Raw genomic sequence first — 62,270 nt, 5'->3', positions numbered from 1 at the left:
ATAGTATATTAAACAGAGAAAAGCAAGTGATTTTCTGATTCTAGGTCCCCTACTCCTCTCTACTCCTTCTACAAAGACAATTGTCATCACTAGTTTCTTTTGATTTCTTCTAAAAATTTTATTTATAAAACGTGATTATCTTCCTCCTAGTATTTTAATACAAATAGAAGCATGCTGTATTTTCTACACTTTGCTTTTCTCATATAACTATTTTACTATCTTGAAAAGTCTTTTATAGACTACATGTTGAAATATTTAAAATGTAGGAACTCAGTTGTAACTCCTGCATTATACATATATTGGGGGTGTTAAAAAGTTGCTGATGTCTAATTCCTCTCCTGCTTTCTCAGCTTCTACCATGGATGGAAAAAAGATAAATTCCATTTTTGGATTGCCTTACCCAGCTGTGTGACTTGAATGATCCTGACAGCAAGGTTACTTCTAAGGAGGTTTTCTAAGGGAAATGAAGATTCATGTGTCACATGAGAAACCTTGTCTATGTGATTCTGGGATTTTCCTGTGACTATGTTATGTTTTTTTGAGGAGGTTTTTCTAATTACCTGTTTAATTAAAGCACATTGTTTAGTTATTACAATTTGAGAAACCAACATGCTTTTTTATGGAAAACGCCCTTGCACAAAAAGGGCGTTTTCTCTTAAACCTGGGGTTAAAGGAGAGATTTAGAAACATGATGATGATGATGATAAGAAGAAGAAGAATAGCTTCTGTTTAATAACATAGGCATAAACAATGTCATTTACTCCTCCCTTTCAGGGGACTTTATATATTGAGAAGCACGTTCATAAGCTTTCCACCAACATCTTCCCTAAGTCTCCCCATTTCAGTAATTGACTGTACTATTCATCCAATTGTTTTTAAAGTTACAAATCTTCCTGTGATATCTGTCTATATGTCGGTCTATCTATCTATCTATCTATCTATCTATCTATCTATCTATCTATCTATCTTTCATCTCTCCCTCATTCCCCCATATCCAGATCTCACCATGGAATGTCTGTTCTACCTCCTTCGTTTTCTGAGAGCCCACTCACTTTCCTGGCCCATCACTGTATTCCAAGTGGACCGCGTCATCATCCCTTGTTTGCAGTACCCTTTAGTCTCCCCGAGGTTATCAATTTTTGTCTCACTCTCAATCCATTCTCTACTCATTATCTAACATGACTTCTTTAAATGTTCATTCTGACAGTGCTATTTCTGGCTCAGAAATAGTCTCTAGTCCCTTAGAAAAAAAATCTCTAGTCCCTTCCCAATGTCCTTCGAATAAAATCCCTCACATGGGCTCTGTGGATCTGCACTAGTCTAGCCTACCTCTCCACCTGTGCGACCAACCCTCTTCCCCATGCCTCCCAAACTGGTCTTTCTGTGTTGCAAACTGGCCAAACGTTTTCCATTCTCTGGGTCTTCGTACGAGCTCTTCCTTTGCCTTAGAATTCTTCCCTGGCCTGCTCATGTCCTCAGCCTCCTTCCCCAAGCTAATGCCTTATTCTTTAGGTCTCATTTTAAACGTCTCTTACCCAGGGAAACTTGCCTCTGCAAACAAGCCTAGATTGGATCTCCTGTTATTTGCTGTTACTACTCTATATTTCTCCTTCTTTGCATTTACCACAATCCTAATTATATAGTTATGTTTTTTTTTATTTTTCTCTATTATTGGAAGAGATAATACATCCATATAGTACAAAATTCAAATTGCACACAAAAAATCTCTTCCTTTCCCCGTCCCTCTACCACCCAGTTCTTACAAGTAAACACTTATAGCTTTGAATATCCTTCCAGAGATAATTGCTAAGTATACAAGCAATTATGTACATAATATTCCTCTTTATTTTCACCTTCCCTTTTGTTAACACAAGACACTACGTACATTTTTCTGCACTTGTTTTTATCTGTTAATAATATAGCTTGATAATTCTTCTATATCAATATATAAATAGTTGCCTCTTTCTTTTTCACGAACCATATTGTATAGGCTTATGATAATTCATTTAACCTCAATTGTCAGCATTTAGGTTGTTTTCAGGCTTTGGTCATTACAAACAGGGCTGCACTGACTAACTTTGTATGTAAAGTCGTATCCCACATTTATACCTACAGAATAAATTCCTAGAATTGAACTAATTGAGTTAAAGATCATCTGCATTTTTAATTTTGGTAGTTATTGCCAAACTACTCAATGGAAGTTGTACCAATTCACATTCCCCCTAGCCACAGAAGAAGAATGCATGTTTCCTCACAACCCTGTCCATGAGAATTTTTGTTCTTTGCCAATCTAAGAGATGGAAAGTATCTTTGATTTGCATGCTTTTTTCTTCCTTGCAGAGGTATGTTTTCATGTGTTTAACAACCATTTGTAGTTCTTATGTAGTGAACTCTTTCTTCATAAACTTTGCTTATGTTATTATTTAATGTCTGCTTCCCTTGCTAGTCTCTAAGGTCAGTCCTCCGGGTACAAGGATCCTGTTATGTTTTGTCCAACATGTAGTTCCTGGTACTGGGATGAATGATGCTCAAAAAAATGACTGGCTCATGTCCTGCAGTAGTCATGTCTGGAACTCATGTTTGATTCCAAAGCCCACACGTACCCATGATCATCCAGTGGGAAGACCAAGCATTTAATTCACTGCACCAGAGGCCAGATGGGGAATGTAAAATGCTGAAGTGTGCTGGGAAGTGAGGGCTGCCAAAAAGGTGAACAAATGCCTATCTACAGTTGCAGTGTTTTCAGATTTATTTCCTTCCTTGCCTTGGAGGAATGCAGGCTCATTATGGGGTCTTTATTTAACCTGAGGCTGGGTTTTTGGCTTTCTTGTGAAATCTGATTTTTGTCAATGTAAGAATGTCCAAAATTGTTGGGATTTTTTTATAAAAATTTATTTGCACCAAATAGAGGATACATGTGGAAGCAAGATCTCTACAGACTGAGAAGTCTCAGAATGACTGTTTGCAGCAGCTTTTATGCATTTGGAATTAAGGTGGGAACTAAGGAAGATTACAGGAAGGTGGGAAAAAGCAAGGTGGGATTGGATTACAGGATAATTAACAAGATTATGTGTTCTTTCGAGGGTGGTTTCTCTTCTGAGGGGTCTGAAAAGAGGTATTTCAAAGGTGTGTTAGCCTAGATGCACAGAAACAGTGGACAGGGCTTGCTTATGGCAAAGATAAACCTTTTACTAAAGAAGTCACAGGCCTGGAGTGTGACTACCCACCTTGACCAACCAGTTAAGAATTTATGATCAGATCACCCTGTGAGGTTACTTCCCCCGGAGCCCTCTTTTTGTCTGCATTTAATACATTTCCAATCAAAGCAAGACTGCATTTAAATGCAGCCCACCAGCAGTGGGTTTACAAACTTTGGCATAAATAAGAATGGATGGCTCATGAGGTGAGTGCCTTAGTTGGATAGTGACAGCCAAGAAGTGAGGAGGTTCTTAGGTGAGAATGAGATTCTCTGCTCTAGTGCTTGGGCTTGGGGGCCAGGGACTGCTGGAAGGAGGATTGAAATACAGTCATGCATTGCTTAATGATGGGGATAGTTCTGAGACATGCATTATTACCATGTTTTCCTGAAAATAAGACCTAGCCAGACCATCAGCTCTAATGCATCTTTTGGAGCAAAAATTAACATAAGACCCAGTCTTATTTTACTGGGTCTATAATATAATATAATATAATATAATATAATATAATATAATGTAATATATAATATAATACAATACAATACAATGTAATACAATGTAATTAATATAATATAATACAATAATATAATACTGGGTGTTATATTAATTTTTGCTCCAAAAGACACATTAGAGCTGATTGTCTGGCTAAGTCTCATTTTTAGGGAAACATGGTAGGTGAATTTGTCATTGTGCAAATATCAGAATGCACTTACACAAACCTAGATGGAATAGCCTACTATACATCTAGGCTAGATGGTATAGCTTATTGCTCCTAGTCTACAAGCTTAGGTTACTCTACTGAATAGTGTAGGCAATTGTAACATAATGGTAAGTATTTGTGTATCTAAACATATCTACATATAGAAAAGGTACAGTAAAAATATGGTATAAACGATAACAAAAGGTACACCTGTATAGGGCACTTACATGAATAGAACTTGCAGGAGCGGAAGTCGCTCCGGGAGAGTCAGTGAGTGAGTGGGGAGTGAATGTGAAGGCCTAGCACATGACTGTACACTCCTGCAGACTTCATAAACACAGTACACTTAGGCTACACTAAATTTATAAAACAACACGAGAGAAATTGAAGCACAAGAGAAAAATAATGCCATCAAGAGTCACAGTAAACATGAGATGTATGAGGCTACTGTCACAGCATACTAGTACATAGTAACACAGCATACTACTTGACAGCAACTTTTGTTTAAGTAGAAAGAGTACACTCTAAAATAACAATTAAAAGCATAGTAAATACATAAGCCTGCAACGTAGTTATTATCATCAAGTATTATGTACTGTTCATAATTGTATGTTCTGTACTTTCATTTGACAGATGTTTATACCAGCATCACCACAAACACGTGAGTAGCGCATTGTATTGTGTTTCATTACAACTTAGGACACAATGTCACTTAGCTACAATGTCACTAGGTGATAGGAATTTTGCATTGTAATCTTATGGGACCACACTCACTGACCAAAAGGCTGTTATGCGGGGCATGACGATAAACGTAAGTGGCGTGGGAGCCGGCCAGGCAGGGGCATTTGGAGGGAGCCCTGCGCTGCCATCCCCGGTGTGCTCATCACGCCAGCAAGCCCGGCTAGGGGACTGTTTCCCCAGCAGCGTCTTCACAACGGGTGTGGGGTAGTCGGGGCTGCCCTGGGTAAGGGAATGACTAGCTGCGCATTCCTTCATCAGCTCTTTCAGACTCCAACGATCGATGGGGCAGCGCCCAATCCTTCCCCAGCTTCCGGAAAACCCTCCAGGCGCAGCCGGGGCGACGCTTCCCGCTCTTCGATTCCCTTCCCAGCTCAGGCCCCGCCCCACTTCTCCAATCCTACAACTTCCGTTTGCTTGGTCGTCTGGGAAACCGCTGACTTCCGGCCGTGCAGCAGTGGGCGGAGCCAAGATGGCTGAGGAGAGCCTCCCTTCGGTGAGCGCCGCGATTGTTTACTGTGGCGCCGCAAGGCGGGCCTGGACCGGGCAGTAGTACCCGGCGGGGCGCGGCGTGGCAGGGCGGCGAGGCGGGCTGGCGGGCGGCCTCCGCCCCACGCAGCTGCCCTGGGCGGACTGCGCAGCCGCGGGGAGCGGCGGCTCGGGCGGCGGGGGACGCGGCCCGGCGCCTGGGGACGGCGGGCCTGGAACGAGGTGAAGTTCTTTGCCTCGCCGCGCCCGTGGTCCCTTCTGGGGTACGCTGGGCGGTGGAGGGAGAGTTTCATCAGAAACGGTTCTTTTCCTTCCCCCACCTTTCTGTCTCTGGGTTTGGAAAGGCAGCACCAGTTGTGGAAGCGGTCCCCGGGAATTCCTTGGGTTGGGAATCGCGCGGGACGGAGCCGGGAAGCGCGCTGCCACTCACCGCCGCCCGCCGGGGCGGCGCGACCGGGTTGGTGCGTGGGGTTACGGTTAGGAAGGCACCGGGGATTGCGCTGCGTTTAGTTAAGCCTTGATGGCACTCCGCAGAGTCGCCGGTACGAAGCCCCGGTGAATTCGGGGTGACCCCGGAGTAGCCATCTCCGAGGTAGAGTCATAACTGGGTGTTACTTCTGTAAAGTTCCAAGTGGGAAACGTCGTTTACCTTATTTTAGTATCGTTTCAAAGCGCGTTCCGCTCGTTTGTTAGAATGACTTTAGTCGTTCGGAACTTATTGCCCTTTGGAAAACGGCCTGGAAAACAGAGGAAACCAAGCAGTCGTCTTTGGCTGATTGTTTTGCAGTTTAGTTTTGGCTGTTGAGGAGCAAGGCCATGGTTATCTGTCAGGAGACGGACTTGTTTTCTATTCTCTTCATATTTGCGGAGAGGTCGTACTATGTTCGTGTAATCAGAAAACTCGGGACGAAGCAAAGGTTTTTGTTGAGCTATGAGTGAAAAACAGAAAATAGCATGATTCGTGTTATTAGGTTTTCGATACTGGAAGCATCACCAAAGACAATACTTCACCTACGTTTATGTAATATTGTTGGGTACCTAGGAGTAGGCTTGTGGCATCGTCTTAGATGAAGGTGTCGGGGTGACGTGACATTGCTACGAGGACCGCTTTTCACGCGTGGCAGGACCGAGAGGTGTTCGTGGGTAGAACGTGGACTTGGTTCCCGCGGTGGCAGAATTGTCTGGTGCTTTGGAATCGCTAACAGTCTTTTAAAGAGATGACTGTTTTGTTTTGCTATCACTTTAGCACTGGAGCCTCACGTTTAATTATTTTCATTGTCAAGTTTATTGCTAGCATCGTTATATTTATAGTAATTTTATCTTCTCAAATTACCACTGCATGGAAATTTGAATTTCTGTCTTTTTGGAAATGATCTGGCATCCTGTAATAAAATGACGCCACAGTCCTACTCCCAGACCTGCACCCTATCAAAATAAAAGCAAAACATAAGCATGGAATACAGAGGTGTCCATTGCAGTACTGTTTATAGTGGTGAAAAGCTAGAAACAAAGTGAATGCCTGATAGCACAGTAATAGATGACTTCTGTTTCGGGGACCCTGTTTCCCCGAAACTAAGACTTAGCTAGATAATCAGCTCTAACGTGTCTTTTGGAGCAAAAATTAACGTAAGACCCCATATGACATGACGTGACATGACATGACATACCTGGTCTTATGGTAAAATAAGACGGGTCTTATATTAATTTTTTCTTCAAAAGATGCATTAGAGCTGAGTATCTGGCTAGGTTTTATTTTTGGGGAAAAATGGTAGTTCCATACCTAGGAATATTATGCAGCCATTAAAAAGGATGTTAGAACTATATATGTTGACTTGAAGAGATTTATATATATATATATATTTAAATAAAAGCTACATGTGGAGTGGACTATTGATCCTAATTTTGACACAAAGAGAAAAACACATGGATCTGTAGATATGGACATAGAGATGTGGAGAAGACCTAAATCTCATAGAGAGAGCTTTGAACACATGCATGATTAAAAGTCTCTGAATGCAGCAGGAAAGGCCTTGAGGCCAGGAGACATCCCAGCAAAATGGAATGAAACTAGCACAATGTGGGGTAGTTTTGTTTACTAATAAGCCTAAATAGTTAGGGTTTGGCTAATAATACTAAATAGTTAGGATTATTAGTAGTTCCTTAGGGAGAAAAATTGGTGACTGATACTTACATTTTATTTAAGAATATATAATAAGTGATTTAGAGATCTTTAAAGAAAACCGAGCAAATAGCTCTGGTTTCCATGATTTATACTCATACAATTTTTGTAGCTCCCTAATACCTATTATTTGATGTATTTGTATAAACAACTGTGTTCTAGTAAAGTTTAAACCTTTCAGAACACAAAACAAAAATTACTGTTGATTTGATTCAGATAGAATGAATGTCTAGCACATACCAAGCGTTACATGAATAATCATTAGATGCGTAAACGATTGATCACAGAACTACATAAGTGAAGAAAGAACACAAAAAAAGGAAAAAAAAGAATTTATTCTACATACATTCCCCGCTATAAATGAGATCAGGTAGTCTAATAGAATCCTTTCCATCTCAGAATATTCTGGAGAGTCTTTTGAGAGACTCATCAACAAAAAAGATTGTAACGTATTTAAATTCTACTTTGTGTAAGAAGAAGGGTTGCTGAAGAAGCTTTTTGAACTTTTAAGATTCCTTACTTGGTATATTCCCCAAAGCTAAAAAAAAAAAAAAAAAAAAAAAAAAAAAATCCCAGATCAAAAAACAATAGAGGGCCACCGGATGGCTCAGTTGGTTACAGCGTGAGCTCTCAACAACACGGTTGCGGGTCAACAGCGACTGGACTTGGAGCTGAGCTGCGCCCTCCACAACTAGATTGAAGGACAATGACTTGGAGCAGATGGGCTCTGGAGAAACACACTGTCCCCCAATATTCCCCAATAAAATTTATTTTAAAAAAAGACAGCAAAAACAATAGAGTTCTTTTAGCATTTTAAAAACAACTGTGTGGAGGTATAATATACATACCATAAAATTTACCCTTTTTAAGTATACAGTTTGATTAATTTTAGTAACTTCATATAGTTGCACAACCATCACCACAACTGATGTCCATCATTCCACACAGTTCATTTGTGTCCCTTTGCAGCCAATCCCTACTCATGACATCAGCCCACCGTTGATCTGCTTTCTGTCTCCATAGTTTTGCCTTTTCTAGCAATTTAATATAGTGGAACCACACAATATGTAGTCTTATGTGTCTGACTTTAATTTAGCATGTTTTCTGAGGTTCATCCATATTGTTACATGTAACAGTAGTTTGTTCCTTTTTATTTCTAAGCAGTATTCCACTGTATTTAATATACAGTTTTGTTTATCCACCAATTGATGGACATTTGGTTTGTTTTTTGGTTTGGGTTGTTATGAATAATATGAATATTGGCATACAAGTTTATGCATGGATATGTTTTTGTTTCTCTAGGAGGAATTGCTGGGTTGTATGGTAAGTATATGTTCCAAAAAACTGCCAAACTGTTTTCTAAAGTCTACCATTTTGCATTCCCATGAGCAATGCATGAGGGTTTCAGTTTTTCCACATCATTGTCAAAACTTGGTATTGTCAGTCTTTTTGATTTTGGCCACTATAATGGATGTGTACTCATGATTATTTTGGTTTTAATTTTTTAATGAATAATGATATTGAGTACTTTAATATATGCTATTCATCCATATCTCTTTAGTGAAGTGTCTACAAATCTTTTGTCCATTTTTAAATGGATTATTTGTTTTATTAAGTTTTCTGTATTCTTTAAATCAAGACAATAAAATAAAAGAATAATTTACTCTTTTATTTTGAGGATTAATTGTTGTTGTGAAATATATCTCACCTCTGAAAGAATGAATAAAAGGTTGTACGTACGTTTTGAAGAAAAATATAATGGAAACTTGTGTTCCCACCTCACAGGTTAAGAAATGGGTCATTAACAATAACTTGGAAACCTTTTAAATCTCTCTCCCCTGCTGCATGTTCCTCCTTCCCCATCAAATAGTCTCCTTCCTCAATTTTAGGTTTTATTTTGCTTTTCTTTATAGTTTTGTCATATTTAATATAGTTTTTAAAAACTAATGTTTGTTTATTCATTTTTCAATGCTGTATATAGTATCCCATTATGGGAAAATACAATTAATTCATCCATTCTAATAAATAGAGATTTGGATTATTTCTGATTGTTTTAGCTTTATTGAAGTATTTTTGACAAATAAAGTTATAAATTATTTAAACTTACGCATATACATTGTGAAGGGATTCCCGCGATAAATTTAATTAACACATCCACTACCCTCCAACCCTAGCCCCTTCTTTCTTTTTTTTTGTTTGTGAGAACACTTACGTCTATTGTCTTAGCAAATTTCAATTATACAGTACAGTGTCATCAACTATAGTCACTATGTTATACATTACTTCCTTAGACCTTACTCATTTGTACCCTTTCACCAACCTCTCCCTGTTTCTTTCACCTCCCAACCCCTTTTCTACTCCATAAATTCAATGTTTTTTTCCTTCTGATTTTTAGTTACTAAAAAGAAGATTGCTACGAATAGGACCAGGACTAGGGTAAGGCAAAGTTTTAGGAGTAAAAGTGTCTCAGATCTGCCTGTGAACATTCTGAAATAGGTCTCCTGATATAAGAGTTTCTTTAGGATATTTCCACAAATGGAGTATTGGGTATTGGGGCGTATACATTTTCAACTTTATTACTTATGGGAAACTCTAAGGTGATTATAAGAATTCATATTTCTACCACCAGTTCCTGTTGCTTACATCCTTGATATTGTTACAGCTTTAAATTTTGTCAGTTTGTTTGGTATGAAATGAAGTGTTAATATGATATAATTTACATTTCCCTGATTATTAATGAGATGGAGCATCATTGGTTGTCTCTTCCTATTCTGTGCAATGGCTGGTTTATATGTTTTGCTTATTTTTCTACTCTGCTGTTTGTTTTTCTTACTGATTTGTAGTTACTTACAGATAGTGGCTGTTAATCCTTTGCCATTTTTTGGATGTTTTGTATTGCAAACATCTTCTCAGTTTTCTGTCTTTACTTATTTTTTGGAATAGAAGTTATTAATTTTAATGTAGTTGAATATTTAGATCTTTTTATTTTTAAATTTATTTTTCATAATTGACATACATATTATCTAATTTCAGGTGTACAACATAATGCTTAGACTTTTATATAACTTATACAGTGACCATGCTGATTAGTATCCATCTGACACCATACATAGTTATTACAGTGTTGTTAACTTTATTCCCTGTGCTGTACTTTACATCCATGTAACTTTTTATAACTGGCAGTTTGTAATTCTTAATTCCTTTCATTTTTTTCACCCATCTCTCCTCCCATCTGGTGACCATCAGTTTGTTCTGTGTACCTATGAGTCTGTTTCTGTTTTGTTTGTTCATTTATTTTGTTTTTTAGATTCCACATGTAAGTGAAATCATATGGTATTTGTCTTTCTCAGTCTGACTTATTTCATTTAGCATAATACCGTGTAGGTCCATCTGTGTTGTCTCAAATGTCAAGATTTCATTCACTTTATTGTGTACCAGGGGTGCCAAAAAAATGTATACATAGTTTAAGAGCTGTAATCTATGCTCAAGCAGTAGTTTGCTGTAATCAGAAGTGTCTGGATGCTGATGGTAACCACTTTGAGCACCTCTTGTAATTACAGAAGTCAAATGTGACTTGTATTCCTCTTTTGTAATCGGTATATATTGAATATTACAATTAATACAGTTTTTTCCTTTCTTAATATGTGTATACATTTTTTTTGGCACACTGTCTATGGACCACACCATCATCTGTTGATGGGCACTTAGGTTGCTTCCATATCTTGGCTATTGTAAATAACACTGCAGTGAACATAGGGGTGCATGTATCTTTTTAAATTAGTGTTTTGGATTTCTTCGGATAAATACCCAGAAGTGGAATTGCTGGGTCATATGGTAGTTCTATTTTTAATTTTTTGAGGAACCTCTATAGTGGCTGCACCAACTTAGAACTCCACCAGCAGTACATTGAGGGTTCCCTTTTTCTCCACATCCTCGTCAACATTTGTTGATTTATTGATGATAACCATTCTGACAAGTGTGAGGTGGTATCTCACTGCTGTTTTTAGTTGGAGAAATGTCTATTCAGCTCCTCTGCCCATTTTTTAATAGGATTGTTTGTTTTGGGGGTTTAATAGGATTGTTTGTTTAAGCTATATGAGTTCCTTGTATATTTTGGATATTAACCCCTTATCAGATGTATTATTGGTGAATATTTTCTCCCATTCAATAGGTTGTCTTTCCGTTTTGTTGATGGTTTCCAAACTTTTTAGTTTGATTGTAGTCCTGTTTGTTTATTTTTTCTTTTGTTTCCCTTGCCCAAGGGCACATATCCAAAAAGAAAATATATTGCTAAGAGTGATGTCACAGAGTTTACTGCTTATGTTTTCTTCTAGGAGTTTTATGGTTTCAGGTCTTACATTTAAGTAATGGTGTAGTTTCATTTCTTTGCATGTATTTGTGCAGTTTTCCCAACACCATTTATTGAATAGACTGTCTTTAACCCGTTGAATATTCTTGCCTCCTTTGTCTTAGATTTATTGACCATATAGGTGTGGGATTATTTCTGGGCTTTCTATTCTGTTCCATTGATCTGTGTCTTTTTATGCCAGTACCATACTGTGGCCTTGTAGTTGAGTTTGGTATTAGGTAGCGTGATACCTCCAACTTTGTTCTTCTTTGTCAAGATTACTTTGGCTGTTCAGAGTTTTTTTTTTGTGTGTGTGGTATTTTAATAGGGATTACATTAAATCTGTGGATTGTTTTGTGTAGTATGGACACTTTAATGATTTTAATTCTTCCTATTCATGAGAGTATATCCTTCTATTTATTTGTATCTTCTTCATCTTTCTTTCTTCAGTGTCTTACAGTTTTCTGAGTGCAGGTGTTTTACCGCCTTGGTTAAATTTATTCCTAGGTATTTTATTTTTTTATGCAATTGTAAATGGGATTGTTTTTCTTAACTTCTCTTTTTGCTGGATCTTTTCTTAATTGGTTTGTGCTTTTGTATTTTGTTGAAGTAATCCTTTCCTACCTTATATTTTTTTCTAAAGGTTTTAAAATTTGCCTTTTACAATTTAGTCTTCAGTCTGTTTTCATTCATTTTCATTTTCCTGATACATTTTTCATTTTTCTTTCATTTTTCTCTTGAAGTCTATGTTGTAGGTGTTAATATTGCTACTTTGGTTTTCTATTTCCCTGGTGTATCTTTAGCCTTTTTTTTAAACTTTGTTTTTCTTTTTCTTTATATTTTAGATGTGTCTATATACAAATAGCATACATCTAGATTTAAAAAATTCATTTCATAATCTGGCTTTTAATTGAAGAATTTCATTTTTTTTCTCCTTTTCTTACCCTCACCCCCTTTTGGCTGAGTTACTTTATTTTTTTTTCCATTCTGCTCCTCTCATTTCATTCCTTGAAAGTTATATATTCTGTTCTTTAATTTTCCTTTAGTGAGTATCCCAGTTGTTTTTTAAATAACACATGCTTAAAGTTCTAACTTAAATCTGAATAATACAGGGATCATTGAATGCTTTATTACCCATTGCCTTTTGCTAATTCATGCCATTGTTGTTCAGTTTTGTGGTTTTTATATTTCTCAATTCAACACCACAAATTATCCTCTTTATTTGTTTTGTTCAGTCAGTAGATACTTAGAATATTTCCACATTTTACTCATTCCTTTGCTCGTTCCACACTTTAATTCTGGGCTATTTTCCTTTTTCCTAATGAATATCCTTTAAAAGTTTATTTAGTGAGTCTAAAAACTTTCAAATTTTATTTCTCTGAAAGTTGTTTTAATTTGTCATTGTTCTTGAAAGTTAGTTTTGATTCATCTAAGAGTTTAGACCAAGGGTTTGCAAACTGTTTTATAACGGGCCAATAATAAGTACTTTCGGCTTTGTGGGCCATACAGTCTCTTTCTCAAGTAACTCAACTATGCAGTTGTAGAGTGAAAGCAACCATAGACAATATGTAAACATGTGAATGTGACTGTGGTCTGATAAAATTTTGTTGTCAGACACTGACATTTGAGTTTTACATAATTTTCATATGTTATGAAATATTATTCCAAATTTTTTAACCATTAATAAGTGTAAAAACTATTTTTAGCTTGTGAGCTGTATAAAAACAGGCTGGGTTTGATCTGCAGGCCAGTTTTTGCTGACCTTGTATCTGGATTAACATTTCTTTTACTTAGCACCAGACACTTGGGAGTAATTATTCTTGTTTTATCTTAGTGCGATAATCATCTTCCATTTTTAATTGTTGAGAAGTCAGCTGTTGATCTAATTGTCCTTTCTTCATAGGTAATGTAGTGATATGTTTTTCTTTGGTTGCTTTTAAGAACTTAGTGTTTCTGTGTAGGTTCCTGAGATCTATCTAAGTGTGGATTTATTATTTCGTTTAACCTGGTCAGAATTGGTTGAACATTCTAAAGATTCTAAAGATCTAGAACATTCTAAAGATCCAGAATCTTTAGAACATTTTTAGAACATCTAGAACATTTTAGAACATTTTTAGAATATCTTTAGAACATTCTAAAGATCCAGAATCTAAAGATTAATGTCTCATTATTTCTGGAAATTTTCAGCCATTATTTTTGCTCATTTTGTATCAAACATCGGAAGTAGATATCAGAAAAATCCACATGAAGATTTTCCGCAAGGTTGTAGTATAAGATATAATATTATATTCCCCTGAAAAAAACCCAACTCCCTCCTAGTATTGAGTGCTAGACAATTTCTGTATAAATAACCTCATAAGCTCCCTCTTATTAAAGTTATCACTTTGATTTGGCTGCTGAGAATTATAGCATTAAGTATAATACTGATATGCACATTTTATCATGCATTATAATTATACATTATAAATACACGTTTTAAGTATATATTATAAATATGCATTTTACATTATTAATAGTTTGGATAGCAGAAGTATGACTTGACATTTGTTTTTTAAACTATGTTCAAAATAATTCTTTGTACCTGTGTGCAGTTAATGGATTAACTGCATGATTGGAGAACTACTGGTGATTGTTATTTGAATGCAAAGTTCGCAAGATTTATGGTGGTACTTTAACACAGACTTCTTTCATTTCAGAGAACTCAGTTTCCTGCATCTGCTGAATCTCAAAAACCCCGGCTCAAAAAAGGTCTGTATACAATTTCATTGAATGTGTACATTCACACAGATTTCTCTTATTGTTTCTCTGTTCTATTCTGTATGCATTAGAGCTTTAAAAAATGTGATTGTTGGGAAAAGCAGTATTCGTCTAATTGTTCTGCCATATCTAGCTTTTATTTTATAGAGTTGTTAGATATTAGGGGATTGAGTTTTACCTGTAAATGTGTTTAAATGGAGTTTTATTATTATGTACATATGTACTGATTTTCTACTTGTGGAAAAAAACACTAAAAAATTCCCATAAGTACATACCAGACCTGAAATAATCTCATGTATATTTTAAGTATGAGGTTTTATAAAAATTGAGTCTGGGAAGCCTAACTCAGTGAAGACCTGTACTGGAAAGAGCTGCATTTTACAATCTGATAGAGACATGTTATATATTTTATTTAGAGGAACAGACTTCCTTCATTTGTTAATCTATAAAGTCTTAGGAGGGTTTGTATCCTATTGTAGGTTTGTATCCTGTATTTTCGATACTCTCCCATGTCTAATGGACTAGGTGTACTAGCTACTCACCAGGCATTGGAGACTACCTGGACTTTTTATTTAGTTTGTTATTTATTCATTACATTCTAGATAAGGAAACCAAGGCTGAGTGGAAGGGGCGTGACTTGCTCATGGTCTGGTGTGGAGCTCTTGTCTGCATACCGGAGTTACAGTCACGAGGCTGTGCTTTCTTTGCAGCACATGTGTTTTCCTGTTGTCTGCTAAAAGTTTTAAAGTTGATTTTGTCAATAAATTGTTTCGCTTACATGGGACACTTCTGTTACTCTTTGAAATTATAATACAAGTTGTTGGAAAATACAATTGCTTCCCAGGAATTTATTTTCAAAGAGTTTTTCAGGACTGCATCTTCCATTGAAATAGCAGTACATCTGTAATTTAGATTATTTGTGAAATTTAGATGTGATTCTGCCAGTATTTAACGTAATTGTTGATATTTTTTTACATCATTTCTGGCCATGAGAATCATCTTGCTGTGATATCTGTCACTTCACTTACCAGGGTGATTTGCCTACTTAGGTGGGCCTGGTAGATAATGTTATTGTCTGTCCAGTACTCTTTTTTTTTTTTTTTAATGATTTTTTTTTAATTGGGGAATGTTGGGGAACAGGGTTTTTTTCAAGGCCCATTAGCTCCAAGTCAAGTTGTTGTCCTTCAGTCTAGTTGTGGAGGGTGGAGCTCAGCTCTAAGTCCAGTGGCTGTTTAGTTGCTGCAGCCCATATGGGAATTGAAGCGGCAACGTAGTTGCTAAAGCTCTGGCTCTAACCAACTGAGCCATCCAGCTGTCCCTTCTGCAGCTCAACTGGGGCTCATTGTCTTCAATCTAGTTGTGGAAGGTGCAGCTCACTGGCCCATGTGGGAATCGAACCAGCAACCCTGTTGCTCAGAGCCCGTGCTGAGCCATCTGGCCGCCGCTGTCCAGTATTCTTTCCACACTTCCTTCAGAGTCCAATCCCTGGAGGTTCAGTTGATTTCCAGTCCGGGACAACTGTAATTAGCAAACACCAATCAAGAACTGGCCCATGTCCAATGTAGGTTGAGATCCAAAGTTTATAGTTACGAGGAAAGAGGACACATTTGATAACTCGGCTGTAGTGCCTCTTTCCATCAGTTCTGTCTCCCTTCCTCACTGCAGAGCAACCACTTTTTGATTTCTGTTATTGAAGTTAGGTTTTCCTGTTCTTGAACCCCTCATAAATATGAGTATTTGCCAGGTTCCAGGACCAGTGATAGGTAGGTGTTTGGAATCGAAAGAGAAATAGGGCATGGATTCTGCCCTCAGGGATTGACAATCTTCGGGGCATACAGAATATAAGCAAATAATTGAAGTGTAGTGTATTTGCATGTTCCCTAGGCCCTTTTCTTCTGAAGGTGAAACATTTGCAGTTGTCTTCATCTCTTCACATGAGATATTTACAACTTTTTGCTTTTATTGCTTTGGTCCTCCAGTGAAATGCATTGGCCCACTTGGAAGTATAGAATTCAGGAATAAATAGAATGTTCCAGGTGTGGTGTGAATGAACAGGGCCATCTCTGCAACACAAAATCTCTTTATCTGGATCTTTTATTTCTGTTAGTCCAGCTCAAGGTTGCATTACCTTTTGGGCAACCTTTTTATACATTGGCAATACCACTGAATTGCACAGTGGCGGGTGTCATTCATGTAGCATACAGTGGCTGCAGTGTAAGTGACACTGCAATTGTCACTTGTGCAGGGTGACAGTTGTGCAGGGTGGTCGATGACACGGGCCCCTAAAATAGCCAGGATATAACCTGCTCTTCACTTGCCCTTAATTCCTGACTTCCATAACCCATCATTTTATCTGTTGATACGGTGGATTACATCGATTGAATTACATTGATTCAGTTGATGCTGTATTAGCCTTGCATTCCTGGGATAAATCCCACATGGTCATGATGTATTGACCTTTTAATGTGCGGGTGGATGTAATTTGCTAATGTCTTGTTAAGAATTTTTGCATCTGTGTTCATGAGGGATGTCGGTCTATAGTTTTCTTTTTTTGTAAGTTTTCTTTTTTTGTAGTGCTTTTACCTGTTTTTGGTATCAGGGTTACGCTGGCCTCACATGAGTTAGGAACAATTCCCCTAACTATTCCCTCTTCTGTTTCCTTGGAGATTTTGTATAGAATCGATATTATTTCTTTCTTAAATGTTGTTGACAGTGAAACAGTCTGGGCCTAGATTTTTTTTCTGTTGGAAGGTTTTTAAGTATAAACTCAATTTCTTTAATAGATGTGGGACTCTTCAGGTTAAATATTTTTTTAGAGAGAGCTTTGGTGCTTTTTTTCTTTCAACGAAATTTGTTCATTTCATCTCAGTTATCAAATATATTGGCATAAAGTTCATAGTACTCCTGTATTTTCCTTTTAATATCTGTAGGATGTTTAGTGATGTTCCCTCTGTTGTTGTTTTTGGTAATTTATGTTTCTCTTTTTATTGATCCTTCTTGCTAGAGGTTTATACATTTTATTGATCTTTTCAAAGAACCAGCTTTTGATTTTATTTTTTTCCTCTATTGTTTTTCTCTTTCAATTTCATTGATTTATGCTCTTATCTAATATTTTCTTGTGTTTAACTTGCTTTTCTTTTTGCAGTTTTTTAAGGTAGCAGCTTAGATCATTGATTTGAGATTTTTTTTACACTTTATTTTATTATTCAATATTATTTTATATTTCAGGTGTACAGCATAGTGGTTAGACATTTATATAATTTAAGAAGTGATCCCCCTGACTAGTACTACTCACCTGGCACTATGTATGGTTATTACCATATTGTTAACTATATTCTCTATGCTGTACTTTACATCCCCATGACTATTTTGTAACTACCAATTTGTATTTCTTAATCCCTTTCCTTTTTTTACCTCCCTCCCTTAATCCCTCCTTCTATCCGGCAACCGTCAAAATGTTCTCTGTATCTGTAAGTTTGTTTCTGTTTTGTTTGTTTATTTTGTTCATTAGATTCCACATATAAGGAAAATCCCATCCCATCTGTCTTTCTCTGTCTGACATACTCCACTCAGCACAGTACCGTCCAGGTCCATCCATGCTGCTGCAGATGGCAAGAACCCATACACTCTCATGGCCCAGCAATATTCCCTTGTATATATGTACCACCTCCTCTTTATCCATTCATCCGTTGATGGACATCCAAACGACCTCACATCTTGGCCACTGTAAACAGTGTTGAAATGAACATATGGATGCATACGTCCCCTCGAAGTAGCATTTTGGGTTTTTTTTGATAAATACCCAGAAGTGGGATTACTGGGTCCTTCTTTGTCTCTTGTTATAGCCTTTGTTTTAAAGTCTATTTTGTCTGGTGTAAGTATTCTTACATCAGATTTTTTTGTTTCATTTTAATTTTCCTGAAATATCTTTTTCCCATCCCTTTACTTTCAGTCTGTGTGTGTCTTTCAACCTGAAGTGAGTCTTGTAGGCAGCATATGTACGGGTTTGTTTTCTTATCCATTTAGCCACCCTGTGTCTTTTGATTGGAGCACTTAATCCATTTACATTTAAAATAATTGCTGATAGATATGTAGTTATTGCCATTTTGTTATTCATACTTTTGATTTTTTTTTTTTTTTTTTTTTTTTTGGTCTTAAGTCTCTGTAACATTCCTTGCAGTACTGGTTTTGTGGTGATGAACTACTTTAGCTTTTTCTCTTCTGTGAAGCTCTTTATCTGTCCTTTGATTCTACATGATAGCATTTCTGGGTAGAGTAATCTTGATTGTAGGTCCTTATTTTTCATCACTTTGAATATTGCCTGCCAGTCCCTTCTGGCCTGCAAAGTTTCTGTTGAGAAATCAGCTGACAGTCTTATGGGAGCTCCCTTGTAGGTAAATAACTGCTTTTCTTTTGCTGCTTTTAAGATTCTTTCTTTGTCTTTAACCTTTGGCATTATAATTATGATGTGTCTTGATGTGGGCGTCTTTGGATTCACCTTGTTTGGGACTCTCTGTGCTTTCTGGGCTTGTATATTTATTTCCTTTGCTGCCGGAGCCTGCCGGCCAGTCGAGCAGATGACCTGACTGAGGGGGTGAGGATACAGAAAAGAGACAGAAACGAAAGATGGGGTTGGGAGGACTGCTAGTCCCGAAGAACCCAGCAGCCCCGAGTTTATTTGTCTCAGCCAATTTATACAGCACATAAGCAGGAACATTCCCACCGTTATTTACAGAATGTGGTGACTTTTGTGTTTTTTATCTTCCTTGTTTCTTGGCGTTTGGAACATGCTGACCTTCACATATAGCCAACCTCTCTGTTCTTGTAAGCTTCTAGATAAGCAAGTTACTGTGAAACTCAGCCAAATATTTCTAAGACAAACGCCCTAGGGGGGGGGCGCATCAATGGCTCCCCGCATCTCCCCCCTTTTTATTTTATAGAGCTAAGGTGCTTATCCCAAGTGACGCCTGTCTTAAGTTGTCTCACCTTGTATCAAAGGATCTTACTCGTCTTTGGCAATGCACATCCTATTTTATCGGATGCCGCCTGGCTTGAGTTGTCCTGTACCAAGAGAGAGACTTACTCGTCATCGGCAAAATCACTTATTTATGGGGGCACCTCTTTGCTCTCGCGGAGAGTTATAGCATGGTATCAGGGCGTTTTTGTCTTTTGGTATGTAACAGCAACCTATGTAAGGTGACTTTAGTTGCTGAGAGGTCTCGGATAATCAATTGAAGCACACAGGGAAATATCAGTAACCCAAGAAGCACCAAGCCCGCAAGTCCAATGAGGGCTCCTATTTCATGTTGTCAGGCTGTAAGAGATGGGAAGCGGGATTGTATCCCTTCAACCATCTGTTTTGCCATTTCGGCAAGGGAAGTATCCAGCTGAGGTGCTTTTTTTAGGGCTAGAATATCTTGATGTAATTGTATCAAATTTAGAGAGGCATTATCATGATGCCAAATACCTGCAAGATGTTTTTGAACTTTATCCCAACCATAATCAGACTTATTATAAACCTTTCGGGTCACACAAATATGTTTAAAGTTTGTATGGCAGTCCAGATTTATGTGTAGTTTTATACTCTGTATTTCTCTTCCTATGAGAGACATAGTGTCATACAATGCATTTAAGCGTTCTTCTACTTTTTGATCTATAGCTTCTTGGATAGCAAGAGTTTGTGTAACATTAGCAGATAGCTGATTGACATATTGTGCAGTCTGAATAGATTGAGAAAGAGAGACAGCTGCGGTAGTAGCAGCAGCAATCAGAGTAACTAAGGCAGCAATACCTGCTACAAGGAGACCTACAAAGCGTTTTGGGCGTGAAAGCAATTCAGTAACTTGCTTGAATAGCTGAACTCCCTCATCACTATACCAGGGACCCGTAAGGTTTACGGGTACCATTACAAAAGAAGGTTGATATAGGAGTATAAGTTTGCTAGTGGCAGAGATATTATAAACACAATTAGTAAGGGTACAATTATAACAACTAACATTTCAATGACTTTCGGCAGAAGTTATTGTCACATTTCTAATTAGAAGTACATAGGGTTCTGGCACGCAGGCCTGTACTTTGTAATAGCCAACATTAACCCGTACAACCTGTACATTCCCTCGTGGATCCCCAGTCTCCCCCCCCATAGCGGCCACCAACCGCCACAAATAAGACTGTATGGGGCCGCCGTCCATAGTTAATAGAGTCTCTACCAGATATAATTTTCCCATATTGTCTTTTTCTTGAAGACCCCAATTTACCAAATACCCTGAGTTACTGGTATTATACACCGTACCGTTAGTCCCACGGCACCTAAGCCATACAGGTTGTCCCGTATGGTTGTTGTTGTCGCGTTCACAAACAGGGAAATCAGGTGCTCCCGATGTAATATTTGGCACTCTTGCTCTTGTGAGTTTTGTCATCCAAACTTCCCAATTGGTCAAAGTGGTGGTGATTTGTTGGAACTCATTGTCCCCATCCTTGAGGGGACTGTTTATCTGGACCAAGTAGCTCCTTTTGGATAGAGTCAGGTTAACTAGGAGACAGTTGTTCTTGTCCCCGGGGTTTTTTGTGAAGCAAATGGGCCTCCCTGTGGATAGGCCATCAAAACTGAAGTTTTCCGCCTTTGTCGGACGAATGTGGCTGCTGGAAAAACCACCCATACACCAAGTGTTGTTGGTGTAGACAGGAATCTCTGGATGATCCCAGGCAGCCGGTTGGAGCAATGGGGGGTTAGGCACGTATGTCCAATAGTTATTTCCTTGTCCCTGACTCTTCGAGGCTGCGCCTAGCAGGACCAGCACGGTCAGGAACATCTTTTGAGAAGTTACCACTGAGGAGCTGCGCGTCTGTGGAGATTCAACTGGACTCATCATCACTGTCTTTAGGGTCTAGGGGCTGCTGGTCCCTCCACTCTTTAGATTTTTCCGCATGGCGTACCAGTCTTTCCGGGAGCCACCTCGGGGCGTCAGCATCCTGTGGAAAAACACAAACATGCCCTCGACCCCAGATCAATACAGGATCTGGGCCATGCCAGACACCGTCCAGAGGGTCCTTCCATTTCACTAATGCTTTAGTCGGGCCTCTGGGACTCCAAAATCGCTGTGCTGCGGAGTGTCCCTGAGCGTCCAAAATTAAAAAATTCAAAATAAAGAGTGTATGTGTAATATAGTTCTGTGGTGTCAGGGGGTATAACTCCCCCCTTTTTATTTTATTAAGTTGATGTTTAATAGTTTGATGAGCTCTCTCAACTATACCTTGACCTTGTGGATTATAAGGGATACCTGTTTTAAGTGTTATACCAAGTGTGGCACAAAACTGTTGAAACTTTTTTTTGGTGTAGCCTGGGCCATTGTTTGTTTTTATTATTTTAGGTAAGCCAATAATGGAAAAACATCTCAGACAATGTGTAATCACATGAGTTCCAGATTCCCCCGTTAAAGGAGTAGCTATTAAAAATCCAGAGTAAGTGTCAATTGTGACGTGTACAAATTTAAGCTTTTCAAAAGAAGGGATGTGAGTAACATCCATTTGTCACAAATGATTGGGTAATAAACCTCGTGGGTTGACTCCAAAATGTGGGATTGGGAGATTTTTAGGACAAGTTGAACATTGTTTGACAATCTGTCTGGCGGCTTTTTGGGGAATGTTAAATTGGAGTCTTAAAGAGTTTGTATTTTGGTGGTGTAGAGAATGAGAACGTTGAGCCAATTGTTTTTGGGTCAGCCAGACCTGGGTAGCTTGGTCAGCAAGCTGATTACCTTTACTTAAAGGTCCTGGAAGAGGGGTGTGAGCACGGAGATGTCCAAAATAACATTTTTGTTTTTTGTCTCGGAGGCCTTTTTGGATCTCCCGAAAAAGTTGTTGAATAACGGTGTTTACAGTGTCAATGAAAGGGACAGTTTCTATGACTTGAAGACTTTTAACTACATACTGACTGTCTGAAAAAATATTAAGGGGTGAGTCTTGAAATGTTTGTAATACTCGAAGGACAGCCGACAGCTCAACCTCTTGGGCTGACGAATAGGGAGTTAACCAGCGAGTGGCAGTGGAGTTAAGGACAAAAGCAGCCATTTTATTAGAAGATCTATCAGTAAAAACAGTCAGAGCATCCTGAAGTGGGGTCTTTGATACAGTTAAGGGGAAGATCACAGGATGTTGGGTATAAAACTGTAATATTTTGTGTGGGGGGTAGTGATTATCAATTGTGCCAGTAAAACCAGCAAGGGCTATGCCCCAGCTGTTACTGGATTGTCATAGCCAATTTATTTGTTGTTGAGTATATGGGACATAAATCGTGTGTGGCTCTTTTTCAAAGAAGCGGCGAGATTCCTCGCGTGCTTGTTGAATGATGGAGGCTATTAAGTCATAGTAAGGTGTGAGGACCCGGGCCGGAGTGACCGATAGGTGTATCCACCTAAGCACACCATTTTGCCATAAGACTGTAGTAGGGGTGTGATGGGTAGCAAATACATAAGCATCCCAAGGTGAAGTATAATCACAAAAAGTAGCTTGTTGAGCTGTTAAGGCCTTTTTTACCCTTTTTAAGGATTGTCTAGCCTCAGCATTGAGAGTTTTGGGAGAGTTTGGGTGAGCATCTCCTTTGAGGATATCAAATAAAGGTTTGAGATCGCCTGTCGTGAGTTTTAGATAAGGCCGTATCCAATTGATGTCACCAAGGAATTTTTGAAAATCATTTAAAGTAGTAAGCTGATCTAATCTTAATTTAACTTTTTGACAACAGAAATGATCAGGCTGTAAATGGAATCCCAAATAGGCGTACGGGGGAGTACGTTGTACTTTTTTAGGTGCAATCACTAGTCCTTGAGCAGTAAGGTCCTGTTGCATATCCGCATAAGCACGGAGGAGTACTCTTTTTTGTTTATGGGCAATTAGAATGTCATTCATATAATGAATTATATATAGGGATGGATACTCTTTGTGGGTGCGAGAAAGTGTCTGTGCGACAAACTTTTGACACAGAGTTGGACTATTAGCCATGTCTTGCGGTAACACCTTTTATTGATATTTTTTTATCGGCTCTTTAAAATTTACTGAAGGCACACTAAAAGCAAAGCGTGGACAATCATGGGGATCTAAAGGTATAGTATAGAAACAGTCTTTTAGGTCAATGATTATTTTAAAGGTGTCCTGTGGGATGGCAGCAGGAGAAGGAAGCCCAGGTTGTAAGGCTCCCATTAATTCCATAGTTTCATTAACTTTTTTTAAATCCTGGAGCAGTCTCTATTTTTTCGATTTTTTTTTTGACAACAAAAATAGGAGAGTTCCAGGGGGAGGTAGAGGGTTCTCTGTGGCCACTAGCGAGCTGTTCCTGTAGCAGCGCCTCTGCGGCAGCCACCTTTTCTTCAGTCAGGGGCCATTGATCAACCCATACGGGAGTCTCTGATTTCCAAACTCTTTTTTCTGCATGGGCGACAGGACAATCAAGGGCCCCACCTAAAAACTTCCAAGACCTAGCCTCCCAGGATTTGTTTTTGGGTGAATAGGTTGTGAAATTCCCTGATTTTGACGTCCTAAGCCTTGATTTGGAAGCAATCCCTGATTTAGTAATTGTCGGGTAACCACGGTATTAGAACTATGTAAATAGACTCCCATCTTTTCCATGACATCCCTGCCCCACAGATTTACAGGCAAGTCAGGGAGCACATAAGGTTGAAATTCTCCTGCATGACCCTCGGTATTCTTCCAATGTAGTAATTGTGAACTAATGAGAGGACTTTTGCTCTGGCCTATCCCTTGTAAAGAAGTTACGGCAGGTTGTGTGGGCCAAGCATTAGGCCAGTGTCTCTGAGATATAACAGAGACATCAGCTCCAGTGTCTAAGATGCCTCTAAAAGAATGTCCATTAACCCATAGCACCATTTCGGGACGTTGTTGTTGTATGGGCTGGACCCAATAGGCATCTGAAGAGCCGAATGCCCGTGTACCCCGAGTTTTTGCTGAGCGCTCCTTTCCTGTTTTTACTAAAGGCAACAATAATAATTGAGCTATCCTTTGTCCACTGTCTACTACAACTACATTTTCTGGAGCGTGGGCCATTACTTTTAGTTCTCCTGTATAGTCCTCATCTATTACTCCAGGGCAGACAAGCAACCCCTTCATGGTGGAGCTGCTTCTTCCCAAGACGAGTCCCACCGTCCCTGGAGGGAGAGGGCCGTATACGCCCGTAGGCAAGGCCTGCATTCCCATAGCAGGTGTTAATATTGTGTGGGCGGCGGAACTGAGGTCCAGTTCTGTGCTTTTTGGGGTGGCTCTGAAGAGGTCACAAACGGATTGTTGTTTGACAGTGGGTTCCCCTGAGGGAGCCCCTGAAATGTCCCATATGTTTGAGGGGCCTGAGGCTGGCCCCTTTTTCAGTTTCCCTGTTGTGGCTGACGCTGTGGCTGTAATAAATTTTTTTGTATATCTTGTTTTGATCGGCAATCTTTAGCCCAATGTTTACCTTTTTGACACCGAGGGCATATCCCGGGTGTTGCCCCTACTTTTTTCGTCGCTGGAAAGCCCTGAGCTTTTTGGGAACAGTCTTTAACAAAATGTCCCATCTGACCACAAGAAAAACAGCTCCCCGGGGGACCGGGGGCCCGCCTCCCGTGTCCGCGTCCTCGGGATGGCTGTAAGAATTGTTGTAGGGTTTGACCCCTTAAAGCAGCGGCCAGGGTGACACCAGCCGTATAAGAAGGTCCTATATCTTGACAAATCTTAACATAATCATTTAATGATCCTTTGTGTCTATAAGGTCTCAGGGCGGCTTGACAAGGCCCATTAGCATTTTCAAAAGCAAGTTGTTTTGTAACTAATAAACTTGCATCATTATCACCTAATAATTTTCCGGCAGCATCCAAGAGTCGAGAAACAAAATCTTGATAAAGTTCATCTGGACCCTGACGAATTTTAGTTAAATCCATAGTTATGTTTCGGGATGTGGGGAGCCTTTTCCAAGCTTTTTTAGCTGCCAGAGATATTTGTGCATAAGTCCCCATCCCATAACCAATTTGATTGTGAGTATCAGCATATGTTCCTTCACCTAATAAACCTTCTAAATCCGAAGCTATGTCATTGGCTCGATTGAGCCGATGGGTTTTTTCACACTGTTCTGTAAATTCTGTTTTCCACAACAAATAATCCCCTCCAGACAAACAAGCTCTAGCTAATTGTTTCCAATCATTTGGGCACATGGTGTAGTCATTGTTAAGTGATTCCAGGATTACCTCTGTGTAAGGAGCTGTAGGACCATATTGAGCACAAGCAAGTTTTAATTCTTTTAATTTTTTAAAATCTATAGCTCCATAAACCCTTTGACCTTGTGGTTGTCCCTGTACCGGTATCTCATGTACAGGGAAAGCCATCGGCCCTTTGCTTTCAAACCCATCCATTTTTTTTCCCGCGGCCCTTGCTTCCTGTAAAGCTCTTTGAAAGGATGACAAGACCGGCCCTTTTGGCATATCTTGGAGCTTTTTCCATCCTAGATCATATTTTTGTCCGGGCCCTTGTTGTGCCACAGCCACCATCATACGTTCTTCTTTAGTGAGCGTATTTGTATTTTGAATAAATCTATCTCTTTTAATGGGATGACGTTTTTCTTTGTCTCTAGGTCTTTTCTTTTTTTCATCGTCAGAACTCTCTTCTGAATTACTAGAGCCTGTCTCACGAGGTGGCTTTTGGTATATACGAGGCCGCTCGTGTTTTTTCTTTTTTTCTTTATGGGAGCAAGACCCCTCTGCCTCACTTAAATCCACTAGGGGAGGCCCTTCCAACCCCGCTCTCTGTGAAGGAGTCGGTGTATAATCCTGAGAGGGGTAACCTGTGGTCTGAGGATTCCTGTGTAGTTGTGTTGACTGTAACTGCGTAACTAACATCTCAACTAATTTTTTTAATGGGTAATTTTTTTGTTCTCTCTCTGTTAAAAGAATTAAATCCTCTCCCTGGTGGTAATGGGCAGCCTCATCCTCCAGCTCTTGAGCCTCAGCAGGATCCAATTCTTTCCCAAAAGCCTCTACCGTAGGAGGGGTAGGGGGAGCACTAGGAACGGCCGATGCTAGAGGACCAGAAGCTGTATCTTTTAGGAGTTCCTTAAATTTAGTCTCTTCATGTCGGGAGTCTAGACAATCACGGATTAGTGTCCACAGGGAAAAAGTCTCCACCGGCACCTTTTGGGGCCCATGTGCTTGATAATAATCCTTTAGCCTCTCACCAACCTTTGTCCATGTTTCCGAGCTAACTGTCCCTTCTTCTGGGAACCATGGACAAACCTCCTCTACAAACTGCAGAAAAGAGTGCAGCTGTGTGGTGCTAACCTTAGTGCCCCTTGAACGGAGCATGGTCTTTAAGACCTGTACAAATAGCGCTTTGCTATTCTCTTGCCCCATAATTTTTTACTCCCAACTATATATCTACTAACCGCTCCCTTACCGACTCACGTGTCCGAGTCACTTGCGCGCTTTTCCCGAGCGGTGTCCTCTACCGTGGTCCCAGGTTTTCAGGTCCCTGTTCGGGCGCCACTTGCCGGAGCCTGCCGGCCAGTCGAGCAGATGACCTGACTGAGGGGGTGAGGATACAGAAAAGAGACAGAAACGAAAGATGGGGTTGGGAGGACTGCTAGTCCCGAAGAACCCAGCAGCCCCGAGTTTATTTGTCTCAGCCAATTTATACAGCACATAAGCAGGAACATTCCCACCGTTATTTACAGAATGTGGTGACTTTTGTGTTTTTTATCTTCCTTGTTTCTTGGCGTTTGGAACATGCTGACCTTCACATATAGCCAACCTCTCTGTTCTTGTAAGCTTCTAGATAAGCAAGTTACTGTGAAACTCAGCCAAATATTTCTAAGACAAACGCCCTAGGGGGGGGGCGCATCAATGGCTCCCCGCACTTTGCCAGGTTAGGGAAGTTTTCTGTCATTATTTCTTTAAGTGGGTTTTCAATTCCTTGCCCTCTCTCTTCTCCTTCTGGTATTTCTAAGATGGAAATGTTGGTACACTTGATGTTGTCCCAGGCGCACCTTGAACTCTTTTCTTTGGATTCGTTTTTCTTTTTGCTGTTCTGATTGGGTGTTTTCTGCTACCTTATCTTCTAAATCGCTAATTCGATCGTCTTATCTATTGATTCTAATATAATTGATTCCCTCTAATGTATTCTTCATTTCAGTTATTGTATTCTTTATTTCTTCCTGGTTCTTTTTTTGTTTTCTGTCTCTATAGTTATGTTTCCTATCTTTTTGTTGAAGTTCTCACTAAGTTCCTTGAGCATCCTTATAGCCAGTGTTTTGAACTCTATCTGATAGATTGCTTGCCTCCATTCCATTTAGTTCTTTTTCTGGAGTTTTCTCCTGTTCTTTCATTTGGGCTGTATTTCTTTGTTTCCTCATTTTGGCTGTCTCTCTGTTTGTTTCTATGTACTACATAGATCTACTGTGTCTCCTAGTCTTGGCCAGATGGGCTTATGTAGCAGGTGCCCTGTGGGTGCACAGTCTTCCTGGTCACCTGCACCAGGTGCTCCAGGAGTGTCCCTTGTATGGGTTTTGTGTGTCCTCCTGTTGAGCCTTGATTGCTATTGGCAAGTCAGTAAGTAGGATTGACTCTTAGGCTGAATGGCTGTGGGGTTTGGCCATGTCCACAGCTTATGGGCTGCTGTGCAGGGGGGGCTTACTCCACTGAGCAGAATTAACCCCAGAAGGCTCTGGTGCCTGTTGAGACTGCCCTTTTGTGTACTGCTTGTGGGACTAATTGGGTGGTGCTCTGCTGTGGTCTGAAGCCAATCTCCAGTTATGTTGTTTCTTGGACCTCTTTGGAGGGACTCTGGTGTAGGCCCAGGTCACCCACAACCTGTGACCAGCCAGGGACTACCTGGTAGGAGCTTCAGCGTGATTTGCAGTTGTTCACTGCCTGTGCTAAACCTGGAGGTGCGTTGGAGAGACCATGCTGCAAACTGCCACTAGTACCGGGCCTAGGGTAGCTCCAGAAAAAGCCAGGTCACTCCAAGACCTGCTGCTACCTGCTGGCTCCCATAAGGTTCAGCCGCTGATAAAGCTTCCTGGGTAATTGAGTTGAGTGAGGCAGGGTCTCAGGGAGTCACCAAGGTGGGACGAGTTGTGTTTACTAGGTTAATATAGATTCTGGTTTGGTGCCAGTGCTGAGCCTGGAGCTATTCAGCAAATATCTCAGAGCAAACAGAGGCTAGTGGGCCCGAAGACCCGATAATTGTCCCAAAACGAGCAATGCAGGTGGGGCTGGCTGCTTGCCAAGGAATTGCCTCTGGCATTGGGCGAATTGGGAGAGGCAGAGTCACATGGAGTCACCAGGGTGGAGCAGGCAAAGCTCACCAGACCAATTCAGGTTCAGATTTGGCCATGGGCATTGTGGGGAGAGCTCAGCACAGGAAAGATGGCATCCACCTGCCAGCTGCATGGGAGAAGGACCCCACACAGGAAAAACGGCGACTGTCCCTCCAGTCCTCTGCCTGAGGCCACACAACTCAGTCTCTCCCCATATATCTCCAGTCACTGAGTCACTATCCAGCCCCCCTGAGTCACTGCCCCTCCACCGGAGCCCAGGGTGAGTGCCTGCGAGTGAGTGAGTCTGTGCATGAACCCTTTAAGAGGATGTCTGGGTTTCCCACAGCCTTCCGTCCTGCTGGGATGCTCAGAATCCCCACTGTTTTTCACAGTCAGATGTTGTGGGGGTTCCTCTTCCCAGTGCCAGTACTCTGTGCTGGGGAGCCCAATGTGGAGCTGGAGTTCCTCACTGTTCTGTGGGGGGACCTCTGTGGCCAAGATATCCCCCCCACTCCATTCTCAACTGCCACATGGAGGTGTGGGGCTGGCCCATTCTGCATCTCCATCCTCCTACTAGTTTCGACGTACCTTCTTTTTTATATCCTTAGTTATAAAACTTCTGTTCAGCTAGACTTCTGATGGTTCTCCAGGTTGATTATTCCATTATAATTTAGTTACAATTTTAATGTGTCCATGGGATGAGGGAAGTACAGCATTTATGTACTCTGCCATCTTGGACCTCTCTCGCAAGATTTGTTATATCATTTGATGTTCAACATAATATACTGAGGTAGAAAAGTGTTAAAATTCCTATTATAACATTAGGAAATTAACATTTATTGAATGACCACCTTCAGATTTTTAAATAATTTTCCTGTGAAAATTATGGGGGCGGGGGAATGGAGGCTCAGAGAAATTAAGTATCTTGTTCTGGATTCCATAGAAGGCTGGTACTGATTCAAGATTGGAACTGTACATGTGAAAGTTCTGTGTGTTATGTGTCTGCTAGTCCTGGAAGAGACCCTTTGCCAAAGCAGTGTTCATTTATAATGTACTTACAAAAGTCTAGTCATTTTAGAAAATTTTTCAACCAAAAATTCAAAGCACAATATTTTTTTCTCAGCCTTCATATATCCAGGATGCTATTCCCTAGCATTAATCAAAGTTTAATGTAACATTTTGAGTTCAGTCCATTCCTAAGAGAATTTAGCACCTAACGCAAATTACAGGGGAGAAGAATTCTTGCGGTGTCATGTTTTTTCGTTTATGGAATTGTATAAGATGTAACTCTGCTGCCTCCTTAAAGGGTGAAAGAAAGAAAAGAGGTGTCACAAAAGAGCAGAATGGGGCAGGAGAAGAGAAGGGCCAAGAGAGTATGGTTGTTAGGATTGACAGCCTTCCACCCCCATTCCCATGGTGATGGTGGGGGAACTGTGTGGGAGCGAGGTCTTTCTTACAACTAGCTGACAGGCATCACCTGTCTTCATCTCAGCAGTGGCCTGACCTCCGTGGTCATATAGGCTCCTAAAGTGTAGCACTGGAGATGACCACCTACCTGGCTCTGCTGTAAAAGAGAAGAGGCTCTGCTTTGTACTTCCAGGAGTATGCTTTTTAGAGAATCTTTCAAATAAGTAATTCTCATAAAACTTGTGAAAGCATATAAGAACCAGTATTCCTGTTTGTTGGGGGAATTGAAGTGAGCAATGATTTGGAATATAAGAAATTCAACTGATACGTTTACAGGTAAAATTCTAATATAAATTCAGGATTCATAGACTCTCGGGATGTCTAAGGTATCCAGAATTCCCTCCTCTTTGAAAATAACTGATCATAATAATGATAAAATAACAACAACAACAGCTAACATTTCTTTAGGATTTACTATATGCCAGACACTCGGAATATTTGTTGAATGAGTCAATGAGTCTATTTTATGGACAAGGAAAACTGTAAATTTCCCAAGATCACAGTTACTAATAGGACAGTTATGGGCCACTGAGATCATTTCTAAAGTCTTTGATGGAGCTAACGTGCTTTTAGCTTTTAGACAAACTATATTATATCTCCAGGAATATGAAATGACCTTTAAGCACTTGGATTCGGTGATGTCTTCCCTTCTAATCCCTAGGGCTCCATTTCATGAGCCTCTGGGCCCTTGAGTTTCCTTACAAATTGAACATTTTTTTCTTCATTTTTCACCCAGGGAACATACAAAATGACTCATTCTTTTTGTTAAGATTTTGATAATAGGCAAGGCCCCAATTTACATTTTATAAATTTTGTCTTTTAGGCTGTAGAAGCCATGATACTTAGTGATATTGTAAACTCAAAGGGTTTAGTGCCTCCTTCTCTTTCACTCTCCCTTTAAAGCAGGAGTGTCCAAACTTTTTTCAATGTTTTTTACCAAGGGCCATATGCGGTAAAATACACTCACAGCCGGGCCACTCACTCGAGGTGAAGTACGTATTGCCTCACCTGTTTTATTTAAGTAAACTAAATGTATTTTTGGAATTTGCTGTGGGCCAATTCACAGTGGATCGTGGGCCAATTCACAGTTGGCCCACGGGCCGCAGTTTGGACGCCCCTGCTATAGAGCATAGGTGACTGTGGTAGGCCATAAAACTGAAACTTGGTCCAAGATGACCCAGTGTGCCCCCAGGCCCAGAACTGTTTATTACAGTGTATTTCTTTACCCACTGTATATGCGCGCGTGTGGCCTTTAGTAGGAAATTTAATTCTGGAAGTGGTTAGGCAGAACGTTAATGGCTAAGATCTGATGATTGATGGGGCTTAGGGGAAGAGAAGAAGAAAACTAAAGTCATCGAAGACTCTGAAATACACCCTTGTTGACTAGAAGAAGGGTAGTTCCACTCAGAATGTTAAAATTTGGAAGATGAATCAGTTGCTTAAAATTTTCTCTCTGTTTTTCTTCTGGCATATAAAATCTTATCCATGATTTCATCTTACAAATTCCATTAATATTGCCTATTCTTGAGAAGGAGTAAGCAGCATCACTTCTTAATTTTTGTGTTCTAGCAACATTGACTCTGTCATATTATGGACACGTAGGTCTTCGCTTTTCTGTTGATGTATCTTCTAAGGTTCTGGAGCAAAGAATGATTACAAATGATTATAAATCATTTTTCTCTCTTCCCCTGCTGTACCCTTCCTTTATTTTACATTTTTAAAAATCAGGGAATACCTTAAACATGTAGTAAAGTGCATTTAAAAAATACAAACACCCATGTACTACTCACTGGCCATATTAAATAAAAACACTTAGCCACGTATACTTCTGAGCTGTTTTTTTTTTTTTTTTTTGAGAAAACATTAAAGAGTTGATGTCTCCTTATCTTTTCCCAATCCCATTCCTCCTTCTCCCTTCCTTGAGGTCTCTACTGTCCTGAGGTTGGTGTGAATCCTTCTCCTTATTCCTACAGAAAAGTAATTTCTTAATGAATTTTTACCTATATTTTAAACTGTTGAATTCAAAGGGCAAGTAATTCATTTTATGGTTTCTCTATCACAAATCATTTTCAGTGACTCAGATTTTTTCCCCCCACTCCTGGCCAGCAGTAGTCACATTTGAGCTATTGTAAAGACTGTGTCTAACTTTATAAAATATTTTTCATCCTCTGGTCAGCTGTGACGTTAACTATGTTATATTTTTTGTTACTACTATTCCTGAAATATCCTTTAGAAAGTCTTCATATTCAGCTTCTATGACCGGGGGAGAGAGAAAGAGGAGGAGAGACAAAGAATGATTTTATTTTTCTAAGGCCAAGTTATCATTTGAAAAACTGACATTATAAGCTACAAAAAGTGAAGGCAGCATATATTTAACATGTAATAGTAGGACAGGTATCTTAAAGTTTAATACTCTATACATTTTTGATGTGCTGCATTCTTATGATCAGCAACATGCAGAGTTTAATGTGGGGCCGGCCCAATGGCTCAGGTGGTTGGAGCTCCGTGCTCCTAACTCCGAAGGCTGCAGGTTCGATTCCCACATGGGCCAGTGGGCTCTCAACCACAAGGTTGCCAGGTTCGTTTCCCGCAATGGATGGTGGGCTGCGCCCCCTGCAACTAATGATTGAACACGGCTGAGCTGCCTCTGAGCTCCCAGATGGCTCAGTTGGTTGGAGCGTGGGCTTTCAACCACAAGGTTGCCGGTTCAACTCCTCAAGTCCTGCAAGGGATGGTGGGCTGTGCCCCTTGCAACTAAGATTGAACACAGCACCTTGAGCTGAGCTGCCGCTAAGCTAGTTAGTTGGAGCTCAGTTAGTTGGAGCACGTCCTCTTAACCACAAGGTTGCCGGTTCGACTCCCACAAGGGATGGTGGGCTGCACCCCTGCAACTAGCAACGGCAACTGGACCTGGAGCTGAGCTGCGCCCTCCACAACTAAGATTGAAAGGACAACAACTTGAAGCTGAACGGCACCCTCCACAACTGAGAGTGAAAGGACAACAACTTGACTTGGAAAAAAGTCCTGGAAGTACACACTGTTCCCCAATAAAGTCCTGTTCCCCTTCCTCAATAAAATCTTAAAAAAAAAAGTTTAATGTGATAATACAATATGCTTGTGGTTAGTTTAGACATGAGGACAGTGGTAACGGAGAAACGTAACAATGACTGTGCTGTTTGTTTTGTCACACTGTGCTGCCCAGCTCCAGAGTTTCCTATTTTGGAGAAGCAGAACTGGTTGATACATCTCCACTATATCCGGAAGGATTATGAAGCATGCAAGGTGAGAGATGGTAATGATAGAGAAAATGAGAGGCTGACTTTGGTTAGGAAACTGAGTGTCACACATAGTTTGTGGCAGCTTATATCTCACTAATAATGTATGAAGTCCTATTTCCTCACACTTTGTGTATTTGTTAGCTTTTGCTATGATAATGCTGTTTAACAAACAACCTCAAAATTTTAGTGGCCTCTGATAACAGACATTTATTTATTGCTCATGGGCCTTCATATTGGCTGTGGGTGGCTGGGTTTGAATACAGGTGGGTCACGTTCAAGTATGTTCCATATGTCTTGTCATTTCAAGACCAGGCTGAAGGGGCAGCCAGTCCCTGGGACTTAGTCTCAGAGAGGAGGGCAGGTGTTCCAACACAGCATCCTGTTTCACTTTTTGATTTCTGGATAGGTGAAAAATGGTATTTTATTTCATAGTTAGTTCTCTTATTATGTAAGCTTGAATATCATTTGTATATTTAAAAACCATCTGTATTTCCTTTTCGCTAAACTATTCGTGTCTTTGTAACATACTGTATGTTACATACATGCTGGCAGACAGTATTAACAAGCAAACTGCATTCTTGGAATTGTCTTTTTCGGCACGCAGAGCTTTGTAATGTCTCTAAGGTGGTAGTTTTTAATGTATACCTGTGGCTTGTATACCCATGGCAGTGCACAGAACTAGCAGTGTTTAGTAGCAGTTTGAATCTTGAAATCTATCTGTGTTTCCTTCTCTGGTAGTACCCTCTCTTTGTTTCCTTTTTCCTTTTTTGAGTACTTCCTCTGTTTCCTTTTTTTGGCTTCTCTTCCTCTGCTTATTTCTTCAGAATTGGGGCTGTTCCTACGTACTGTCTTCGACTCCTTTCTCTGCACACACTTTCTCCTGTCTCCAGACGAATCTGGTACCTGCTGACTGCTTTTCAAATTCACAGGCATATCAAGCTCATCTTTTCTGTAGCTGAATTGATCTGCTTCCTTCCAAACCCATTTCTTCTTCCTGTTCCCTGTCTCAGGGATAGGTGCCATCATTCACCCAGCTGTCTGTGCCAGCGTTCCCTGGCTCAATTGCCCTAATGTAATATGTATAATCATCAAGTTCTGGAGATCTTGGTCTATCTTTTGAAATTGTCCCTTCTTCATGCCTTAGTTAATCCCCTTCATTTTAATTTAAATTACCACAAGAGTTCTTATACTAACCTTGCCTCTAATCTTGCCTCCTTTCCATCTATTTCAACAGAGCTCCACAAATGATTTTTCTATAGAGCAAATAGAATCAGGTTACTAGTATTTTCCCATTGCTCTCAGCCTTTTTAGCATGGCATGCGAAGCCCTTCTCTCTGACTTTCCAGGCCACCTAGCTTCTCCCGCACCCCAGTCCACACAGACTTGAGACTGCCTACTCTGGAGAGCTTTCCCTGATACTCCAAGTTTGAATCAGGTGCCTGTCCTCTGAATAGGCTTTCCGGGCAGGAATTCCCGCCCGTTCTTGGGAATTTTTTTTCGCTTTTCTGTTCCCAAATCCCGAGAAAAGTTGGTCGGAAAATCGGGGTAATTGGCTCCTTGAACCCAGGTGGTTGGTAGTATTGGCTGTCACTTTGTGGAAACGATTTATTGTGGAGAACAGAGAACAGTTTATATCTTGGGATTCAGGAACGGGAAAGCGAAAAAAATTTCTGAGAACAGGTGGGAATTCCTGCCCGGAAACCCTACCTCTGAGCTCCTGTAGCACCCCAGGAGGGCTTAGCCCGTCAATGTAGAAAAGGTAGAGCCTGTTTCTTGCTTATTAGAGAGCCCCTAGCCTCTACAGTGGTGCTTGGAGGTGTTTTCACATTTTTCTCAGCTTGCCTAGTTAGAGTCTTAGGGAAGTTAGAGTCTAGGGGCTGGCAAACATTTTCTGTAAGAGGCCAGATGGTAAATATTGTAGGTTTTGCAGGTTACATGCAGTCTCTTTCTCATAATCTTAACATTCTCTTATTTCTTACAACCCTTTAAAAATATGAAAACCACTTTCAGCTTGACAGCTGCACAAAAATAGGCTGTGTGGGTTGGATTTGGCCTGTGGGCTGTAGTTCGCCAATCCCTGTTCTACAATAAGTGATCATAACGAGAGTTGAGATTAAAAATAGTTCTGAATGAATTACTTTATTAGTAATGATTAGTATCCTGGATTTTGTACATCTGCTCCTTGTCATGTCTACCTTTTCTTAAAAACACTTGACATTTAACCACTCCTCAGAAGTAGTTTTCTTCCTCTTTCAGGCAGTTATCAAAGAACAGCTTCAGGAGACCCAGGGGCTATGTGAATATGCTATCTATGTCCAAGGTAAGACATATTTCTCCTCTTCTTGCTAGAGGAATGCACATTTTGCCTAGGTTCTGGAAAAAGAGCAGACAGCTTATGAAATACTTAAATTCAAGAGGTGTTCCACAGAGGTCTTATTCAATATTGTTGTTTTTTTTGACACTGGAACGTAATTCTTGTGCTAGATTTGATCTCAGAAATGACTGGTTTTGTTAAAAAAAGTATGCTACCGTCCTTCATCCCTTTTCTAGTTTCCAGTGAGTGTTTTTCAGAATGATGTTAGGATCCCTGCCTCAGTTTCAGGCCCAGAAGAAGCTTTTGAAAGGATTCCTTCTACTCAGGTTAAAAGAGATGAGGAAAGGCTTGACGACTTTTAGTCAGGTGAGTCAGGATGAAGGGAGGAAGCCTAGCAGTATAAAGGATAAAGCAGAGAATAAACTAAATTCATCAGAAACCAAATATAGGAACCACTGCCTTACGTTTTTTACTTTCTAGTGCCAAAAGCAGCATCCTGTTTTCAGGAACTTTCTTTTTGACTTTCTGGTATGACTTTTAGGTAGTGTAAATGCATTGTTTTGTTTACCATTCATTGCATTATCGTCTTCAGATTAATATATAATTTTCTGACATAATTGGTAAGATGCTGACACATCTAGGACATCATGGCAAAAAACGATGCTCTTTTATTCTCAGTTACCACAAGTTCCAGACTTTCAATGCATCATAATACTTAAGCGTGGAAGTTCTCCTGAAAACTTAGGCCTGGAAATAATTATTGATTCTGATTGGCTGCGTTCTGAAAAACAAGTCTGAACTATTACTTTCACTGCATTTTTTTGCCAGAATCTCCTTGTTGGACATGGGGTATTGATTGCACTTGCTCATTTGGGCGTACTCTCTGAAAAGTATCAGGTGGAAGTGAATTATCATGAGAAATAGAGCATCTGATGGGGAAGCCTAAGAATGTTCCTATTAAGAGTTTGTGGGATAATTTGCATGGCACCTGATAACCTGCGTGGTGGATGCTGGAAGGAGAGGAGTTAGATAGGTTTGAGACACCTTATTATAATAGGTTTTAGCTTGGCCGCGCCTTAGCGCTGGGCGCCTGCACGGCCCCTGCGGTGGTTGCTCCTGATGCTGCAAACACTCGCTTCCCGCGTCCACTTCCTACGGAGGCCACTGAGCTGGCTCGCACCGCAGAGCTAACCGGCCAGAGCGCTGGCGGCAAACGGCCGGAGAGGGGCGCGCCGCTGCAGGGCCGCACGCCAGGGGCCGCCGCGGGCCTGGCGGTGCCAGTGGGCGTGGGCGGCAGGCAGATGGGGCGCCGGGGACCCCCGTCGCAGTCACCTCTTCCCCCAGTCCCGGCGCACCGCCGCCCTGCAGCCCCGGTCGTCCCCGCCCGCCTGAAGAGCCCGGGCGAGGAGCTGTTCAAAAACGGGCAGTTCGCCTAGGGGGCGCCAAAGCACGCGCTCGGTGGTGATGGCGCCGCTGGAGCCCGCGGGAGTGGAGCGCAGACCATCTAAGGAAACTGCACCGGCTGCATTCAAGATTGTAACAGGGCTCTGGAACTTCGTCCATTCTCAGCAAGCGACGAGCAATGGCCAGGAAACTTTAGAGCAGTGTAGAAAGCTTATGTGGATTGTAGGAGAGTGTTGCAAATAGACTGCAGAATCCAGATCGCAGATGACAGTATTACAGAATAACAAGAATTTTAATGGGTCTGGATGGACCACGCTGGCGGGAGGAGCTGTTGCTCATTCCTTCTGCGCCCACTTCCGTGCAATGGTAAGCTTGGCGGCCTGCAGCAGAGATGCCCCCAGACCGACCAAATAGAAGATTTCTGCAGCCATCACCAAGGCATCACAGATGAAAAAATGTTTAAAAACCTTCAAGTAGGAGGCAGTCGTTGTGTAAAGGAGAAAAACTAAAGATGCCCTTAGCAGATAAATGAACGCTGATGATTAGTGATAAGGAATGTGCTGTTCACACAAACAGCTTGAAGCTGTGCGGGTTTGAAGAGGCCAAGCAGTGCTATGATCAGGCGCTTTAATAAAGGCAGGTAACTGGAATGTGAAAGCCTTGGTGGCTCTTGCTCATAAAGGACCCAAGAATTATCAGAAAAACTTAACTGATTTCAGTAGTTCTCCTACTAGACTCAACTATTATTGAGACAAAGATGGAAATGAAAGAAGTAACCAGATTCCTTAATATTAAGGATAAAACAGCACAATTCAACAAAGAAAAAGGGAGAAGGAAGGTTGGGATTCAAGAGGTGAAGGCCATGAAGAGCCTGAGAGGACCTCAGAGGAGGTCTCCATTGGCTGCCTTGCTTCTGAGAGGGGGGACACAAACTACGGGCCACCAGAATACTATGAAAAACTGGCGATCGCTGAGCCTGACTAATGCAGGGAAGGGGCACGAAGACTAGTGTCATGCTGGCTGGCAGGCGGGGCCTCTGGTCCCACTCCCCACATAAGAACACAGGATATGGTGAGGCCAAAAAGGAAGACTCACGGAGCCATAGATAGGGGAGTCACATGACCATACTCTCACTAGCAGCTGGGCGGGAGACACAGGAAGCAGGAGCCATACCATCCACAACCTGCCGTCCACTTCTCTGACAACCAACCCCACTTACAAACTGCAATCCGCACTTGCTAGCTCAACCACCATCTTTTTGCTAGCCCCCGGTTTTCTGCTAGCGTAGCCACGGCAGCTATATTAGTGGCCAGTGACTCACTGGTTACAGCTGACGGCCAACTAGCCACAGCTGATGGCCATCCTGTCACAGTTGATGGCCACTTACTACCTGAGTGATCACCTTTCCACATGAGGCCGAGAGCCTGGAAACTGCACTCCTGGCTCTGTCCCCACAACTAGTTTTACAGAAGGGGGAGGTTGGATTCCAAGCCTGCTGCCTGCGAGCTGCCAGACACAGAACTTGGGCAGATGTTAATCTGTCACATGGAACAGACCATTCGTCCATCCTGTTCAGCGGAGATTGCACTGTAATGGCCATTCCTGTAATTACACCTATGACAAATTAGCCACGGGCTGTACCTTACAAAAGTTAAAGGTAAACCTGCCCCTAATCTGCTTCTGCATACCAAGAAGTTTTCCTTGGAAACAAGAAACACACATAAACCCTAGTGCGGGATGGAGGGATGTCTCTCTTCCACTAGTGATTAGAGACCACCGCACTGTCTGTGGGGTGGCCTTTTCTTACTCTCTGCTAAATAAACTTCCTTTCACTTTAAACCTTATATCGGCTCAAGATTGAATTCTTTTCTATATAAAGCCAAGAACCTTCTTAGCCCAGGGCTTGAGTCCCTACTCTGGAAATTTCAGCATCATAACAATACCTGTGACAGTCAGATTATAAATGCTGTCAGTACCAGGAAAGAGAAAGGAGCCCAAGCACACCTTTCCCCATCACTGAACCAAAATATTTGCCAATGTCGTTGGGTAACAGACTGAAGGGTATATATTCCTCCTCCTCATTCAGTCTCTGAAGAGTAATCTTATTGTCAAATATTTAAATGTCTTCTCCCCCTCTTTTAAGCCTGACCATATTTTTTCCCTTAATATAAAAGGAAAAGCGAAGAACTCATATTGAAAGTCCCTTTGTTAACTGAGTCAAAGTAAAGGTATTTCTTACAATAAAACATTCAGATCTCAAAAAAAAAAAGCTTTTAGCTTGTCAACAACTTTGCTACTCATTTCAAGCCATCTGAAGTCATATCTGATTGTAGTAAAGATAAAATTATCCAAAGAATTTCTTTGATATGATTTTCCACCTTCCTCTTCAATTTTTCTGATATCAGGCTCCATTCTCCTCAGAACATGATTTGCTTTTCTGTGTTTTCTATTTCTTGGCAGCACTGATACTTCGCCTGGAAGGAAATATTCGAGAATCCCTGGAACTCTTTCAGATGTGCGCTGTCCTCAGCCCGCAGAGCGCTGATAACCTCAAGCAGGTGGCCAGATCTCTGTGAGTTCTCGGGGCTGTCCCGAGAACACGAGAGCTGTGTATGGTGCATTCTCGGCCTGAGCAGCCTGACACACACAGGGCAGCGGCTTCATAGGTGGAGGGCGCTTCACTCTGAAGAGTGTGGATTAATTTAGAAATTGGACAAAATGAGATAACTTGTAAAAAAGAACTGAACGTTTCAGACACTGTATATTCTATCTAGCTTGACAGGGGAAGACTGATACTGTATCAGATAAATAGTGACATCTTGTGCCCTCAGTCCCCTGATCTTATTGGCAGTCCATGGAGTTTTTCTCATCCAACACAGAACATAATGTGTGACACACAGGAGGTTTTTAGTGTTACTGAGTGAGTGCCCTGAAGGCTCCTGGATCTGAGCAGCCTCCAAAGTCTTTCGAAGCTGTTAGGTACACTTACAGCTTTACTGCTCCAGAGTAGTAACGTGCTCCTTGGGGTTCCCATCCCCACTGCCTCAGCTACATTGTCATTTATACCTGTACTGTCTGCATAGAGCCCAATTCCCCTTCTCGCCAGAACCATGACCCAATGTCAAGGAAAGAGACTTAGGTGTGGAGGAAAGGGCATGTCCCTGACAGAGGACGGTGATAAGTGATGGCAGCTCTTGCTTAGCATGGTGTATGATTTAGCTTCTTTTTTGGTCTACACTTGTAGTATACTGTGGAAAATAAAGCACAGAAGGCTTTCACTAAAATTGTTGTAGAATGGGACCAAGCTGCTGGAACTGCTACCAGTGCAGTCCCTGCCGAGAGAGCTTCTGCTGTTGGATACAGCAGCCTCTCTGGCCAAGTCGCAGGCTTCCAGAATTCTCTGCTGGATGGAATATGAGTCAAATGTGGGACCAGGGGGGTTAGTCTTATAAAAGTGTTGGGTTAATAGTTATGGAAATTGTGTTTTCTTCCACAGATTTCTTCTGGGAAAACATAAAGCTGCCACTGAAGTTTATATTGAAGCCGCTAAACTTAACCAGAAAGATTGGGTAAGGAGGGAAAGTTAAGTTCTTTGTTATTAGTAACATGCTGATGGTTCCATTCATCATAGGGCTGTCTTTTGTTCTTACTGAATTCTTACACGCCAAAAATGTCTATTGTATCCTCACACTTGATCGATTTGGCCAGGGGTAAGATCAAGACTCCCATTTCCACTTAACTTAGGAGGCACTGCTATGTGATTTTCTGGCAGTGAGTGTTGCTTGGAGCCGGCTGTTACCAGTCTGATTCCTGCTGACAGCCCCACTTCCCCTCTAGATGTGTTCGCCTTTCTCTAAAGCTACCTTAAATAAAGGGAGACTTAAAAAAGCAAATTCAGGAGATTCTGTAGAACTTCAGATCAGGAAATCCAGGTTGCAGTGAACTTGAACTGGAAAGCTGTCAGCAAACAAGGTAGTAGCTACTCTGCATTTGTTTCATTTCTTTCTTTCTGTAGATCAGTGGTTGGCAAGTGTTTTTTGTAAAGGGCCAGTTAGTAAATATTTTAAGCTTTGTGGCTTTGTAGTCTCTGTTGCAGCTACTGAACTCTGAAGTTCTAGTGTGAAAGAGCCATAGCCAATACCAGTGCAACTTTATTTACCAGAAAAGGCAGAAGACAGATGTGGTCTGTGGGCCTTAGTTTGCTGACCTGCTGTCTGCATCTGCAGCCTGACTCCAGTTACGTATATTCCATCATAGTGCCCTCTAGATGGCGCTGACAGTCCCCAAGTCACATCACTTAGTGAATTCCTAGATACTGGGAAAAGGATCTGATTTGATTGACATATAACAGGGGTGCCAAAAAAATGTATACACATGACTTGTATTTATCTGTTGTTATTGGTGTATATTAAGTATTACAATTTTAATACAGTTTTTTCCTTTCTTAAAATGTGTATACAGTTTTTTGGCACCTTCTGTATATTCTTAAGGTGGGGCAGGGGCTATGGGTAGTCTCTTCTGAGAAGAGGGCACCAAGAATGTGAGCAGTGGGCAGCTCTTAGAGAAAAAAGGGATGGGGATGGGCTGGGTATGTACCCAAGCTACCACGTAGACTCAGGATCATGTATTTCTTCTGCTTTTATCTCATAATCTGTGGGGTTTTAATTAAGGAATCCCTCTTGTAGAATTAAATATATTAGAGTATGAAATCTAGTAAACTAACTGAAGTGCACGTGTTTTAAAATTTAAACTCCTGAACAGTAACAATATCTAGATGCCTGTTGTTTCACTGACAGGGTGTTTTCACACCTAAGCTGTTTTCCTTTCTTTTGTGTGTAGGAGATCTGTCATAACCTAGGAGTTTGCTACATTTATCTGAAACAGTTCAACAAGGTAACTTACAGAAATGCTGGTGGCAGTTGAGTGGTGGACTGGGGATTTCAATCATTTTGTATATTCCTAGTGCTTGCAGACATCTTTGGAAGTGAAAATTGAAAGTGCCATATATATTTATCCCCATTTTTATTCTCATTTATCATTATCCATCTGGTTTTTTTCTGCTTTTAACAAGAAAATGAAAAATTCTAGAAATATTATGGAGGAATAGCAATCTATTTGCTTTTCTCTTCTGTTCTTTTTCTCCTTTCTCAGTTTAATTTTCCAGTATAGGAACAAATGTTCTGTAAAACTTAGATATCAAAAAAGTGGACCCTTCAGTCTTAAAAGTGTAACCATGACCATGTGAGTTCTCTTGTGCTCTGACAGTGACTGATTTTAGTTTTTAAGGTTGTTGGAAATGAACTTCGAAAGTTCTAAGTGTATCTGATTTCTGAGAGTTTCAGTGTTTAGGGTTATTCCATGTGAGAATATATATTTCATTGGGATGAAGCTGTAGGCTCTAAGGCCTTTATATTAGATAAAGCGTTTGAGCTTCCCTGGTACTCAGAGAAAAATGTGTATGAGGATGTCTTCATTGTGACGTGGGCTGAATTACTGAGTGGTGTGACTGTTCCCACAGTGGGGGTGGGTAGAGTCCCCTTCACAGGCTTCCACTTAGTGGTTGTGAAGTTTTCTTCCGTGCCGACCGGACTGAGAATCTGAGTTGGTTAATACCCATTTGACAATGTTTAATCTATATCAGTTTGCAAACTGATGCAACCTAATATGTCCCTCAGGGGTGTGAAAAAAAATTTGTACATCAACAGTTAAGGTGTGAGAATAACTTTTTCTCCTATAAGATATACAATAAATAAAATATATAAATAAAAATATATATGTGTCGTGGGTCCCTTAGCTTTCCTGGGCAGATCTACAGTGTTCTGTACTTGGTTAAGAGGAGGTTTTTCTCTCCAGAGGCTAGTCCGAGCCAAGCACATTTCTGTTACTGGGATTATTCTGAGTGGAGAGTAGGATTGGTCTTTGGTTAGATCTGCCCTGATGAGGAGAATTATATTGAGATTTTACTGTAAAGCTAACAGCAAATGCAGTACTTGCCATTTACGTAAATACCTGTTGAATCAGTGAATGACTAAACAAAGCCCTTTCGTGCATCTACGAGGAAGGATAACGGCTCCCACAGAGCTGGGAGTTTGTTTTGTTTGCTCCAAGACACTTATGTAGCACCTAGAACAACAGGCACTCGATGAATGCATGTTGAGTGAATAAATGAGAGCAGTCCATTCATTCATGTAGCAGAACATTGGTGAGGAAAATGCAGTCCACCCGGGGCAGGCTGTGCAGCTGGGCAGCGGCGCAGCTGGCGTCAGGTTCAGGGCAGAACCGAGCACTGTGCTGTGAGGTCCCTTTTGACTTGAAGAGTGTGAGCCATGGCTGTGGTTATCGAGGAGTAGGAGACACTCAGACAGGCTCGTCGTCTTGTATAAACTCTTCCAAGGGGCTCCGCAGGCAGGTACCCCTGCTGTCAGCTGTCCTGTCAGCAAGTACGGTTGGGGCATGTTTTGGTTTGGGGGCAGTGCGGGCCGTTTGCTGGAACGTGAGGTTCCCACGTTAGTACAGCAGGAGCTCTGCTTGCACTGTGGCCATACAGAGCCACTGGCCTTCATGGTAGTGACCTAGTTCTCTTTCCTTCCCCAACCTGTCAGGCACAGGAGCAGCTGCAGAGTGCACTGCACCTTCATAGGCACAACCTGACCTACGTGATGCTGGGGAGGGTCCACCTGCTGGAGGGAGACGTGAACAAGGCCATCGAGGTGTACAGGAAAGCAGTGGAGTAAGTGCGTGCTTCCTGTCGGGCAAGGAGAGGCTAAAAATAACGGGACAGATACATGAACTCCCGAGGCTAAGAATATGTGTGATCGGTACTAGCTGTGTGAGTTCAAGGTTAGCTAAGGTTATGAGCTCCCAGTGGCTGCAATAAGGAAGGCTTGTGTTTCTTTCTTACCTACTGGCATGGCTGGTCTCGCCTAGCTGGGCAGCGCTGCTTTGCAGAGCCCCTCAGGGACCCAGGTTCCATTGCTTGGCTTGCCCTCACCCGCAGGGGTGAAGCTGACGTACTGCATCATCCACGTTCCACGCTGTGGTGGTGGTGGTGGGGGGTGGTACAGGAAAGCACGTGCTGACTCAGCAGCTACACACATCGTTCCTACTCCTATTCCATGCTTCGAAATTAGCGACATGGCCACAGCTAGCTGCAAGGGAAGTGGGTACACATGTGCTCAGGAGAAAGCTCTTACTAGCATGAGACCAATATCTTGTTTTTCTAAAACATCATTGAGGAGGCCAAACCCTATTGATGATGGAGCTAAATGGCTTTCCCAGGATGGTGTTCCGTGTTTCCTCCCTAGGGACATATGCTAGCTTGCCTTTTCTGTGTAGGGTCTTGTCTTGTTTTAAGTAGAGTAGCTGTAGCAAAATGCTTTAGTCTCTCGTTTGTTTGGTCACTTAACAGAATGCCTGGTGACAGGTAATTAGACTATAAACGAAAATTAAATTGCCTTTGTCTTCTACCATGGCAATGTAGTAACTTTTCTGGTTATATCAGTCACAACCCAGCTTTCTGAATTTTCTTTAGTCACATTTTGAGTCTAAAAACATAAAAGTCTCTTGGTTTGTTAAGTTACAAGAGAGACTTTTGTTGTCAAGAGGAGTAGGAAAGGTTAAGTTTCTCTGGGGCCAGTGGAAGCCTGATCCCTGGTCCCTGCCTTCTAGGAGATGAGCTCCCATAAATATGAAAGGGGACATTATTCCAGTGGCTGGTCAAGGACTTAAGTCACACAAATTCCCAAGGGAGAAAAGGGGACAGCTGAGTGTTTGGAGCCTCATGGCGAATGTAGAGACCCACAGCTTGGAGGGGGGATGGATGCTGCCAGAATCGTGGAAGTTTCTTGGTTTGGGGGAGGGAGGTGATCAAAATGGATATTATTATGGCAGCCAGTGAAGGGCAAACACTCTGTTGAACTGAGGAAGCTGTGTTTGGCCCGCTGAGGCTCCCGGCCAGGGCTTTGGCCCCTCTGCTTCTGGTCTCCCCATAGGGAACGCGTGCCCTACCTCATTCCTTAGAAGCAGGAGATGTTGTTCCTCACTTTTGGCATTTTTGCTGTTGAATCTGCCCGATGAGTCTGTAGTCAGATCATCTCAGCTCGGGGTTGCTTTGGTTCTGTAACGAAGAAATATCAGCGAGGGGTTGGGAAGCAGATAGTCTTTTACTTAAGCCAGTGCTTACTCCCCAAAGCCAATGGCTGATTCTTTCCCGGAGCTAGTATGCATCTTCCTTCTGTTGTTTAGTTGGGCTGTTTAGTGTGGCTTTTTGTTTAATGTGGAAGCATTCAGGCCCTTGGGATCCAAGATTACACAGAAAAAAGTATGCAGGCCGCCATTGTGAGTACAGTGAGAACGGAAAAAAAGGAATACCCCCCAAAAGGGAACTGGCTAAAACTGTGTGCTCTTGACTGACTTGGTTTATAAAGCATTGTTTTTCATTCTGTCAGTGTAATCAAGACAGTCACACAAAATATTCCATAGGTTCTTTCTCAGGTGCTAAGAAAAGGTCCAGAAAAGGGGTCTCGATTCTAAGAGCCATTTCTTTCTTGCTGGACAGTCACTCATGTAGCCAGGGTTGAGATGACCTACTCTTGGAGGCAATTCCCAGATCACCTGTGGGGGTTCCCGTGGGGAGTGGGCCGCGGTAGCCTGTCAGGTGCTGCACACCTGTGTCCCTCAGACATGCCTGGCTTCCCTCTGAGCAGCTCTGTGTTGGTCTCTGTATCGTAGGTTCTCACCAGAAAACACAGAACTTCTTACAACCTTAGGATTACTCTACTTACAGGTAAGGAGAACTCTACTCATTCGTGCACTGATGTCAGAAATGCTTTGGGGTTTGTGTGTATTGTGGTTTCGCTGCATTTTGATTTTACTTTAACTCCTGTCACTAAAGGTCCTGTGAAGCACATGAACCTCTCACTGCATTGTCTGTTCCTCTCTGTTACAGGAATTCACTTACTTTTCTGCATTCAAATCAAAAGCAGATCTACTTGAATTTAGTGCAGTTATGATTCTTAAGGGAAGGAGCATCTATGAGAAATAACTGGTCAGGGCGGCTGGCATTGTGCTGTGGGGGAGAGACTCTGACACAAGTTAGCACTGTTAGGCTGTGGGCTAAGGCCACTTCTGTTGTCCCTTCTCCCCAGCCAGGTCCTATAGGAAAGAGAAGGTGACGATTGTGTAGAGTAAGAAGCCTCCCTCCACACTCCTGAGCGTGACTGGCATTCTTTTAGCTCCATCATTTCTCCATAGCAGCCTGAGGACTGGCCCGGGGCAGGGCCCCTACCACCCAGTCTCCCCTTAGCTCCCCAGTTTCCTTGTTCAGCTGCTCCTGCCTCCAGCTGTGCCTCTTTGGTAGCCTTGCTGTGTGTTTCCTTTTTCTCTAAAAGGAATCAGGAGCTTAACCCTGGTCCTGCTTGGCTTTGGCCTTGGAGGTTGGCCCACCCAGAGGGCAGATGAGGCTGACTAGCCCATTTCCTGCCACGAGACAGTGTGAGGCCGCAGTGTTGCAGAGATGGTTCCTGCAGATAAATACTTTGATCTCATCAGGGGACAAAATCAGCAGCAAAATGGGGGGACTTCTGGTTTTCCTTTTCTATCAGTAGCTCCTTTTTTGTCAGGAGAACTCAGAAAAGTCAGGGTATGATTGGCTAGACTCCTTAACTGCCATGTCGCCGCTGATACAGTTCTCTGGTTTGCTTCTTCTCCAAGCTCGGCGTTTACCAGAAGGCATTTGAACACCTTGGAAACGCACTGACTTATGATCCTACCAACTACCAGGTACTGCAGGCTGCCCAGCCCCAAGCCTTCGCACACGTGGTCCCAGCGCCCCTCGAGGTGACCTGGCCCTGTAAAGAAAGTACCTTTCCTTAGAGAAATTATAAATAAGCATGGCTTTTGTTATTTGAAAATATTGTAAAGTGTTGGTGCTCTGCTTCTTTTTTTCCAAAAGAGCATATTTGTTTACAACATGCCTGTAACTTATGCAGAAAGCGAAACTGTCGTGCTGGTAAAGTTTTATGTGTTATTTAGGAAATTAGCAAAGCTCCATAGCTGCTGTCAAAAGTCATTTTGGTGGAGTGGCTGCTAGATTCCTAAAGCCTTTGCAGTTACAACTCTTGTCCAGATACGACGTAGGCATGAGAAGGTCATCAAGTAGATGATGAGTGTCATTGAGGGAGATGCTGCAGGACAGGCTGAGAAGGACACAGACTCAGGCCGGTGTGGGAGTCCCATGAGCCTGGCTCGGTCAGCCCCCCTCTACCCCGCAACACCCTTCCTTAGAGACATGGCGGGGCTGGAGTGGTGTAGCCTAAAGCTGACTCACCTCGGTCCTGTGGCAGGAGGAGCTGCCACTTCAGTGGCAATGAGAGCAGCATTTGAGTTGTCTGGAGCGCTTGGAGTATCAAGTAGGGGCCACAGGGGACAGACCAAAGGCGTTTTTTATTCAAGGGCTCTGATGCTGAGAAATCCTGATTTCTCTGGCCAGATGTAGGAGACGAATGCTCTGGGTAAAGTCAGCCATATCTTACCTTTCTCTGTGCTCTGAGAGCTGCAGTGTGGGCTGCAGAGCTTTGTCGCAGTAGCTTGACTGTATTACATACGGGTGTGTCCCCGAAAGCAGTTGTTCAGTCCCGTCTACACTGTTGTCCAGCCCCAGCAAGGCTCCTTACTGCCCCATCCATTGGGTGATGACTCAGTGACCAGTTCTCCACATCTTCTGCTTCCAGGCCCTCCTGGCAGCCGGCAGCATGATGCAGGCCCATGGAGACTTCGACGTTGCCCTCACCAAATACAGAGTTGTGGCTTGTGCCGTTCCAGAAAGTCCTCCACTCTGGAATAACATTGGAATGTGTTTCTTTGGCAAGAAGAAATACGTAGCAGTGGGTATCTGCTGGCCTCCCTGTGTGTGGGCATGCCTGCAGGTACGGGGTCCGCCCTGTGTGCCCAGCCTCACTGAGTGCCCCCCTCTCCTGCAGGCTATCAGCTGCCTCAAACGAGCCAATTACCTGGCTCCCTTCGATTGGAAGATTCTCTATAATTTGGGCCTTGTCCACTTGACCATGCAGCAGTATGCATCAGCTTTCCATTTTCTCAGTGCAGCCATCAACTTCCGGCCAAAGATGGGGGAGCTGTACATGCTCTTGGCAGGTAAGAGGCATTTACATGGAGCACCCCCCCAGTCTGCACTGAGGGAATGTGAGTCAGTGTCACTGGAGGCCAGTAGTTACATGTCCCCTCTGTGGAATCTGGGTTACTGTCCTAGACCTTGAAAAAAACGTGAAAGAAAAAATAAGATGACAGAGCACTTGGTTGCTTCTAACTTGGGAGAATTTTGTTCAGAGACCAACAGATTAAGTCAAGATCATCCCTAGTCCACCTGTTCCCAAATATTTCCCCAGGATCACCATTTATTTATATACTGAGTCCAGCTAAGTTCCAGGCACCACTGATAGTTAGAGCTGGGGCTTCAGGAAGGGTGCTGCCTCCACTTATTAGAGAAACGCAGAGGCTTGGTGAGAGGATTGCATGATTAAATCACCAATGAGTATTAACTACTAGTTCTGTTGTCATTATATATTGGTGTTATATTAATGCTATCGTTACTGTAATGTAACAGTAATGACTAAGTATTCTTTCTGAGGGATAGTTCTCCATATACTAAACTTACTAAATGTTAAGCCCAAAAGCAGTTTCCATGTTCTCATTGACACTGGTCTTCAGGTGCCCTTTTTTGGTCATTATTGTAGGGTTCATATTTATAAGAGAAAGGCTGAAAAAGCAAATCGAGTGCTGGTTATTTGGGGGTTGCCCGAATACAGAGTAGCCTGGTTCTAACGGGGATGGAATGTCAACCAATGGCCACGCTGTAAGGCGCACGCAGCATCACAAAGTAGGGAGGCCCTCATCCTTCAGAGCTTCCAAAGGACAAGCTGCAGCTCAGTAGCAGAGTGGCGGCGGAGCCCCCAAGCCAAGGCTTGCAGCCATGAAACTGCACGCTGTGCCCAGCCGTTAGCAGGCAGAAGTGTCACAGGGTGCGGTGGGAGGTGTCAGGATAGGTCGTTTGGGGTCAGAACCGAGGGCCATGAGTAGGCAGACATCCAGTGGCCTGTCTTTTCCCAGCTGCATTCCTAGGTCTCCTCGTAAGTCTGGAAGAACTGAGTGCGCGTTGGTGGGGACGCGGAGTGGGCAGAGCTTCCAGAGCAGCTCTCTTACTGTTTTTTTAATAGATTAGTCTTCCAAAAAATACTGGTTAAAAGGGTGAGAGTGTTCTTAAAGATCATGCGTACAGGTGGTGGAGGACCCGCAAGGATTCTTAAGCAGTATAATGAGTGACACGGTCAGGTTTGTGTGTAAGTCAGCAAGCAACCTGGCAGCATTGTAGCAAGTGGGAGAGGCAGATGGGGACCCCGTCGTAGCCTGAAACGACTTGGGCCTGAACAAGGGCAGTGGCGACAAGAAACTGCAGAAAATGGGATTCACAGAACTTGGTAACTGACAGACTGTGGAGAGGGGACTGTTGAGGACAACATCAGGTACCTACGCTGAGCGGCTGGGTAGGTAGGTGGTGGTGCCAGGAGCTGAGAGGGCAAAGGAGTTCAGTTTGGGTGCCGAATGAACTGTGGTCTTGAAACACCCCTTTCGCTTTCTAAGCTGGGCTTTCCAGCGGCAGTGCTCCCTCTTTGTTGCAGTGGCTCTGACCAACCTGGATGATACAGAGAACGCCAAGAGAGCCTACGCAGAAGCAGCCCGCCTGGACCAGTAAGCCGCTCCCTGGGGAGGGGGCTGGGGCGGGCTGGCCTCTCCCAGCCGCCAGGTGGCGCCACCAAAGCGGTGCGGCCTGACCCGCCCAGGGGCTCGCTCTCCGCGGCTGATAGCCATGGGCAAGCTGGGCTGTCAGATGGGATTCCGAGCTCCTTTAATCTTAAGATAAACTTGCCTGTGAGGATTGATTCCCTGCCTGGGCCCGTCCCCGTGGTCTCTGCTGAGCGCTGCGACGGCACGCTGGCTCCCAATCCCCGCTTTGCAGGTGGGGCAGTTAATTCTTGAGGCTCCTGCACAGGTCCACACACGGGTGTTCCCCCCTTGCTGCAGCATGGAGACATCTCTACTTAATAAGTTTTGTTTGTGTGTAATGCGGATCTCTACATGAGCATTTGTGGCAAAGCTGAGGCCGCATAGCACCTGTCTGTCTGCCGCAGGGGTAACCCGTTAGTCAACCTGAACTATGCAGTGCTGCTGTACAACCAGGGCGAGAAGAGGGGTGCCCTGGCCCAGTACCAGGAGGTGGAGAGGAAGGCTGGCCTGCTCAAGGACAGGAGCGCTCTGGAGTTTGACTCGGAGGTACGTCTTCTGTTAGCTCCCAGGAGTCAGAAGCAAATTGTCAGGAGACTTTTTGAATGAAGCCTAAATCATCCAACTATGACATAGGCTCATGCCTGTTTGGGCTTTGCTGTTCCTGGCAGCATGAGTTACTCAACTAGTAACAGCCTGAGGAAAAAAACTTCCCTAGAAGAAACTACTGTACTAAGGAAATGCAGGCCTGAGTTATCTGTGATTGATAACAGTGCATCTGAGCTGAGGTCTGTCTCTGTAGCTTCCTCCCACTTCTGCAGCAAACGTGGAGGTTGGCCCAGTAACGCCCTGAACTTGACTTACTGGGTTTGAGGTCCTGTATGAACCCCCTCGCACTCACTAAGGGCGATCTATGTTCTCTGCTGTGAGAATGATTTCCTTGCAGTAAGTATTCCCTCCCTCGGGGGCTAGTTCCAGAAGACGTGATCTCAGCTGAATCCCCTGCTCGCAGGCCTAGGAGGAGGCAGGTAGGCTTGTCTTTGTTGGTCAGATCTTGACTCTTCTCTTCTTCCCATGTGGGCGCAAGATGGTGGAGACAGCTCAGAAGTTGGGAGCTGCTCTCCAGGTTGGGGAGGCACTGGTCTGGACTAAACCAGTGAAAGATCCCACATCAAAGCACCGGACCACTTCAAGTAGCAAAACTGCCAGTTCTCAGCAGCCTCTGGGCTCTAATCAAACTCTAGGACAGGCGATGTCTTCAGCAGCTGCATGCAGGACGCTCCTGTCAGGTAGGAGGCTACCCACAGTGCCGTGAAGACTAAGTGGGTGCAGCCACGTGTGCCACTCTGGAGGTTACCGCTTTGCGTGAGGCCTGTACTTTTCAGGCTCAGAACACGTCTAGAACGTGTCCAGAGAGGTGGCCAAATTGGCACCTGCTTCTTTAAGACAAGATATATATTAGGTAACAACTACTGGCAGGCTTAGTTGGATGGTTAGTACACTGGATCTTTATAATCAAGTTTAGGAACCTACTACAGTACCTTGTCATGTAGTTTTACTGTAGTTTTCACTGCCTTATCATAAGCTGGCGTGGTGCAGGTGATTAAAGATTTTTTAGTGAGTCACTGAAGGCAGATTTGACTGTTGCTTTATTTCTTCAGTTACGGTCTAGCTTCATAGCTGCAAAGATACAACACAGCCCCACTGGTCCCAGAAAATAGGGGATTTCTTGAAATTTAACAGTGAAAGTAATGATTTTTTTCTGGAACTGTGGAACCGAGAACTAAAGCTGTTTGTTTTGTTACCAGGTGCGGAAGGAACTTCCCAGCTCACAAAGCCACCATCTCTCCCTCTGGAGCCAGAGCCTACTGTGGAAGCAAGTCCAACGGAAGCCGCAGCACAAATAAGAGAAAAATAGTAGGATGACCCCAGAGTATGGGTTTCTTTGGCGAGCATGTAGCAGATTAGGAAAGGTGACATGACAGGCAGGGTGGAGGCCAGCACGTTCCCTAGGTGCCAGAGCCAGGTCCACGCCTGTGGAGCCCATCACCCAGGAAACGGGAGACAGCCAGGAGGTCCTTTCAGCACTGAGAGCTAGGCTCACAGCCCTCTGTACATAGCTCCAGGGCACATGATGCTGTTTGCTCTTGAAAGGGTTTTCTCTCCTGGCTGACTGACCTTCCTTTGTGGAGGAAAGTCAGAGACAGACCTCTGCTCGGCAGCCTCGTCCTGATGAAGCCTTGGCGTAGCTGAGGTGATGCTTAGGCTATGGGGCAGATCAGCCCCCAAGGCAGGCGCAAATCTTGGATTAATAATTCAGCTCTGTGTAAGTTTAAAAGGAAAACAATGATGAAAAAAGCTCTTAAATTGAAGCCAAATCTGTTGCGCAGCCTGCTGAGTGTGCCGAAGGATCCAGGACAAGTCCGCGTCTTGTTGAGAGGTCAGGGGCTGGCAGAGTGCCGAGCCAGGGCTGCTGGCTGGAGTCAGCACCAGGGATTAAAAGAAAAGGCAGAGCTTCTTCACCAAGCAATTTTTATTTAAAACAATCAAGAGACCACTGAGGAAATGCTATCCACATATTTTCTATATGTTCTTTTTAGAATAAGATTATGTATCATCATCCCTCTGGGGAAAGTTGTTATTCAGGTATAAAAATGAGAGATCACAATAAAATCTTTTAAAAATAACCTATAATCACAGTCTTCCCTTACCTATTTCTAAGTCGAGTTTGAAACTGGAGAAGGAAGCTCAATGCCAAGTTCCTACTTGGTGCCAGCACAGCCTGTGCTGCAGCCCTGTTGGATGGTAGGCCAGCAGTTTGCTTCATGGCCAGTCCCCACTTTGCACTTATAGTGCCGTTTAATCACCGTAATTTTAAGGCAGAGGACTGACCTGCTGCCAAACCAAAGTATGTTCGGGGTTCTTTCTATTATGACGCTCTGTTTTGACGCTGAAGCAGCAGTTAACTGAGCAGAAAACTCTTCAGGTCTCGTATCTCAGCATAAACAGTGAGGTAACAAGCCGTACCCTTGTTCGTGCAGCTGGAATGTGGCAGAACTGGGTAACCAAGAAATGAGAAAGGCCACTGCTATGTCAGTGTGGTCCAGTGTGTCTGTGACTGAAAAGGTCTGAGTGATAAATAACGAAGATGTAAGCTCAGACAGACGGTAATCTCAGACAGATGGAGAGATGGATGGTGATGGGCGAGAGTCAGGAGGTAAAACCTACAGAAACCAGGGGCTGCTGGGAAGTAGCAGATAAGAACAAATTGCAGGGTGGACACCCACTGCTAGGCAGAGTTACACAGATTGGAGAGGAACATGGGGGGCTAGGGTCGAGTGTTGCGGAGTTTAGGTTTAGACATGTTTATATTTGAGACATCCAAATGATGACAGCCATTAGACATGTGTACAGCTAGATTTCAGGTGTGAAATCTGGCTTGAGATATGGAATCAGGAGTAATTTGGATGATAGCTGAATCCACAGGTTTGAAAGTCACCCAAAGAAAGCTAAGAATAAGACAACGGAACCAAAAATGGAAAACCAATACTGAAAGGGAGAAGAGCCCACAAAGGAGACAGGAGAATCAGATGATGTAAGATTAAAGCCAGGAGAGTGGTGTTGGGCGAGAAGAAAGAATAGCAGGAAGGGAACATAAGGCACCTTGCATTTCAGGCACAGCAACCTAGAAACACGTTTTCCACATTAATTTGAGCTTAGTTTTTCTTAAAAAATAAATGCTGGGCTATTCTCTGTCCCGTCTTTGGGGCCTGTGGATATGCAGTTTCTCATTCACTCTAGTGAGAAAGGAGCTATTCTGATTTCTAGTATGTAGTTGCTCATGTCATTGCAATTTTTAACAGAATTAGGAAAAGGAGGCGAAGTACATAATCACAGATCAAGACATGGTTTTAGATGGCTTAGAGGCAGGAAAGTGGAAGTCTGGACTAGCAAAGAGAAAAGTGTTCCCCTATTGAATATATTAGTACAAAACTGCATTCTAAAGACAGTGAAACTTTGGAGTGTATGATTACCATGATCACTTTGGCCTTAGGAGAATCATTATTGTCTGGTAATGTCAGAATAGCTCACATTGGGCCAGTCCTCTCATAGATAACAAATATAAACAGGCGAGTGACTATAAAACACTATCTTGGTTTAATTTAAAAAATTATTACATTATACTGTGAGGTTTGACATACATAAATGTAACTAAAGGACAAGAGGGTATGTGAAACTTTATGGTTGAAATGTTTTTATATTTTATACATGATGTGGTACAAAACTAATCCTAAATAGTTTGTGAAGAGTTAAAGATGCATATTATTATAATCCCTACAGAAACCATTAAAAAGATGCAAAGAATATAGCTAAAATGACAGTAAGGAAATTAAAATGAAGTTCTAAAAAATATTAATTAGTTCCCTCCTCTCCTAAAAAAGGACAGGAAAGGAAAAACGGGGAAAAAGATGGAACAAAGAAAAATTAAACAGCACATGTTAAATGTAAATCCAGTCATATCAATAATTACATTAAAATGTACTTAGACTAAAAATGTAATTGGACTAAACATTCTAATTAAAAAGCAGAGAAAGGACAAAAGATTAAAGCCCAGTTACCTGCCATTGAAAATAAAAGAATGGAACAAGATATACGGTATTTTCCCGTGTATAATGTGCAGCCACGTTTTTGGCCCACACATTCAGGGAAAAAAATCTTTCAATTTTTTAATTCAAATTTTTATTTGTTTACATTTAGGTACTTTTTTTTTGTATTACAAAGGAATTTTAGCATTTATTTTTTAACATGGTACAAGGAATTTTATGTAACAAATAATTATAAAATACTAAAATAATTATAAAACACAAAAAACCGAACAGATACAAGGTATAAGAAATTTTATGTCCTGGTAACAAATTTATGATATTTATGCATCACTGAAGGCCAAGAACTCTTCATTTTTGCAAGTTCATTGTAAGTTCAACAAAACCGATCATTGTTTTCAAGGGTATTATTTTGCATATGGGTATCATTATTGATTTACAGAGTTACACTTTTAACTCATAAGCATAAATAAAATAATTAAAAACATTTATATAGATATGAAATTAGTACTTCCCAAGTATAACGTGCATCCTTATTTTTCCCTCACAAATTTGGGCAAAAAAGTGTGCATTATACATGGCAAAATATGGTGCCATGCAAACTACAGGCATAAGAAGTCTGGAGTGCTATCGTAATGTCTAGAGTGCTGTATTAATGTCAGACAAAGTAGACTTCAAAACAAGGTGTATTACCAGAAACAGAGTAATTTTCCTGACACTGAATTCAAAGAAATGATCATAAGGATGCTCACCAAACTTGAGAGTGCAATAAAGGAACTTAGGGAGAACTTCAACAAAGAGTCAGAAGGTATAATAAAGAACCAAGCAGAGCTGAAGAATACAATAACTGAAGTGAAAAACACTAGAAGGAATCAACAACAGGTTAGCTAATATGGAAGAATGGATCAGCAACCTGCAAGATAGATTAGTGGAAATCAACTGATCAGAATAGCAAAAAGACAAAAAACGAGGATAAGGACCTCTGGGACAACATCAAGTGCACAAACATTCACATTATAGGGATCCCAGAAGGTGAAGAGAAAAAGGAACAGAAACTTTATTCAAAAGAAATAATGACTGAAAACTTTCCTAACCTGGGAAAGGAAAGAGACATCCAGGTCCAGGAAGCACAGAAGAGTTCCAAACAAGATGAATTCAAGAGATGTACACTAAGACATGTTGTAATTAAAAGGGCAAAGGTTGTGGAGATAATTTTGAATGTAGCAAGAGGAAAACAACTAGTTACATACAAAGGAAACCCCATAAGACTATCAGTTGATTTCTTAGCAGGAACTTTACAGGCCAGAAGAGAGTGGCAGGACATCTTTAAAGTGCTGAAAGAAAGGAACCTACAACCCAGATAATTTACCTGGCAAGGTTATCATTCAGAATTGAAGGAGAGAGAGTTTCCCAGACAAGCAGAGACTAAAGGAGTTCATCACCATTAAGCCTGCTTTACAAGAAATATTAAAGGGTCTTCTTTAAGCAGAAAAGGAAAGGCCATAACCAGAAATAAGAAAACATGAAAAGGAAACACGGTGAAGCCAAATATTTAATACAGCAAATAAGACATTAAAAAGCTACTAACAAGGTCAAAAGACAAAAGTACCAAACTTAACACAAACTACAATAAGTAGTTAGAAGACATAGAAAACAAAAAGATCTAAAATATAACATCAAAAACAAAGTGTGGAGGAGGAACAAAAATGTAGTCCTTTTAGAATATATTCAAACTTAAATGCCTATCATCTTAAAATAGACTGCTATAGATAGAGAATGATATACATAAATCTCATAGTACCACAAACCAAAAGCCTACAAAAGATACACAAAGAATAATAAGAAAGGTACCCAAACAAAACACTAAAGGAAATCAGCAAACCACAAGGGAAGAACTCAAAAGAAGAAAAGAGCAGAACTACAAAAACAACCAAAAAGTTAACAAAATGGCAATAAGTACACTTACCAATAATTATTTTACATTTAAGAGGATTAAATGCTCTAATAAAAAGACAGGAGTAAAAAGCGTGACCCATCTATATACTGTTTACAAGAGACTCACTTCAAATTGAAAGATACAAACAGACTGAAAGGGGATAAAAAACATAGTAAGACATATTAGGCCATAAAACATGCCTCAGTAAATTCATGAAGATCGAAATCATACCAAGCATCTTTTCCAACCACAATGGCATGAAACTAGAAATCAACTACAGGAAGAAAACTGGGGAAAAAAACAAATGTGGCGATTAAACAACATTCTACTAAACAACCAATAGATGAGAGGATATCAAACAAGAAATTAAAAACTACCTTGAGACAAACGAAAATGAAAATACAACATTTTCAAATTTATGTGTGCACAACAGCAGTTCTAAGAGGCAAGATCATCGCCTATACAGGCCTACTCAATAAACAAGAAATCCCAAATCTAGTTTTATGCCTAAAGGAACTAGAAAATGAACAAAAAACAAAACCCTAAGTAAAGAGAAGGAAGGAAATAATAATAAAGATCAGAGCAGAAATAAATGAAAGAGATTTAACAACAGAAAACTTCAATGAAACTATGAACTGGTTCCTTGAAAAGATAAACAAAATTGACAAACCTTTAGCTAAACTCATGAAGATAAAAAGAGGACCCAAATAAATAAAATCATAAATTAAAGAGAAGTTACAAGTGACACCACGGAAGTACAAAGAAGCATTAAAGACCACTACAAACAATTATATGCCAACAAATCGATAATCTAGAAGAAATGGGTAAATTTCCAGAAGCATATAACCTTCCAAGGCTGAACCAGGAAAAAACAAAATCTAAACAGACCAATTAGTAGCAATGAAATTGAAGCAGTAATCAAAAAACTCCCAACAAATAAAAATCCAGGACCAGAAGGCTTCACAGGAGAATTCTACCGAACATTTAAAGAATTAATACCTATCCTTAAACTATTTAAAAAAAAGTCAATGAGGAAGGAATGCTTCCAAACTTACTCTACGAAGCCAGCATTACCCTATTACCAAAACCAGACAGACATTACGAAAAAAAAGAAAATTATAAGCCAGTATCCTTGAACATAAATGCAAAAATTCTCAACAAAAATATTAGCAAACCAGATTCAACAGCAATTAAAAGGATTGTTAAAATCCTGTCATTTAAAATATATGGTGATGGAAGGAGAACTGACTCTGGGTGGTAAACACACAATGGGATTTATAGACGATGTAATACAGAATTGTACACCTGAAATCTATGTAAATTTACTAACAATTGTCACCCCAATAAAATTAATTAAAAAAAAAAAAGATTCTACAATTAAAAAAAAAATAAAATCCTGTCATTTGTCTCAGGGATGTGAGGATGATAGTTCAACATCCACAAATCAATCAACGTGATACATCACATTAACAAAATGAAGGTTAAAAAATCATATGAACATATCTCAATCGATGCAGAAAAAAATGACAAAATTCAACATCCGTTTATGATTAAAAAAATACCTCTCAACAAAATGGGTATAGAAAGACCATACCTCAACATATTAAAGACCGTATATGACAAACCCACAGCTAATTATCATACTCAGTGGTGAAAAGCTGAGGCTTTTCCTCTAAAATAGGATACAACAAGAATGCCCACTATTACCACTTCTACTCAACGTTGTATTGGAAGTCCTAGCCACAGCAATCAGCCAAGAAAAAGAAATAAAAGGGATCCAAATCAGAAGTAAAACTCTCATTGTTTGCAGATGACATAATACTATATATAAAAAATCCCAAAGACTCCACCAAAAAACCATTAGAATAAATGAATTCAGTAAAGTTGCAGGATACAAAATCTGTATGTCTATACACCAATAACAAACGATCAGGAGAAATGAAGAAAATAATCCCATTTGGAATTGCATGAAAAAAATACCTAGGAATAAATTTAACCAAGGAGGTGAAGATCTGTATGCTGAACACTACAGGACATTAAAGAAACTGAAGAGGATGCAAATAAATGGAAGGCTATATTGTGCTCATGGATTGGAAGGATTAATATTGTTAAAATGTCCTCAGTATCTAAAGCAATATACAGATTCAATGCAATTCCTATTATAATATCAATGGCCTTCTCTTTGGAACTAGAACAACTAAGACTAAAATTTATACGGAACCACAAAAGACCTCAAATGGCCAAAGAAACCCAGAGAAAGAAGAAAGTGGGAGGTATTATATCACACTCCCTGATTTCAAACTACACTGCAAAGCTACAATAAAACAGTACAATCCTGACAAATACAGATATATAGATAAATTGAATAGAATATTGAGAACCCAGAAATAGATCAGTCTTATACAGTCAATCAAAAACAGAGGCGGCAAGGATATTCACTGGGGTAAAGACAGTCTCTTTAACATGTGGTGCTGGGAAAATTGGACAGACACGTAAAAAAAATGAAACTGGATCACTTTCTTACACCACATACAAGAATAAACTCAAATGGATTCAAGACTTAAATGTAAGACCTGAAATCACAAAACTAGAAGAAAACATAGGCAGTAAACTCTTTTGACATCAATCTTAATATCTTTTTGGGTATGTCTCCTTGGACAAGGGCAACAAAAGAAAAAAATAAATGGGACTACATCAAACTAAAAAGTTTTTGCACAGCAAAGGAAACCATCAACAAAACGAAAAGCCAACTTACTGAATGAGAGAAGATATGTGCAAATGATACACCCAAAAAGAGGTTAATATAAAAAAAACAAGGAACTCATAAAACATTAACACCAGAAAAGCACATAATGCAATTTAAAAATGCGTAGAAGACCTAAATAGACATTTCTCCAAAGACATACAGATGGCCAATAGACTTATGAAAAAATGCTCAACATTACTAATCATCAGAGAAATGGAAATTAAAACCACAATGAAATACCACCTCACTCCTGCCAGAATGGTTATCAATAAATCAACAAATGAGTGTTGATGTGGATGTAGAGAAAAGGGAATCTTTGTCCACTGTTGGTAGGACTGTAAATTAGTGCAGCCACTATGGAATCAGTCTGGAGGTTCCTCAAAAAATTAAACAGAGCTTCCATACAACCTAGTAATTTCACTTCTGAGTATTTATCTGTAGAAAACAAACACTAACTCAAAAAGATATATGCAGCCCTATGCTCAGTGCAGCATTATTTACAATAGCCAAGATATGGAAGCAATGTAGGTCTCTCATCGATAGCGGAATGAATAAAGATGTGGTTTGTATATACATATATATACACACATACACTCACACAATGGAATATTACTCAGCAATAAAAAAGTCTTGTCATGTGTGATGGCATGGATGGACCTATAGGGTATTATGCTAAGTGAAATAAGGCAGAAAGACGAACACTATATGGTGTCAGTTATATGTGGAATCTGAAAAAACAAACCAACAAAAAACAAATGAATAAACAAAATAGAAATACCCAAAGATATAGGGAACAAGCTCATGGTTGCCAGAGGGGAGGGAATTAGGGATTAGCGAAATTAAAAAATAAATAAATAAAGCAGAAGATGGAGACATGGTATAGCATCATACACGGGAGTCATGGAGCTATTAGAGACAGCACAGCACATGGTAAAAAAGTGAGTTTCTTATCAGAGACAATGCAAACATTTGTATGATTCCAGTTGAAACCATCTTTTTAGTTTATTTTGATCTTATTCTTTTGATTTTTAAAATGATGAAATGTAGACCTGCCTGCCTGAACAAAGGTAAAATGAGACGGATGGGGGAGCTAATGAAAGACTCCTGTGAATTGTTGTTTTACTCATACGGTAGGCTGTAATAAGGACAGTTGAGCAAATATCCCCCGGGAAATGGGCCATGCTCATTCACTGGAAGATAAATATTGTTAAGATAAAAATTCTTCCCAAATTGGTCTATATATTCCTATCATAATCCCAGCAGGTTTGGGGGTAGGAATTGACAAGCTGATTCTACGATATCATGGAAATACAAAAGATCTAGAACATCCAAGGCCATCTTGAACCAAACTGGATCACTTACACTACCTCACTCCAAGACTTAACCATAACAGGAATTACATAGCACTGGCCCAAGGACAGACAAACAGCTAAAACAGCAGAGTCCATAAATAGACCGACACAGTCATTTGATTTTTGATAAAGGCACCAAAGCAATGCAATGGGAAAAGGAATGGCTTTTAAACAAATGGTGCTGGAACAATTGGACAGCTGTGCAGAAAAAGGTGAATCTGACCCCAACCTAACACCATGCACAAAAAGTAACTCAAAATGGATTCCAGACCTAAACGTACAACCGAAAATCATAAATTTCTTAGAAGATGAGATGATATTCATGATACAGGAGTTCAGTGTTTCTCAGGACACTGAAGAAGACCAGTAAGCCTTGAAGAAAATGAGTATCAATCTACAGATAGGATATATTCTGGGAGAATAGTCACAAAATATATCTGACAAGTATTTATATCCAGAATATATGAAGAACTCCTACAGCTCAAGGATAAAAACACTTAACAACCCAAACAATAACATATATAAAACAACCCAACTGAAAAAAAAAAAGTAGGCAAAATATTTGGACATTTCACAAAAACAGATGAATAGCCAATAAGCATGTAAAGTGCTTATTGTTCATCATCAGGGAAATGCAAAATGAAACCACAATGAAATACCACTATGCGCCCATCAAATGGCGGAAACTAAACACTGACAATTCCAAGTGTTGGTGAGAATGAGAAGCAAACGAACTGTCAAAACACTGGTGGGAGTAAAATGGTCCAACTACTTGGAAGAAACGTTTGTCACTTATCCCATGATATACAGTCCATGCCTATGGATTTGGACCCAAGAGAAATGAAAATGTCTACACAGACTTGCTGACAGCAACATTATTCATAAGGGCCCCAAAGTGAAAACCGCTGGGAATACTATTGAGCCATAAAAAGCAACAAACCACACAGAACAACTTGGGTTAATGTCACAACATGCCCAATGAACGGAGCTTTATACAAAGGATTAAATACTTTTATGATTCCATTTCTATTAAGTTCCAGAACAGGTAAAACTAATATATGGTGAAAAAAAGTATAATAGGGGTTGTTGCTTAGGGGGTTGGGGGTGGACTAGGGGTGACTTGAAAGTGACACAGGTGAGGGAAACATTTTGTATCTGGATAGGCATTTGGGTTAGAGAGGTATACTCATTTGTCAAAATTTACCAAATAGTACACTTAAATTTCTGCTTTCACTGTATGAAAATTTTTACCTAAAAAAGGAGCAAAAAATAAAATGTGAAATTATCATTGTGGTAGCTTTTCAATGATTTAATAGTTCTACAGAGTCCCAGGAAATTACCTATTAGGATTACTAATAGTAACCGACATTGCTAAACTTTTAAATTATGTGCCACGTACTGTGTGCACAGCAGTCTTTAGTCATCGAGAACACTGAGGGTAGGAACCACTATTAACCCATTTTACAGATGAAGACAGAGAAGCTCAGTAAGATGACTGGTCCAATGTCATACAATATTTGCTATCTCAAAACCTTGCATAGAATTTGGATTTCTACTGATGAATCATTACCCCCACAGCACTCAAACTTGACAGAGAATAAAATGCAAACTGAATCTACATGATAGACATTACTGATTTTTGGCTGAATTCTTTTCTCCTGCTTTTTTTGTGTTGCAGC

General features: G+C 41.3%; 1 protein-coding gene across 50 annotated transcripts; it reads left to right on the top strand.

Moving 5' to 3' along the window:
• Positions 1-5,062: 5,062 nt before the first annotated feature.
• BBS4 (Bardet-Biedl syndrome 4) lies at positions 5,063-55,504 on the top strand. 50 transcript variants are annotated; one of them, XM_081049518.1, is made up of 18 exons: positions 5,087-5,131; positions 8,606-8,626; positions 9,699-9,739; positions 14,348-14,399; positions 33,365-33,444; positions 35,697-35,760; positions 39,619-39,730; positions 40,655-40,727; positions 41,998-42,051; positions 43,761-43,888; positions 45,889-45,943; positions 46,870-46,938; positions 47,889-48,041; positions 48,138-48,309; positions 49,851-49,920; positions 50,361-50,502; positions 51,041-51,242; positions 51,762-55,504. In XM_081049518.1, the coding sequence occupies exons 7-18, from the start codon at positions 39,672-39,674 to the stop codon at positions 51,869-51,871; spliced, it is 1,287 nt and encodes a 428-aa protein (XP_080905644.1). In that variant the 5' UTR covers positions 5,087-5,131; positions 8,606-8,626; positions 9,699-9,739; positions 14,348-14,399; positions 33,365-33,444; positions 35,697-35,760; positions 39,619-39,671; the 3' UTR covers positions 51,872-55,504. The 50 variants fall into 50 exon arrangements, with proteins under 50 accessions (XP_080905646.1, XP_080905642.1, XP_080905675.1 ...); XM_081049535.1 differs by having other exon boundaries at positions 5,099-5,131; positions 39,619-39,716; XM_081049534.1 differs by lacking the exon at positions 5,087-5,131 and adding an exon at positions 5,273-5,346 and having other exon boundaries at positions 39,619-39,716.
• The last annotated feature ends 6,766 nt before the right edge of the window (positions 55,505-62,270 follow it).

Source organism: Rhinolophus hipposideros, assembly GCF_964194185.1.
Source record: "Rhinolophus hipposideros genome assembly, chromosome: 5".
Lineage (NCBI taxonomy): Eukaryota > Metazoa > Chordata > Mammalia > Chiroptera > Rhinolophidae > Rhinolophus > Rhinolophus hipposideros.
Note: the sequence above shows the minus strand (reverse complement) of the source record. Positions and strands in the feature narration are given on the sequence as shown.

Bases quoted from the DNA above. Each gene is read 5' to 3' on its own strand.
- BBS4 (XM_081049505.1), top strand. From the start codon at position 5,108: ATGGCTGAGGAGAGCCTCCCTTCG. The intron at 5,132-8,605 runs GTGAGCGCCGCG...TTGTTTCTCTAG, and splicing joins CTGAGGAGAGCCTCCCTTCG to GAGGAATTGCTGGGTTGTAT. The intron at 35,761-39,618 runs GTAAGACATATT...ATTTCTTGGCAG, and splicing joins ATATGCTATCTATGTCCAAG to CACTGATACTTCGCCTGGAA.